This window comes from Musca autumnalis, unplaced genomic scaffold (genome assembly GCF_047663935.1).
Source record: "Musca autumnalis isolate F117 unplaced genomic scaffold, ASM4766393v1 scaffold_3, whole genome shotgun sequence".
Taxonomy (NCBI): Eukaryota; Metazoa; Arthropoda; class Insecta; order Diptera; family Muscidae; genus Musca; species Musca autumnalis.
Window position 1 is genome coordinate 158,111,933 of NW_027411866.1, and position 60,948 is coordinate 158,172,880.

General features: G+C 39.2%; 4 protein-coding genes and 2 long non-coding RNA genes across 9 annotated transcripts; 2 read left to right on the forward strand and 4 right to left on the reverse strand.

The window, feature by feature from the left end:
• Positions 1-17,979: 17,979 nt before the first annotated feature.
• On the reverse strand, positions 17,980-36,466 carry Cdc50 (cell cycle control protein 50A). 2 transcript variants are annotated; one of them, XM_073975114.1, is made up of 8 exons: positions 36,333-36,466; positions 36,184-36,276; positions 35,753-36,024; positions 34,915-35,122; positions 34,645-34,847; positions 34,383-34,518; positions 34,151-34,316; positions 17,980-18,672 (listed from the first exon to the last, which is right to left on the reverse strand). In XM_073975114.1, exons 2-8 carry the CDS (start codon positions 36,242-36,244, stop codon positions 18,627-18,629), a joined length of 1,092 nt encoding a protein of 363 aa, XP_073831215.1. In that variant the 5' UTR covers positions 36,245-36,276; positions 36,333-36,466; the 3' UTR covers positions 17,980-18,626. The 2 variants fall into 2 exon arrangements, with proteins under 2 accessions (XP_073831215.1, XP_073831216.1); XM_073975115.1 differs by having other exon boundaries at positions 36,184-36,265; positions 36,333-36,421.
• On the forward strand, positions 27,938-31,917 carry LOC141398011 (uncharacterized). Of its 2 annotated transcripts, none has more exons than XM_073975117.1 (2): positions 27,938-28,451; positions 31,775-31,917. In XM_073975117.1, exons 1-2 carry the CDS (start codon positions 27,938-27,940, stop codon positions 31,840-31,842), a joined length of 582 nt encoding a protein of 193 aa, XP_073831218.1. In that variant the 3' UTR covers positions 31,843-31,917. The 2 variants fall into 2 exon arrangements, with proteins under 2 accessions (XP_073831218.1, XP_073831217.1); XM_073975116.1 differs by lacking the exon at positions 31,775-31,917 and having other exon boundaries at positions 28,042-28,180; positions 28,240-29,230.
• A 3,108-nt stretch (positions 36,467-39,574) lies between the features above and the next one.
• LOC141398012 (uncharacterized) lies at positions 39,575-41,404 on the reverse strand. The gene has a single exon (XM_073975118.1). The coding sequence runs from the start codon at positions 40,177-40,179 to the stop codon at positions 39,700-39,702; it is 480 nt and encodes a 159-aa protein (XP_073831219.1). The 5' UTR covers positions 40,180-41,404; the 3' UTR covers positions 39,575-39,699.
• Positions 41,405-41,421: 17 nt separating this feature from the next.
• LOC141398013 (uncharacterized) lies at positions 41,422-47,010 on the reverse strand. Of its 2 annotated transcripts, none has more exons than XR_012411585.1 (8): positions 46,727-46,868; positions 46,601-46,666; positions 46,238-46,340; positions 46,028-46,174; positions 45,584-45,848; positions 44,927-45,016; positions 41,815-41,874; positions 41,422-41,738 (listed from the first exon to the last, which is right to left on the reverse strand). XR_012411585.1 is itself a non-coding variant. In XM_073975119.1 (8 exons), the coding sequence occupies exons 1-4, from the start codon at positions 46,850-46,852 to the stop codon at positions 46,087-46,089; spliced, it is 387 nt and encodes a 128-aa protein (XP_073831220.1). In that variant the 5' UTR covers positions 46,853-47,010; the 3' UTR covers positions 41,422-41,738; positions 41,815-41,874; positions 44,927-45,016; positions 45,584-45,848; positions 46,028-46,086. The 2 variants fall into 2 exon arrangements, 1 of the variants encoding a protein (XP_073831220.1); XM_073975119.1 differs by having other exon boundaries at positions 46,028-46,178; positions 46,727-47,010.
• Positions 47,011-49,902: 2,892 nt separating this feature from the next.
• On the forward strand, positions 49,903-51,318 carry LOC141398020 (uncharacterized). Its single transcript, XR_012411591.1, has 2 exons — positions 49,903-50,158; positions 50,224-51,318. It is a non-coding gene; the product is annotated as an uncharacterized lncRNA (long non-coding RNA).
• On the reverse strand, positions 50,110-60,167 carry LOC141398018 (uncharacterized). The gene is made up of 6 exons (XR_012411589.1): positions 60,012-60,167; positions 59,646-59,919; positions 59,351-59,565; positions 59,126-59,261; positions 58,939-59,036; positions 50,110-50,592 (listed from the first exon to the last, which is right to left on the reverse strand). It is a non-coding gene; the product is annotated as an uncharacterized lncRNA (long non-coding RNA).
• Positions 60,168-60,948: the final 781 nt, after the last annotated feature.

The window sequence follows — 60,948 nt, forward strand, 5'->3', positions numbered from 1 at the left end:
CTATGCCATGGTGGACCTCACTTCCCCCACTAAATCTATGACGTATGGAGAGCAAAAATTTAAACAAAAAAAACAACCAAAACTAATCCGATTGATGACAACAATGCAATGCCTAAGGACAATTCTTCAGATTCAAAATCTAATACCAAGTCTGGGGCAACCCAGCCAACGGTTGACGGGACGGTTGTGTCGGGAGGTGACGGACCTAAGGTACCCACTCTGGGAGCTGTCACTGACAGTTTGGCTGAACAAAGCCGGAAACTCCTGGAGATACTGGAGCAGACGTTGGCCCTGCGTCTTAGTCAGAATGGCTATTCTACTGGAGCGGAGGACGGCTCATCGGATGACGAAATGAACACCACAGTCATTCCAGCGACTGTAGTCAACGATGAGTCGGCCTCAACCTCAGTGGAAGCAGCCACCTCTGGACCAACTGATGCACCAGCTACCCAACCATCGGCCGTAGCCGATGTTGCTGGCTCAAAAGGACTGGCTGCTGTTGAGGAAGGAGCTCCGACCAAAATACCGGCCGGAAAAGCTCCCACCACCTCAGATAGCTATGCTAGCAAATGGGCCAAAAAGAGGAGGGCGTACCATAGAGCAATGCACTTCCTCAGGAAGTTCATTGACAGGGAACCCTCATCTATAACGCTGAGAGAATGCAAGCTGATCAGGATTAATCTCAAGGTAGTGAAAAAGATCGAAAGATCTCACCCTCACTTACCCAAGGGAAAACCTGATATCAGCAAGCTTTCTCTTATTACGGCAAACGAAGAGGTTAGGTCAATGCCTACATCGACTCCCACAGCCCCCAAGGGCCAAACTGGGAGCGATGTTGACATGATCCGTAAACCATCAAATGATTCGCCTCCTTCGACCTCAAAGCTCTCTTCAAAGGGACGTCCCGTCACACAGACAGGGCAAACCTCAAAGAAGAAGGCAGCCAAGCCGAAGGGGACGCATCATAAGAGTTCAAAATCTGGGAAGTCCGACCGAACACCGGTCTCCGCACCTGGGGGAGCACCTACCAAGCCCAATCCATCTCCACCAAAAAGCGCGGTGAAGAGAGACAGGTCAATGGAGGAGCCACTCCCCAGTGCTAAGAGGCCCACTTCAGGTCAACAACCCATTATTCATACCTCCCCAGCCGGTTGCCCTAAGACTGGGAACAGGAAAGATGCCGCAGCCAGTTCAGCCTCACAAGCTAACTTGGGCCACAAGGAATCTTCCAGTTCCCATCTCAAGACCAACAGCAGGGGTAAAAGAACAAGCAGACCGATGGTGCCGGATGAGTTGCGAGCAGCGGTCATCGATAAATCTGACCCTGATTGGATAATCAGAGAGGATCGATGGCTACTTATCGAAACTCGTCTGCGTGACATCGTGTTCGCAGGAGAAGGGGAACCTCCTAAACACACCCAATTTGGCAGTGCCGCTCCATACAGAGGCGTTAGGGTCATCTGTTGTGAAAATAGGGAATCTCTGGATTTCCTCACTTCCACGATAGAGGGTCTTGGCGAACTCTGGGAGGGATGTCAATTGGCAGTCGTTGGGGTCAATGAGGTCCCTTTCAGAAGAGTGTTGTCAGCTTGGGTGCCACCTCCACCTGTGGATCCCGCGCGCATACTGACCATACTCGGCAGACAAAACCCCAATCTCCGGACCAGCACATGGAATCTGGTCAGCCACAATCCGGAAAATGGAGGTGTTGCCATCAGGGTGTCAATAGACACTCAGGGGCAAGAGTACTTAAGGACTCGTGAGGACAAACTACACTTTGGTCTAGGATGGATCAGATTCCGCCTAGGACGAAAGTAGTGGAGGAACGGAGGCAGCAGCCGCTTCGCATATTGCAGATTAATCTGCATCACTGCAAAGCGGCTGCTTCTGAACTTCTTCTAGCCCTCAAGAAGTCTGAAGTTGACATCGTCTTAATCCAGGAGCCTTATTTATACAAGAATAAGGTTGCTGGTTTAAACGATAGCAACTACACCACCTTCGCCACATCCAACGGGGACAAGGTAAGAACCTGTGTAGTTGCTAAGAAGAGTCTTAAACTAATATTCCTCTCTAATTTCAGCGGAGGTGATATTACGGCTGTAAGGATGGAATGCAGCTCCCATGGAGCCACCATATTCTCATCCATTTACATGCCATTCGAGAGCCCTGACCCACCGGGTAATGACGTGGAGAAGCTTGTCAAAGAGATGGGTAGCACTTGCCTCATCATCCTAGGATGTGATGCCAATGCTCACCATTTCCACTGGGGCAGCAGAGACACAAATGCCAGAGGTGAGTCCGTATTCGATTTTATCTTAAAATATAATCTCAGAATATGCAACAGGGGAAATGAATACACTTTTCAAAATAGAATCAGGGGGGAGGTTATAGACATAACCCTCACTAATAAAGACGAATCGATTATCAGTGACTGGAGAGTATCGGAAGAATGCTCCTTTTCGGATCATCGGAAGATATTCTTCCAAGTCTCTGTTAATGGCATTCGACAGCCACCATTTAGAAATCCACGGAAAACCGACTGGAACAAATTCAATGAACTAGTAAGCTCCAAGCTGGGAGTATCACGATATCCCCAAACAGCCACAGAGGTTAATAGTGCAGTGAATCACGTGACAGAGGTTTTGGTGGACAGCTATGAGACCGCCTGCCCACTCACTTACCCAGGCAGAAGATGTCAACCGGTCTGGTGGTCGAAAGATCTGGCTAATCTCAGGAAGATTAGCAGAAGGCTCTACAATAAAGCCAACAAAACGAAGTTGTCCACAGATTGGGAGAACTACAAGGTATCTTTCAATAAGTACAACAGCGAAATAAAGAAGGCTAAACGCAGATCTTGGGTCTGCTTTAGCGAGTCTATAGAGGGAGTAAAGGATGTAGCCAGGTTTCGTAGAGTACTGTCGAAGGACCCTAAATCCATCGGCAATATCAAGCGGGATGATGGCACATGGACTAATTCCGGTCTAGAAACTCTGGATCTCCTGGCCAAAACCCACTTTCCCAACTGCATGGATGCACCAGATCGCTCAGCCGATCCACCAATGTGCAACCAAGCCACAGGGGAAGTGAGTGTCATCGAGGAGATCATAAGTCACACAAAGATAGCTTGGGCGATAAACACTTTTAAGCCTTTTAAATCACCTGGTCCAGATAGTATCTTCCCTGCTATGCTACAAAATGCATTGGAGGTGTTGATACCACACCTGGATCATATTTATAGGGCCTGTCTACGTCTATCGTTCACACCGGTTCTGTGGAGGGAGGTCACGGTGACATACATCCCCAAAGCGGGGAAGTCAAGTCACACGCTTCCCAAAGACTACAGACCAATCAGCCTATCTTCCTTTCTATTGAAAACGTTAGAAAGATTGCTTGACCTAGGAATAAGGTCCAAACTTGAAAACAGTGTTATTAGTCCTGCCCAACACGCCTACATCAAAGGCAGATCGGTGGAGACTGCACTTAATGAAGTCGTTGGTTTAATCGAGAGGAATATGATGGGCTCAAACTATACGTTAGCAGCGTTTCTAGATATAGAAGGCGCCTTTAATAACGTCAAACTCGAATCCATCCACAATTCACTCTTGAACTTAGGTGTTTCCACTACACTGATCAATTGGATCGATGGAATGCTTAGCGGCAGGATAATCAATTCAAATATCGGTGAGACCTCCATTCGGAAGTCTGTCACCAGGGGCACACCACAAGGAGGCGTATTATCACCACTGCTGTGGCTCCTGGTGATTAACGAAATACTTAAGGAATTTGACCAACTACGTATAAAGACTGTAGCTTATGCTGATGACGTGGTCATAATGATCACCGGGAAGTTCCCACAAACGCTATCGGAACTCATGCAAGGAGCTCTGGACAAATTATCAAGATGGGCACACAACAATGGACTTGGGGTGAACCCATCTAAGACAGAGCTGGTTCTATTTACGAACAAGAGAAAAGTCAAACCATTCACCCTACCAACGCTGGATGGAGTGGCCCTAAAGCTCTCCCTAGAGGCCAAGTACCTTGGCATTATCCTGGACCACCAACTAACGTGGAAAAGGAATGTCGAGGAACGTGCCAAGAGAGGACTTATAGCCCTTTATTCTTGCAAGAACTCTATTGGTAAGAGTTGGGGTGCACTTGCCCCACAGGTCATACACTGGATTTTTACGGCCATAGTTCGCCCCATTCTGACTTATGGTTCATTGGTATGGTGGAATGCTTTGAGTAAGACATCCCTTCTCCGTAAGATTAATGTCGTTCAAAGAGCGGCATCTCTCCTAATTACCGGTGCCATGAAAAGCACTCCACAGGCTGCTCTCAATGTATTACTGGATCTTCATCCGATGACTCTCGTGGTACAGGAGTTGGCAGCAAAGAGTGCTCTCCGACTCAAGGAGTTAAATTCATGGCATAACTTCGACTACGGCCATGCTGCTATCTTACGACAATCTGGACTATCGGTGGGTTTGGAGGTAATCAGTGACTATATATCACCACAATTACACTTCGACGACATTGAAGTTCGGATACCTGACAGAGAAGCCTGGACCCACAACTCCCTACCTCTACCCGGTATAGAGATTTATACCGACGGATCCAAGATGGAAAAGGGAACAGGAGCGGGCGTCTACAGCGATACCCTCAACTTACGGATCTCGTACAAGCTAAGCGAAAATTGTAGCGTCTTCCAAGCCGAAATCTTTGCGGTCACGAAAGCAGCAGAATTGATTAAAAACATGGAAGGGGATATAGCCGGACCGGTGACTATCTATGTGGATAGCCAAGCGGCCCTAAAATCACTTAGATCCCATTCAATCAAATCTGCTGCGGTCTTGCACTGCAGGAAAGCTTTGGAGGCCCTACGATCAATCGTTACCTTGTGCTGGGTCCCGGGGCATTGCGACATCGAGGGAAATGAAAAGGCGGATGAACTGGCACGTCGCGGATCTGAGTCAAACGACATCGAAATCGATAACTCAATCAGGCCACCCCTGTGTCACTTCATGCGGCTCCTAGAACAAACATACAGGGAGAAGGCTGGTCAGATTTGGAATAACGAACCTGGCTGCAAGGTATCAAAGGCAATCTGGCCCAACCTCTCCAAAAGGAAGACCACTTCCCTACTCTCTATGAGAAAACCCGATCTAAAACTAATGATTGGAGTTATCACGGGACACTGCAGGATAAGATCAATGACCTGCAAATGGGATAGAGATGACCCCACGGACTACTGCAGATTATGCGAAGACGAAGAAGAAACAGAGACGATTGAGCACTTATTATGCCGTTGTCCAATGCTCAGGACCAGGAGAATTCAAACAATGGGTGAACATACGTTATCATCTCTGACAACATTCTGCCAAGCCGAGCCGACAACACTGCTTCTTCTCGCCAAGGGTCTGAAGTGGCTTCAACACGAACAAACTACAGCATCTTAATGCGGCAAACCTACTTACTCGCTCTCTCCCTCTCTTTACAAATAATCTCTCAATCCGTAGCACTTACTTAATCATTCTCAACTATCCTCTAGCTTACTTAATTATTCCTTTTTCCTACTTGATATGCTATTATTTCTCTTCTTTTCTCCTACCCTTACTATAGGATGAACACAATGGACCATAAGGTCTCCGAGTGGAGTGGCTGTCCAACACGACAGCTGCGCGTCCTTTAACCTAACCTAACCTAACCATCATGGCAGCTATACTCGTAATACAGTGCGTCACCTTTAGGTGTTGTTGTGACGCCTTTCCCGTTCCATCGTATTTCCTGTATGGCAATAATGTCGGCCTTGTACTTTTCAAGTACATCTGCCAATGCGTAAACTGCACCTTCTCTATAAAGAGTGCGAACATTCCAGGTGCAGATTCGCAGATAATGCTCCTTAAAACGTTTGCGGAGTTCGTCAACTTTAGAGAGGTTTGTTTTTCTTTTATTTCGTTTTTTCATAGTAGGCTGTTTTTTCTAGGGGAGGGTTACTAACCCGACGCCCAAACCCAAGTTTTTAACGTTCTTATGGGTGAACGCGCGGCACATGTTAGCTCACTACCTTTAACGGGTGTTAAACGCAGTTCCCCAGGTGACACCACGGGGAGGTCAGTGTCCACTTGAGATGAAAGAGGGACCAATATAAATCCTGGGCTTTGCCATGTTAAAGCCGGTCAGGGCCGTTCCCTGGTATCTTCCATCCCCTACGCCAAAATATTACGAGAACCAAATCGGTGGAAAACACAAACTGACGGACATGGGAAAATCGACTCTAAATTGAAATCGACACTATCGAACAATATATTCATGGGAGCCTCATTTAAGTCTTCAAGGTGGTGAACAGCGTGGCAGTGGATTTAGCGGAGGTTAATTTCATATTCTTCAGATGGTAGAACCGCATTAAGTCAGCTATGTAGACATTTAACCTATCACATATGGTATCAGCGATAGGACTCGACGTAAATATAGTAAAAATCATCCGCATAGATTAAACCGTCTGCAGGGTATGGAATTTCAGAAATGTAGAGATTAAATAGTTCCGGAGATATCACCCCTGTTTCACTCTACGGGTCTTAGACTTCTTATTTCAGAATTTTACAAACAAATGGCGCCCAAACATATAGTTGATTATCCAACATTTCAAACACGGTTGACTGTGTCGAAAGCCATCGATGGTTAAGAGCTAACGTAACAGATCGGTCGAATGATAGGTGTTGATAAGGCGTATATTGCTGTTGTTGTTATAACAGTGTTTTAATTTTATGTTTGCAGTTTTATTTTCTGCTTAAACTGGGTCTATCTTCAGTTCTAGGAATGGGGCTGCTTCGATGGGATGTAACCACAGATCTAGTGGAGTTAGTTGAGTAGGTTTGTCATCAATCCATTCCCTATAGTAATTTAGACGTCTGTACTATTCTGAGCGTAGTTGAGCCAAATCAACTCTGGTTCGTTGTGGCAGCTGTCGCACCTCAGCTGCGATAGTTGGGGGATGTTTTCCTAGGATCGCATTCACACGATAGTTTTTTATGGCATCTGTGACTGCATCCGTGTGAATGCTATTTAAACCTGTTTGATAGGCTTGTTGTCTGTTGTAACGTTGGACCTCTCTTTCTAGATCATGAAGATCCCTCCTGACATGCCTGGGTGGTAGAGTCCTATTCACCATTAGGATGCTTCTGGCGGTAACAACCGAGCAAGTAAGTATGTCATTGTTTTGTTGTGAAAAATCGTTTGCACTTATTTTTGGAGACCATACTGGCGCCGCATAGCTTACCACTGACTGACCTATCGCGTTATATTGGGTCAACAAGGTTTTTTCATCTGCATCCCAAGTGTTGCCGGCTAGGGACTTGAGGACCTTGTTCCTATATCTCAGCTGTGACATGATCGGACGTTGTGAAGATATTGTCGAATGTGACCCCAAGAATTTTGTGGTTGTTAGGGGTCGGAATTCTGTTTCCATCGACCAGGACAATCAACTCTGTTCTCATCTCTGCCACCCATGTGGTGATCAGAGTGGCCGATATTTACAAAATCCTCGCGGGGAAAAAGGTGGGAAAATCAGTCAAATAGTAGTTCAGCCTTTCACAAATGACATTTGGGAAGCTACCTGACCCCAAAATCGTACAATCATCCGCATACGTTACGACCTCAATGCCGTCTGGAGGGGGAGGAATACAGGAGAGGTGGAGGTTAAACAGTTCGGTAGTTATCACCCCACCTTGGGGAACTGTTTCACTCTACGGCGCTTGGACTTCTTGTTCCTGAAATCCACGTACAACTGGCGTTCACTCATGTAATTGATTATCCAACGTTTCAAACTTGGCCGGAGGATATTCTGTGGAATGCCTGACAGTATCGAAGGCTTTTTTGGTTGAATTTTCGACTAAGATGTGTGGAGATGGCTTACAGCGCTGTTGTCATAGTGTGTTGCTTACGGAACCCATACTGTTGATCAGTAACTAGATAGCTAATTTTGACGCTGGCGAGGACTAACGCCTCAAAGACCTTTGATATGGGCGAGAAGAGCGAAATCGATCTGTACAATTCACTTTTGCTGCATCTTTTCTGGCTTCAGTAGCGAGACCACTCTGCCCATTTTCAAGACTTCGGAAACCATGTGGGTGGCCACTATATTAAGATACTCTGCTCCCGGCGCATCCAGCTGTTCCAGTATTCCCGCGGAGATTCCATTAGGTACCTACGCTTTGGATGATTTAGCGTTCCTGATAACGTTCGCAACATCATCCATTATAAATTGTGGTGGTTTATCCTCGGCAGGAAGAGATCTAATGTAACGTAGTACTCTTCTCTTCGTCCAGTCACTCCCGGCGAACTGGCGATTGAAATAACTTGCGCACCTCTTCGAATCAGTCAACGTAACTTCACCAAACGTGGCTGAAGTCCTATCTTCCTTCTTCCCAGGGTTAGAGAGACACTTAACCTTTGCCCACAATTCACTTATTCCGGCAACTCTTCACATGATTTAACTACTTGTTCCGCTTATGCTCACCGACCATCCTGTTATCTTCCAGTGTCAGCTCTCTGACTCTGGGATCACTGGGGTTACCAAACTCATCACGCTCATTTGCTCATCCCGTCGCCTTTGCTGGGATGTTGGGTTTCACTTCGGGTATTCGACCAGAAGGTAGATGGCGTGTGGCTGCAGCAGTGTTGATGTGTCGCAACGTCCTTTCTGCTACACGAACATTAGAAGGGTTGGGCAGATCTCTGAGGTGGTGATTAGTGAACTCTCTGAAACTAGGCCAATTAACTCTCTCATGATTGACGAAAGATAAACGACGGGTTGACATGGTGACATCATGTGTCAGACCAGGTAACATGATAGTTATGTCTGGCGATCTGTGAAACTCTCCGTTAATTCTGGTAGGGGCGTCCTCATTGGCCATGCAAAACGTAGAGCTATCTATTTACTCAGCCAGCTTTATGCCCTTCTGGTCTTTTCCGACGACCGAATGCCACAGCGAATGATGCGCATTAAAGTCCCCCAAGACCAGACGGTTATGGCCCTCAAAAAGCATGCTAATGTTTGGTCTTTAACCTGCAGTACAGTATACTTCTACCAAACTTAGATGAGGATCCAATATGGACTCAATCGGGTACATCCCACACAAAATTTCGGAAAAGTTCAGTTTAGGACCTTCTCTCGAATCGTTTTGATTACGGTGTTAAAAGTTTCATCAGGGCAAAGCCATACTTCCTGAGAAAATAGCCTGAAAGGTTCAAAAAACCCCTATGACACCGTGTGTGGTGGTTGAGGCGCAAGATAACCCTCGAACCCATATGCCGATTCGATTCAAAATTTGGCCAAACTTACTTTAAGTTTGAAGATAAGCCATATCGGTTCACTCCTTCAGGTACCTCCCCACAGAAGTTCAAAATTTTCGGAAAAATTGTGGCTCGATAACTCTTGAAGGGAAGGACCGATTTGGTCCATACTTTACGCATACTAATATATCTACCAGATATAGATCAGGTTTGAATATGGACTATTTATATCCATTCCTTCGGGTACCTCCCACACAAAATTTCGGATAAGCTCACTTTAAGACCTGCTCTTGACTAACTTTGATTTCTGTTGAAGCAACTTCCAATCGATGTCTCAATTACGACGGCAAAAGTTTTTTTCAGTGGCCTGACCATGCTTCTTCCGAAAACAGCCCGAAAGTTGAAAAAACCCCTTATGGTACCATATGTAGTAGCTGGAGAGCACAATAACTCTCGAACTGGTATACCGATTGGGTCCAAAATTTGGCCTTCGTCATATTTTGTCCAAAGCTTAGTTCAACTTCTAAAATGGTCCTCTCCTTAGGATAACTCCCCCACAAAAGTTCAACATTTGTGTCCAAGTGCAGTTTAGGGTCTGTTCGGAGATCCTTTGGAAATTTATACCGATGATGTTCTTTGTGGTCCTGTTTACAGTCATATTATTTTTTCGTGGACAAGTCCATGCTTCCTGGCATACTGGTCCAACAGGTGTACGATAACCCACTGAAATGACTAGTGGGCCCGATATCTATCGAAAAGATATGACTCTCAAAATAAGATCCACTTCCGTTGTGCACTATGTCGGTCCATTCCCTACTCCGCAAAACTTTTGAACTTTAATCCTAATCCACATTTTTGTCGGCAAGATAATCTGTCCGCAGATGAAAGTTCCAATTCACATAGGCTGAGACAAAGCCGACTGATACTTTTTTACTTGTTTGAAGCAATTTTTTGTTGGAAAATTATATTTATATAAACATTTGCTTCACACTGTAACGCTTGTTATTTAGGCGATTCCGTACAATACATACGGATTAAGGTTTCGGAAATATGTATGTTTTTAATAATTTCAATATTATTTATATATTTTTTCAAAATAATTATAAAGTTTTTATTTGTAAACAAATACATCCTCAAATTAGTGTAGCCTTAAGGAATATTAGTTTATGAAAATAAATAACAACATCACAAACACTATTTAAATACATATGTATATACATTAGTGCACGTTTGTTTGCCTTCATATATATATATAATACATATGTATGTATGTACTATTATGTATATATAATATTATATACTGGCAATTATTGTACTACTTAGGGACAATATTATGTACTACAAACTCACACTCACTTTGCACTTAAAATGTTGTTAATATTTCTTTAATAATTTCATAATTATTGTTTAAACAAAATTTTTTGTTAATTTTTCCACATTTTTTCACTTTTCTTTTATAATTACAATTTGTTTTTTGTGTTATTTCTTTTTGATTTCGTAAAATGAAAATAATGCCACAATTTCCTGTGTCGCGTTTAGTAGCTCTGATGCACACTTTTCTCTGAAAATCAAAACAAAGTATCCTCAAGCCCCGTTCCGCGGACGTCTCACCATAAGAAAACATGTCATAGTCCATGCTTTCTCCTATATGTCCCCCCTTTCGAAAACGAATACAAAAACGACAACACTGATGGCGATAACGATGATGAAGAAGAGTACGACGATGATGATGATGTTGAATATTATTATCGTTATGAAGCTATAACCATGATGATGTGATGAGCGTGTACACGAGAACTATATAGGCTTTTGTTGTTGTTATTATTATTATTGTTGTTGCATTGTATCCAAAAAGTATTTTACGATGTTGGACACACACGAGGTCGTTTGGCGTATTTACATCAGCGCATGCGTTTCCTTAAGTAGTCGTTGTCCTTTTTGCCTAGAAATTCCCTCATCGTATAAGCAGCATACTACGACATACATCCATCCATAGGTATTCGTATACGGTAGTAGTGTGTAAGTGTATTTATGTTCTTGGGGGTCAAGGGATACAGGAGGTTGGGATAGGTTGACGAATTCTTTAGTTGTGTTATGTTTCGTCTTGCTGTTGTTGTTATTTTCGTTTGCTGTGACTATAGTATATGAAATCGATAGAAAATGGTTAGTATCCTGCCCCCAGTAGAACAAACCCCCCGTTTTTTTTCGAAGCATTTTTGGCGCCGCATCATTTTGTGTTTGCCACCTTGATATGTTACCTATTAAGTCTATAAAAATGTTGTTTATTTATTGTTGAAGGTAGAACCGTTGAAACCGGTTAAGCAGATATAAGCAGGAGGTGAAAGATTTGGGCCCTCTTTTGAGAAGCCCAAAAGAGGTAATAGAGGTGGATTTCTATTAGAGATGGGCGCGTGACACGATTGTTACACTAAATAACCAAAAAGTGTGCTTGTTTAGTGTCATGATCGAGACACGCTCCCATCTCTAATTTAAATAAAGAGAATTGATTACTCGCTCTATTTTGATTTTTCAAAAACAGGGTCAAAAGAAAAGAGACCAAAAAAGGGAATAGACTCGGATTTCTTTTTCTAAGATAAGAAAAAGAAGGTTTAAACCAATTTTGTTCACGCTTGGCACGGCGGTGCCGAAGTTTTTCGGCAATTTACACACATACGTCACGAATGCCAAGAAAGAGCGTAACAAAGAGAACAAATGTTTTGATTTGTTGTTGTTCAACGGCTTGTTTAACCTAACAATTTACTAATACATTTGCAATAATTGCATTTTCTACAGTACAATACTCTCACCACCGATCATCTTCTTTGTTTTAGCAATGAATCAACGCACACGATGTTTATCTAGAGCAGGAGGAGGCATTGTGACTCACAAGAGAGCCCATTTGCTCTAAGTGAGCGTAAATTTGTTATCGCTCACAGCCTGTGTAGATGCTAACACGTTGTGAACAACAACAAATTTACGCTCATTGAGAGCACAAGAGAGACCCAAAAATGTTCTCTGCCTCACTCTGATCTAGAGAGGGATAGACAATCTCGTGTGTGTGCCCAACACAAACGGAGTGGTTGAATTTGTAGCTGTTGGTGAACACTGGTTTAAAGTTTAAACTCTGAATTAGTTTAATGAGATGAACACGGAGGTGGAGGTTAAACAGTTCGGGAGCTATCACCCCATCTTGGGGAACGGTTTTACTCTACGGTGCTTGGACTTTTTGTTCCTGAATTCCACTTACGACTGGCGTCCACTCATACAAATAATTATCCAACGTTTCAAACTTTGCCGGAGGATATTCTGTGGAATGCCTGGCAGTATCGAAGGCTTTTGATAAGTCAAACGCATCACTGTTCTATCACACGGCTTGCTCTGGTTGAGTCCTCGGCTAATATGTGTAGAGATGGCGTGCAACACTATTGTCGCACTGTGCTGCTTACGGAACCCATGCTGATGATCGGCAACTATATAGCTCTTTCTGAAGCTGGGGAGGATTAAAGCCTCGAGGGCGACAAGAGCAAAATCGGTCTGTACGATTCACCTTTGTTGGCATCCTTGTCTGGCTTCAGTAGCGGGAGCACCCTGTCAATTTTTCAAACTTCGGAAAAGATAATTTTAGTGAGATACATGACTCCAGGCATATCCATGGAGATTCCATCAGGGTCCAACGCTTTCGATGATTTAGCGTTTCTGATGACATTCACAACATCATCCATTGTACATTGTGATGGTCCTTCCTCCACAGGAAGAGATCTAAAGCGACGTAGTACTCTTCCCTTTGCTCTTACACCCCCGGGGCTCGACAAACTCGATTGAAATAACTTGTGTACATCTTCGAATCAGCCAGCGTAACGTCGCCAAACGTGAGGTCCTATTTTCCTTCTTTCCAGAGTTCGAGAGTCCCTTAATCGTCGCCCACAATTCACATATTCCGGCTCCAATATTGCACCTCCTTAGCTGATTTAACCACTTTTTCCGCTAATGCTCACCGACCAACCTATTAACTTTCAGTGTCATCTCCCTGACTCTGGGGTCACTGGGGTTGGCACGACGAAGCTCAACACTCTCATTTGCTAATCCCGTCGCATCTACCATGATGTTTGGTCTCACTTCGGGTATTCGACCAGCTGGTATATGGCGAGCGGCTGCAGCAGTGATGTTATCTCGGAACGTCCTTTCTGTTACACGAACATTAGAAGGGTTTGATAGATCTATGTTCATTGCCGAAGACCGATTGCCACAACTCATGATGAGCATTAAGTCCCCCAACCTTCCAAAGCGGGCTAATGTTGTGGCTATAACCTGGATTACAGCTGTTTATCGGCAGTGTATATACCTTCAGTAATTCTACCTCGGCAGTTCCACACCTTACTGTTACCCCCATACATTCCATGTACTGCTCATTAGGGCCAGGCTCAAGCGAAATAGGTCTATATTGAACAGACTGATGCAATAGGAAAGCTTTTGCTGCGATCCTTCCTCAGTACGTTGTAACCCTCACAACGCATAACAAATGGATCAACCGATTTGGTTCATATTTTGGGTATCGTAACTTAGTTTAAGTTCGAAGATAGGCCATATGGGTCGACTCTTTCCGCAACCCCCGCATAAAAGTTCACGATAACTCTCGAATGGAGTAACCGAATTGGTCTTAACTTTGAATACTATAATATTACTTCCAAGCGTAGATCAGGTTTGAATATGGACTAAATCGGTATACTCCTTCGTGTACCTCCCACACAAACAGCCCTATTCTGAACATTCCCATGGGAAGCAGCTCACATTCCCTCGTTATCTCCATTTCAAACGACGTGGGAGAAGCAAAAAATGGGAAAAGAAATTTTGAAATTCGAAATTAGTTACATCAAATTATAGGTCTGTACGATAACCTAAAAATTTGTACAAACTCGTACATATTTTTACTGAATAGGTGTATCTTTTTACGTGATAATTTGTACAGTATTTTTTGGTTACATTCAAAAATTGTAAGACTTCTTGTGCAGGAATGCCCAAAATGCAGGAAGCTTAAATTCGCTAACCTGCCCAACTAAGCAGATATCTTTAATATTGCTTATGTGCCTAAGATGTGCAGTTATAAGCAATGTTGAAATAAGCTCCGTTCCAGTACATTTTTAATGGTAAAATGTGCAAAAGAGAGAACAGTCAAAAATGAGTTCAACGCTCAAAATGTACGGGAACGTAAAAAACTGGAACAAATGTCAAAGTCGGCGTGTCAGCCATTCGGAAGCCGGCAAACATGTTGCACATTTTTGCTTGCTCAAATTTGTCGTGTAAAAAGTTTCTAAAGAGAGAGCCATTCAGCGCCATTTTTGTTCAAAGAGAAGTGAACATTTTGCAACATTTTTGGTGTATGGGAACGCATTTCGGGGAAAAATGTTCAAAATGTGTTAAATGCGTAAAAACTGTTTAGTTCTGGAACCAAGCTATAATAAAGTAAGAGTCAATTCATGGTCGGGAGAGAAAACGTTATATTTTTTACTTTGAATTCACTTTTCTTGTCCTGTCTTTGTTTTGCACACTTCTTGTCAATAAAAATCAGAGTGGTTGAATTTTGTGCTTGTTTTGAGTTTGCAAAAAAATTTCAATTTTTTCTTGTGCAGCTACATACAGTTAGTCAACTAAGTTATTGCAAACGATGAATTTGTACAAAGTTATGTTTTTAATAAGGAATTACTACAAGAAATTCTTTCAATTATGTTGGGTTTTTTGTACATATCTGTTGATTTACCTGTTAATGACAACATCAAGCCAATAAATGCAGAAATCGGTCGGAAATAACAAAAACAACGGGCAAAAAGGATAGGATTGTGGTGTCAACTAAATAATTGCAAAATGAATTAATTTGCAATAAAATAGTGGGATTTTCCCAGCGATTTTTTGCAATTCAGGATATTTATGACTTTTATGGTATGTGAATATGTATGCATGTCCATAATTTTTGATATTAGTTGTGTCTTTTTACTTTTTCAGTAATAATTATTCAGTAACTTCTTTTCAGAGAATAAGAGAGATTTTACTCTTTGATACGAAAATAGAGAAAAAAGTAAAAAGACAGCATTTAGTAAACTTTAGCAAGATAACAGTTGATAACCAAAACAAAAACATTGGTGCCAATGCATGAACGAAAAAATAACTCCAAAGCAATGAAAAAGTTTTTCAATTTTAAGCAAAATAAATAGAAAATAATTAATATATTAATAAAATAATCAATAAATAAACTTGAGTCGTAATATTTATAGTATTTTTCCACAATAAATAAGATAAACATTGAGCAGCTGACCATTTGCAGATGATTAAAAAACAGCTGATCGAACTTGCTAAAGGTTGCTGGGAAAAATTCTTTCAGCAACTTTTAGCAATTTCTCAGCAAACAACTGTCAATCTTGTTCTCTCACTTCGCTCTCTTTTACTGAACTTTTGTGTAAAAAGACAGCATTTAGTAACATTTCGTAATAATTATTACAAATTATCACGTAAAAAGACACACCTAATAAATTAATTGTTGTGTGTAACATAAGGCCTGTTCGATAACTTCGCAAGTAAAAAGTATTTGCAAAATCTTTGCAAGTACTTCTTATTGGTCTTTTACTGAAGAAGTTTGTTATCGAACAGCACTTTGTAAAAGTTTGTACAAACTTTTGAGTTATCGTACAGACCTATAGACGGTATATTCAGAAAAAGAGTAAGACAGGTAACCGGATTTCGGAAAATATGCTACATTTGGTCTATTCCAATTATAATAATGGTAAATCCGCCAGAGAAATCGCTAAAATCACCTCTCATGTGCTGAGAACCGTACCCCACATCATATACCGCACCGAGAGAGAAGGCAGGCTCAAAAAATATTGCAAAAAATCCCTTACAGCCATGGAAAACAAAAATTTAATGTGAGCATACGAAATATTAGAACCGACTTTTCGAAAAATACCGTGAAAGACTGAAAAGTTGTGAATTTTACATTTTTTAGTTGACAGTACAAATAATGAGTTGTTCTCCTTTTGTGTGTTATATATTTCTTTGGAATTTTGTATGTACCTACATATGTGTCTGTTGTTGTTTTGCCCTTCAATAAACAACCACCATTTATAATTGTGTGTATATGATAGAGATAGCCAGTCAGCTCTTACTGAGAGCAAATGAGCATACATTTCAATGAGTTTAACATTGAAATTTACGCTCCCTTGCTCTCAGTAAGCGCCCACTGGTACATGTGTTTGTTTTTTGTGGCTTTTTGGTTTGTATTTTTTTGCACCCAAACATATAATTTGTTTGCACCCAAACATATAAGTTGTTTGCAGCCAAATATATATTTGTTTGCAGTACCCAAACATATGTTATGTTTGGGACTGCTTGCAAACAAATATATATTTGCTGCAAAATATGTTTGGGACATATGTTAGAGAGGCCTTTTTTTGTGTGTACATTTATTAAGCAAACATGCAGTTTATAAATATATGCAATCATTTTGTCATGTAGAATACGAAAATGTGTGAATGGGAAAAAATTCCCAACTCCCACCCTTTCAGAATAGGGGAGAAAATTTGGAAAAAAGTACATTTTAACAGCTTGTCGCGGATCGTGTTCAAATTTTTTGCAACAAGTTATTGTTTTGGGCGCTGTTATCTTCTTCTTCTTTATTTGCAAATCCGTATTCGGATATTAGCGATCATACAATGTTGATTATTACAGAGTTGTTTGATTGTATATGTATAATAAAATAAAAAAAATATTTCATTCAATTATAGCTAGATCTCTATTTCTGGCGGCGCTTAAAAGGCTTGTTTCATCTTGGTGTCCTGTCCATTCCTGAATGTTTTTGATCCATGTTATTTCTCGTCTCCCTCTCGGACGGCGTCCTTCTATTTTGGATCTTATGATAGCTTGGAGGAGATTATATTTTCTGTTTCTCATAAGATGTCCCAAATAAGCAGTTTTTCTCGTTTTTATCATTCTGATCATTTGACTTTCGGTATTCATTCGCCGGGCGCTGTTATGACGGCACAATTTTCTGGTGCAATTCCATACTACTTGAGATAATGGTCCAAAAGCTCCAAAAAAAGCCTGCCGGCACCAATTAATCTAGGTAGTACGTAAGGTAACCCTCATAGGGAGAAACCGATTTGGTCCGAACGTTATACATCGTCTTATTTTTTACAGACTCGGATTATGTCCGAATATTGACTACTACCACACAAAGTTTAGGAATACGGTTTAAAGACTCGCCTGGAATAGTTTAAAAATTTTTGGCAACATGTTGTGTCTGGGGCCCTAGTCAACTAGACGGTACAATTTTCTTTGGGGGCAAGTTCATACTTCCTTATATTGGTCTATGAATCTAAAAACCCATATAGACGTCAGAAGTATTGTGTTTAATTACTTTTAAAGTTGGGTAATCTAGTTCCTAGTTTACTGTAGTAGTTCCTAAACGTATGAGTAACGCCATAAAATCTAACTTTCGATATTACGTATACGCAGTTTGTTCATACAAATGATGTGGGGGAACTGCGTAGTGCACTATATAGTTCCATTCATTTCAATTTTTTTCTTTTTCTTCCCACTTCGTTCTTACTTGTTTCTTTCTCTTCACATTGTTTTGACTTACAACAATGCTCATAGTATTCTCAAAGTATTCCATCCCGAGCCCAATGAATCAAATAGTTTGATGTATACATTTTATTTTATTTAAAAGATCACAAGTGATTAAATGTATTAATAAGTTATGTGCTTATATGATAATACAAAAACAACAATTATGTATAACGAAGAAAATGTCATAGAAAAAAAAGATATACATACAATTAATTTGTCCTTATCAAAAAAAAAAAAAAAAACAATTAGAGGTACACGGAATTTAAATATACAAATATTTAGGATATTACAAATCAGCAGATTTATATCAAAATAATAAGTATGTTTATTTTACTCTAAAGAAATATTAAATCAAAAAAGAGCATTAAAAAAGAAAAACAAATACTTATCAAATATAAACAATACTATAGTATGTAGTAAGACACTTGACAGTTTTTCCAATATAAACGTATTTAAAACATCTAGTTACATTTTGTGTAAGTATATTAATACGTTTCTCGTTATATCTAAGTTATAATATTAAATTTTGTTTTTGTTTTCTGATAGACTAACACACAAAAACGTACATAGGTTGAAAAGGGATAGTAGTGTTTAAAAACACACAAAACAAATGATAGCTTTAACATTGTCACAAACTAAAGATGCATTCACACAACACGTCCATAGTAGTGTTTTGCAATTTTTCTTTGGATATTGATTGTTTATTTGTTTATCGTTTATGAATATGGTGTACGAGGGTTAACATTGATCATTTCCGCATTGCTGTAAATAAAAGGAAATAAAATAAATATAATATTATTATTATTTTGCGATAAGATACTGTATAGAAATTAAAATAATTCACAAGTTAAAAACTAAAATCTATAACTTTCCGAGTCTTTCAGGGTTTCTTGAAATAAATTAACTCGTTCATATAGATGTTACTCATACGTTTTGGAACTACTACAAGGAACTAGGAACTGGATTACCCAACTCTAGAAATGAGGTTAATCTCAAAAAGTATAGACATCCTTAAGAAAAAATTACACCACTGTAATATTTACTCTAATGATTACCTCATATAAAAATTTAAACCGCCGAGTGGGAACAACTCTTTAAACCTAAACAAAACATTTTATTAGCCTTTGTAAGAGAGGAACAGATTCAGTTGGCCTATAAAGACAATCTTCGAACATGATCTGTAGTGCGATTCTCTAACTCATTTTTTGAGTTACCGACAAAAATCGGTAACATTAAAACGCAAACTTTATGACTTATTTTTATTCGTCGCTAACTTAGCGAAAAATATCGTTAATTACCGAATTTATAAGCATATTAATTATACCGATTTTTGTCGGTAACTCAAAACATCAGTTAGTGAATTGAGTTTTAAAGTGACTGGTACGCACATCATAATATATAATATAAATAATGATGTGCGTACCAGTCACTTTAAAAGCCGTAAGTTAGGAAGTGTGAACTTCCAGAAGAAGAAAAGTATCAGTTAGCTTTGCCGACTGAAATGTACCCCCAGCCTGCGACTCACAGTCGATCAAAATACCGATCTAGCGTGCAGAAAATCAAAAAATGGAATTGAGTGAGTGACGTAGGGGATGAATGATACCAAGCAACGGTCTTGACCGGCTTTAACATGGCAAAGCCCAGGATTTATCTTGGTCCCTCTTTCATCTCAAGTGGACACTGACCTCCCCGTGGTGTCACCTGGGGAACTGCCTTTAACACCCGTTAAAGGTAGTGAGCTAACATGTGCCGCGCGTTCACCCATAAGAACGTTAAAAACTTGGGTTTGGGCGTCGGGTTAGTAACCCTCCCCTAGAAAAAACATTCTACTATGAAAAAACTAAAGAAAAGAAAAACAAACCCCTCTAAAGTTGACGAGCCCCGCAAACGTTTTAAGGACCATGATCTGCGAATCTGCACCTGGAATGTTCGCACTCTTTATAGAGAAGGTGCAGTCTTCGCATTGGCAGACGTACTTGAAAAGTACAAGGCCGATATTACTGCCATACAGGAAATACGATGGATTGGGAAAGGCGTCACAACAACACCTAAAGGTGACGCACTGTATTATAGCTGCCATGACGTAAAGCATGAGTTTGGTTGCGGATTCGTAGTTAGTCGGAGACTAAAACATCTGGTATCCAGCTTCACCCCAGTGAATGAAAGACTTGCTGCAATTCGAATAAAAGCTAAATTCTTCAACATCAGCTTTATTTGCGCTCATGCTCCCGCTGAAGAAAAGGACGAACAGACCAAAGATATATTTTACGAGCGCTTAGAAGAAACATATGACCGTTGCCCTGCCCATGACATTAAAATCATTCTAGGCGATTTTAATGCCAAAATTGGAAAGGAGAATATCTTTGGCCCAACAGTCGGGAAATTCAGTCTCCACAGTGAAACATCTGACAATGGTATGAGGCTGATAGACTTTGCAGTTGCAAAAAACATGGTAGTTAGCAGTACCAGATTTAATCATCTCGATATTCATAAGGGCACCTGGCTGTCTCCAGATCAAAGAACAAGTAATCAAATTGATCATGTTGTAATAGATGGAAGACATTCATCCAGCGTGTTGGATGTACGATCGTTCCGAGGCGCAAACATTGATTCGGACCACTACCTTGTTGCAGCAAAGGTACGTACCCGTCTAAACGTTGCAAATAAAGCAAGAACAGACACAACGCGGAAGTTGGACATCGATAGGCTGCAAACACAACAGATAGCCACAGCATATTCCACTCAACTAGCCCAATTGCTTAACGCGAGCACTCCTTGTCCCGATAACATAACAACACAATGGCAACATATTGCCCACTCCATGCAAACAGCCGCAAAATCCATACTTGGATTCCAGAGACCTCCACAAAGGAATTCATGGTATGAAGTGTCGTGCTGCTACCGAAGAGAAAATGCGGCATATAGAGCTACTTTACAATCAGTAGCAACGCGTAGCGCACGAGAGAGATATTGGGAGAAAAGAAGAGAAGAGAAACGTGTTTTCCGCAAGAAAAAGAGAGAAATGGAAAAGCGGGAGTGTGAAAAAATCGAGATGTACAGGAGCCAGAATGAAGTCCGAAAATTCTACCAAAGAGTGAAACATCAAACAGATGGCTTTGGTACAGGCACATCCTCCTGTAGAGACCAGCAAGGTAATCTGGTAACAGATACGGATAGCGTGCTCAGGATATGGAAGGAACATTTCTCCAATCTGCTGGTATCCAATAGTAGCGAAGACGATGATACCACAGATCCAATCCCAGAAGATGGAATAGAATGTATACCGCCCGGCCAAGATGAGGTAAAAACAGTAATCAACCGGCTGAAGAATAACAAAGCAGCAGGAGCCGATTGCTTACCAGCCGGGCTGTTTAAAACCGGAGGCGACGCGCTGATAAGGTGTATGCATCAGCTAGTTAGCACCATCTGGCAGGAAGAACGCGTACCCGACGATTGGAACCTGAGCATCCTATGTCCCGTCCACAAGAAAGGAGATAAGACTGTATGCTCCAACTATAGGGGCATAAGTCTTCTCCCTATTGCCTATAAGATAGTGTCAGGGATATTGTGCGAACGACTAAAGCCAATGGTCAACGAAATAATTGTACCATACCAATGTGGCTTTAGACCTGGCAAGTCCACCATTGACCAGATATTTACCCTGCGGCAAATCCTAGAGAAGACCCAAGATATGCAGATCGACACATTTCACCTTTTTGTCGATTATAAAGCAGCATTCGACAGTCCCCTCCGATCTAAGGTATTCCACGCAATGTCTGAATTTGGTATCCCCGCAAAGCTCATCCGGCTTTGTAAGATGACTTTAACTGATACTAGGTCCTCAGTTAAAATTGGAAAGAACCTCTCCGAAGAATTTTGTACCAAAAGAGGTTTCAGACAAGAAGACAGCCTTTCGTGTGACCTATTCAACATTTTTCTGGAAAAGGTTATACGAGATGCAAATGTCAAAAGAAATGGCACAATTTACACCAATAGCCACATGTTACTTGCCTATGCTGATGACATAGACATCATGGGACGATCAGTAAAGGAAGTAACTGATACCTTTAGAAAGGTCGAAGCAGAATCTGCGAAAGTGGGTCTGGCGGTAAACGGCGAAAAGACCAAATTGATGGTGTCAACGCGCAAAGCGTCCATAGAGCTCGGACCAACTGTGGAAGTTGGTACCTACAATTTTGAGGTAGTTAAAGAATTCGTCTACCTAGGCACTGCCATAAACACAACAAACAACATCAGTTGTGAAATAAGAAGAAGAATTGTATTGGCCAACAGATGCTACTATGGTCTAAGTAAGCAATTTAAAAACAAAGCCACATCTCGTCAAACAAAAATAACACTATACAAAACGCTGATACTACCCGTGCTAATGTATGGCTCCGAAGCATGGGTACTTGCGCAAGCAGATAAGGCAGTGCTTGGTGTGTTTGAGAGGAAAATTGTTCGAAAGATCTACGGGCCGATTTGCGTTGACGGTGAATACCGACGTCGTATGAACCACGAGCTATATAAGCTATACAAAGACATGCATATAGTTAAACGTATCGAGATGCAACGATTGCGTTGGCTAGGCCATATCATGAGAATGAGCGATGATGAACCCTCTAAAAAGGCGTATGAATACATGCCACATGGCGGTGCACGCAGAATCGGCAGGCCTAAGCTTCGATGGAGCATACAAGTGGATGAAGAAAGGAAAAGGCGCGGTATTCCAAAAAGTCAAGCGAAAAACAGAGAGGAATGGAGATCTTTTCTTAGTTCGGTCTATGGAAATGTTCTGTAATGGGCCAACTAAGTAAGTAAGGAATTGAAAGAAATTATGAAACGTTAGTACAGTATTGAGTGTGTTTCTGCTGTCCTGTTAGTGGTGTTTCTCAGTTGATCTGGAGGAGGGTGTGGAGGGTGTGGGCTAACCTTCGGTTCTACGTTCTTGCCGGTAGAGACCACATTTGAGTCTGATAGACCGTCTTCTTTTACTGAGTTCAGTTTTGGACCCAGCCTCCGATGTGAGTATTTTCAGCGGTGAGAGTGTGTCAAGCCTCTGTCTTCGATCTCTTCCTCAATGAAGACATCGACAATGAGATTCCATCAATACTGCTGGAGTTCTTGGGTAACTGATGGTGGTTTCTTTTGAATTTCTAAACTATGTTTAGGTTCATCCTGTCTACAAACTACCTTAGGAAATTCAACGACCATCTATAGCCACATTTTCTTTTTGTTTCAACGATGCAGCGGTGATTTGCGGCCGTGTTAGAGCTTTTGGAATATTTTTAGCATGCCTTGACCGCTTCTTGCCTATGGAGTCTAAGTCTATCGGATTTGGACGACGAAGGGACCTTCTCGATAATCTCCGCAACTGGATCAATCAGATCAGAAGTCACGCATTTGCTTGCCGACGACTCATGCTCATTTTATGGCGTTTGAATTACAGTCACATCCATTTCGTATTCAGATGAGGATGTATAGATGATGTTGTTGACATGACTGAATCGCAGATTCAGAGTCTTTTCAGGAAGGGTGGATTTCGTTTAGGTCGGGTACCACTGTCCGTCCCGAAACGTTAGTCCTAATATCCCTAGGCTGACATGCGCCAGTCAAGGTGTGAATTGCCGAGTTAAAGTAATTTTTATACCCTCCACCATATGGAGGGTATAATTAAATTTGTCATTCCGTTTGTAACACATTGAAATATTCGTCAGAGACCCTATAAAGTATATATTATTGATCAGCATAAAATTCTATGTCGATTTTACCATGTCCGTCTGTCTGTTGAAATTAAGATACAGCTCGCAATTTTAAAGATAGAGAGTCAATATTTGGTACAGAAGTTTTTATTACTTGCAGGATGGTTGGTATTGAAAATGGGATATATCGGTCCACGTTTTGATATAGCCCCCATAGAACGGTACCTCCCGATTTTCGGTATTTTTAAGGTTTTAGCTTAATTATCTTACCAAAATGGCTGAAATTTGGTATTTAGTTATCGTTGAGTGTATAGAACTTTCCACCTGAAATTTGTTGGTATAAGTCCACGCATTCATATAGCCCCCATAGAACGGTACTTCCCGATATTCGGAATTTGGAGGTTTTAGCTTCATTATCCCACCAAAATGCCTGAAATTTGGTATTTAGTTATCGTTGGGTGTATAGAACTTTCCACCTGAAACTTGTTGGTATAAGTCCACGCCTTCATATAGCCCTCGTAGAACGGTACCTCCCGATATTCGGTATTTTGAAGGTTTTAGCTTCATTATCCCACTAAAATGGTTGAAATTTGTTAATTAGTCTTCGTTGAGTATGTCCCGGGCCACACTAGACTAATTTCACTGAAACTTTGACATGAAATTATTCGTCTCTAGATCGAGTTCCATAGTAGAGTAAAATCATGAAATTGCTGTAGTGGGGAATTCGACCTAAGAACACCTAATTTCATGAAATTTTTTAATGAAATTCACTCTAGTGTGGACCGGGACTATATAAAACGTTCCACTTTAATTTGTTGGTTTAGGTCCACGCCTTCATATAGCCCAAATAGAACGGTACCTCCTGATATTCGGTATTTTGAAGGTTTTGGCTTCATTATCCCACCAAAATGGTTGAAATTTGGTAATTAGGAGGAGCTAAGTACTTTCGTAGATGAAAAGAAACTAATCATTCCATTCTCTTTCAATTTAATTTTGGTGGAGGGTATAAAAAGTTCGGTCCGGCCGAACTGAACGTTTTGTTACTTGTTTGTTTTAAACTGTTGTTGTTGTTTGTATTATTATACATGCGCTATTGATATATTGGGAGTATATAAGTCAACCATGGCATAGCCCTCCTTTACCATGCCAAGAACTTGATGACTAAGTCTATACTCGTTGTGGCGCCCAAGTATTGGTACACTAGTGAACACCGTTGTGTAGGAGATCACTACATTCATAACTTTTTGTTTGGTCACAGTTTCTTTCCCTCAAGACTCCGGAGTCCTTAAGAATAGAGCTAAGGGTTATGGAATATCGATGTAGGAAATTGTGGCCAAAAGCCCCCACATCGCGTCAAGATAGTTGTCCTCAGCGCTACCCGCAGGTGTTATCCGATATGGACCTTCTTGTAACTTGATGTACGTTTAGAAGATATTTTACGATGTGCAAAGTTTCGGTCAAATCAGATACTCCATTCGTATGTATTCATCTTCAGTCATTTGATTGGTGTCGGCAGGGCTTTTTAGAGCGATTGTACTCTTTTAATAGGTGTGATATGACCTTAAACTGAACGTGTGGGAACTTTTTGTGTGTGGAAGGTTTCTGAAGGAGTGAGTGTACTGTACTCATAAAGTCAATATTCGATCCTGATCTGCCTTGAAAAAATATTGCGAAGAAAAAAAATTTGAACCAAATCGGTTTGATCCGTGAGGATTTATCGCGAATAATTTTAGCGAAAATATAAACTTTTGTGGGGGAGGTATCGGAAGGAGTAAATCGGTATGATCATTCTTCGAACTTGGTCTATCTATTGATCGTTTGGTCCGTACGAGAGTTATGGTGCGCTCCAGCAAGCCAGACAGACGAATGGACTTAAAATTGTCTGAAACAGATTTTGCCCAAACATACTTAGGGTAAAAAGCAATATTTCGATGAGGCACATTTTTATCGTATCAAAGTGTATATAACCAAGTTAGCCCAAATGCTGAGGGTTTAAAAAAATTGTTATAACCATTACATGCTATACCTACTGTTGAAGTTCCCACGGGAGTTGCCAATCTTCTACTGGGCGCGTCTTCCCGGGTGGCGGATGGGAAGGGGGTTTCTGAGATATGCGGGGTCGGCAGCGCCCGAGGGAAACTGAAGGTGTTTACTGTCTCCACATATCTCAGAAACCCTGGGGGTTTGTTTCTCTTTCAAACCCCCCGTGGACCAAAATTGGATCGGGGTAGTTCCCTTAAATAAATCAACTAAGATGGGTAAAAGACGTAAAAGGAGTAAAGTTACGGTGCAGGGAGTTAATAACCCAGTACCGGCGGTAAGCGTTGGTGAGATCACAAGCCACGTACCGTCGAGATCAAGCGATTGTGATCCGGCTGTCTCAGGTGTGGATGCCTTGGCACCTACAGCCGTAACTGCTACAAGTGTAGTATATACAACCCGAAATATTGTTGACGGACCGGTTTTTCAAAAGGATAATGCTTTAGCCAAAACTGGTGTTAATCAGTCCACGGCTGACAGGACCGAAGTTTTGGGCGGGGACGACCTACATCTCAAAGTTATTGGGGACAGTCTGGAGAGACAGAGTAGGGAACTCCTTGACCAACTGGAGAGACTTGTTCCGACCATACCACCAGAGGACATGCTCAACAATCTCACCCTCACTGACGACGAACTGGACATTACGGTGATCCCAGCTGAGTCAACAAGAAGGTCTGATGACGACATGTCCACTGACGGTGATGTGGTCGAAGAGGTTGTGAACCTTGGTTCGCAACCACAGACAAGTCGCAACCAGTCTGGTCCTGTATCGGCACCAGCCGATACTAAGCTTCGAAGGCAGATTGCCACGGAGTCAATGGATGTTGATGGAGAACCTAGAGATGATCCATCAACAGCCACTGACTCTAAGTCGATGACCATCGAGGGGGAATCAACGGAAGCTCCAACAATTGCCACTGACTCTGAGTCTCCGGCCTGCGTTGGGGAATCCAAGGAAACCTCATCGACGGACACCGACGCAGACGCAATTTCCGCCAAAGAGGCTTCAGATACGAGGCACTACAAGCGTGCAGCTTCGTATCTGCGCAAGTTCGTGGGAAGGGACGCGAGCTCGCATACTAGGAGAGAGATCATGTTCATCAAGAGCAAGCTGAACAAATGCGGAAATTCGAAAGAATTTATCCAAATGCACCCAGATGCGAGCTCTTGGTGGACAAAATCTTTCTCCCGAACCCTGCTTCAGCTTCAGCCAAAGACTCAGTAGAGACTGCGGCGACAAGCAAAAAGGTGGAGGTGAAGCCTGCTGCTTCTGACAGCAAGGTGGAACCTAAAGCTGTTCCGAAGCCGAACCCGAGCCAGAAGGGACTGGAAAAGGATAAGGGGCATAATCCGACTCCAAATGATTCTCGTAAGAGTAGTCAACTGGAGAAGGTGACTGTCCCAAATCCGGCTCCTACCCCAACTAATGAGGGTAAAGCGGACGAACAGAAGGTGTCTAAGACCTGCGCAAGCCACTCGGGAGTAACGACGGGTGGATCGACTGGGACACCATCGACTTCGGAGAAGACGAACAAGTCCTCGCAGTCAAAGACTGTGAAGCGAGTTCGCTCTTCAGAAGGCCCTCAGCCTTCGCCAAAGAAGACGATGATCTCTCAGACGGTCAACACGGCGAACTCCTATGCTGGTGTCCTTGCTCACAAAGCCAAGGGAAGCAGCACCAGTACTGAGAAGGCGTCCACCTCCTCAGGAAAAGCTGTTACCAAGGCACGTGAGCGAGGACGTAGGAAACCCTACGCCAAAACGGCCACGGTGGCAAACGATGACGAGCTCCTAGTAGCAATCATCGACCGAGCTGACCCCTTCGGGAAAATCAGCGAAAGTCACTGGTTGCTCTTCGAGACTCGGCTTCGTTTAGCCATTGTGTCCACTGAGGCGAACCAGGGTGACCGTCAGTTTGGTGGCGCCTTCCTTCACAAGGGAGTTAAAGTCATTAAATGTCTCAACAGGAGCTCGCAAGAGTACCTTAAGAAGACAGTTAATGGCTTTGATGAACTTTGGGAGGGGGCAGAAATTGCTGCGGTGTCTATAACGGAGATTCCGTCCAGGAAGGTATTCCCAGCATGGGTTCCCCCACCTACCGTGGATAAGGAACTTCTGCTGAGGATGCTGGAGCTCCAGAACCCCGGTCTCCTTACTAAGGACTGGACTGTAATGAGTCTCACCCCTTGTAAGGAGAACGGAGGGATGGACATTAAGATGGCGGTAGACTCCTCAGGAGAGGAGTACCTTAAGATTCGTGAGGGAAAACTGAACTTTGGTTCAGGATGGGTTCGGTTCCGACTGAGTCCACCTCGCGGAAGTCAGTAGGAGTAGGCAGGCGGCAGGTGCTACGCATTTTGCAGATTAATCTGCATCATTGTAAAGCAGCTGCCGCCGAACTACTCCTGTCCCTCACGAACTCAGAGGTAGACATTGTTCTAGTCCAGGAACCTTATATATATAAAAATAAGGTCTCTGGACTGAACAATGCCAACTTCGAGGTCTTTGCATCGTCCGAAGGGGACAAGGTGAGGACCTGTGTGGTAGGTAGGAAGAACCTCAATCTAATCTTTCTATCTAATTACAGTAATGGAGACATGTGCACGGTGCGACTGGAGAACGGCAGGGAGAAGGCCACTCTCCTGTCCTCAATCTACATGCCGTATGAGGACCCTGATCCACCAAATCAGGGGGTACACAGGCTGCTGAAGGAGAACCTGGGCGTTTGTAACGTTATCCTTGGATGTGACGCCAACGCCCACCATTTTCACTGGGGCAGCAAAGACACAAACACTAGAGGTGAGTCGATTTTCAATTTTATATTATCTTACAATCTAAGAATATGTAATATAGGAAACGATCCCACCTTTAAAATTAGAGGCAGGGAGGAGGTCATTGATCTAACCCTGTCTAATTTAGATGATTCTGTCGTCAGGAACTGGAGGGTATCCAACAAATGCTCCTTTTCGGATCATATGAGGATATACTTTGAAATCTCTTTCGACCGCCAAAATCCTTATAGGAACCCGAGAAGGACGGACTGGGGAAGGTTCACTGATCTGACGAACCATCAACTGACACTTCCCGGAAGGATAGAAACAGTTGCTGAGCTTAACAGTAAGGTGTCCAACCTAACAGAAATCCTTCTTCGCTGCCATAAGGATGCCTGTCCATTAACTTATCCTGGGAAGAAATCCCAACCGGTGTGGTGGAACAAGGATCTTGGCGAACTACGGAAAAACACCAAAAAATTGTACAACAAGGCGCACTCGACGAAACTTGACAGTGACTGGGAATCGTATAAAGCGAGTTTCACCAAATACAAGAGTGAAATCAAGCGCGCCAAAAAGAAGTCATGGGTTTGTTTCTGTGAGTCTGTAGAAGGGGTAAACGACGCTGCCAGATTCCGTAAGATACTCTCGAAGGACCCCAAATCCATCGGTAGTGTCAAAAAACCGGACGGCACGTGGACAGACTCAGGTCTTGAGACTCTAAACCTTCTAGCTGAGACCCACTTCCCTGACTGCACGGATGCCAGTAACCTTCACATTGAATGTGACAACTTCCAAGTCCAATAGTCAGTGGACGAGAGCCTCATTGATAAGGTTGTAAGCAGAAACAAAATAAAGTGGGCAGTAAGTACATTCAAACCCTATAAGTCACCTGGTCCAGATGGAGTAATTCCTGCGATGCTTCAATTTGCTGCACCGCAGATATACCAAATTCTGGAGGAGATCTTTAGGGCCTGTTTGTTTCTTTCCTGCGTACCAGATCTGTGGAAAGAGGTAAAGGTAACTTACATCCCCAAAGCGGGGAAAGCCAGTCACTCTGCACCGAAAGACTGCAGACCTATTAGTCTATCCTCCTTTCTCCTCAAGACACTCGAACGACTGATCGATCTGGAGATTAGGAGCTTTGTAGACACTGCCTCGCTGAGCGACTCGCAGCATGCCTACATGAAAGGTAAATCTGTCGAAACTGCTCTTCATGAGGTCGTGGGTTTCATTGAGAGAAATATGGAGAACTCAAACTTTACCTTGGCGGCTTTCCTAGATATAGAAGGAGCCTTTAACAACGTAAAACTTGAATCCATTCATCTCTCGCTTAGATCGGTCAACACCCCGGAAACCCTGATCTGCTGGATAAAGAGAATGCTGGAGAGCAGGATCATAAATTCCAGTATCGGGGAGTTGACAACAAGGAAGACAGTAACACGAGGTACTCCCCAGGGAGGTGTACTCTCACCGCTGCTGTGGCTACTTGTGATAAACAATATTTTGGCGGAATTCGACAATCAGGGCATCAAGGTTGTCGCATACGCGGATGATGTAGTTTTACTAATAACTGGCAAATTCTTGTCCACTATTTCGGAGCTTATGCAAAGAGCCTTATCAAAGCTGTCTCGTTGGGCCACCACAAATGGCCTTGGTGTAAATCCAACGAAAACAGAACTGGTATTGTTCACCAGAAAGCGTAAGCTTGGCGACTTCATACCACCAACATTGGATGGAGTGCAGTTGCATCTATCTCCTGAGGCCAAATACCTAGGTACAATCCTGGATTCTCAACTGAGATGGAAAAGGAACGTCGAGGAACGGACGAAGAGAGGTATGATCGCACTCTATTCATGTAAGAATTCTATTGGGAAAAGTTGGGGTCTAAATCCAGCTATTATACACTGGTTGTATAATACTGTGGTGAGACCCATCCTATCCTACGGATGTCTTGTCTGGTGGCATGCGCTTCGACACAAGTCGAACTCGGGCAGCATAGACAAGGTGCAAAGGGCAGCCTCGATCCTGATAACTGGAGCTTTTAGAAGTACACCACAAGCAGCTCTGAACGCGATGCTAAACCTCTTGCCCACGAGAATTAGCATCAAAGGTCAAGCAGCACGTAGTGCTCTAAGGCTACATGAATTGAATCGTTGGCGTGACAGCACCTATGGTCATGCATGCATTCTTCGAGAGCTAGGGCCAAACCTTGGCTTAAATCAACAGGGGAAGTTCAGCGACTACTTATCACCAATCCATAGATTTGATGATTTTGAGGTCGTTATCCCTAGTAGAGATGACTGGATCCGTGGTAACCCTCCTCTGGACGGTCTGGCTTTCTATACAGACGGTTCCAAGATGGAAGAAGGTACCGGAGCTGGCGTCTACTGCGAAAAGCTTTGCCTCGAGTACTCCTATAGGTTGAACAGCGACTGTAGCGTTTTCCAAGCAGAAATCTTCGCGATCAAAATGGCCGCAGAGTTGATAAAAAGTCTGGATGCTGAAATCTTTGAACCGGTGACTATCTTCGTTGATAGTCAGCCGGCTCTTAAAGCCATCAAATCCCCCAATATCAAGTCTGAGGCCGTTCTTGAGTGTAGAACTGCTTTGGCGAACCTAACTAACGCTGTCCGACTCTGCTGGGTACCGGGTCACTGTGACATTGTGGGAAACGAGAAGGCAGATGAATTGGCAAGACACGGATCTCAATCAACAAGTCAAGCTATCACTGTTTCTATTAAACCACCCATATGTCACGTTTTTCGGAAGGTGGAGACGTTCTTTGAAGAACAGGCCAAGGAACTATGGCATAATGAACCAAGGTGCAACGTGTCAAGGGCCATTTGGCCGAATCTTTCAACAAAAAGAACAACTTCGCTTTTAAGTCTGAGTAAATCAGAAATCAGGGTATTGACGGGAGTCATTACCGGCCATTGCAACATCCGAGCTTTTATCGGCAAATGGCAGGATGATGGCGTGGACTATTGCAGGCTCTGTGAAGATGAGGAGGAAACGGAGACGATCGAGCATATTATATGTCGTTGCCCGATGTTAACTCGAAAGCGGTATAGACTAACAGGAGTACGCTTTCCTCCAAGCTTAACCTTCTACTCAAACATGGAACCAACAATCATAAACAACATCATTAAAAATCTGAAGTGGCTGGGACGGCGCGACCCATAAGCGTAACTACTTCTCTGACAGTTTTTTCCACCATCGCCAAAAAAACCACCCTCTCTGTCTTTATTACATCTTCATTATTTCTTATAATTAATTCATTTATTATTATTCTCCAAACCACACCCCCCTTTTTTCTTTATTCTTCTCTCTTTTCTCTTCTCTTTTCAGGTAATTCTGAACCTCCTTTTTTCTTTATGGATGATCACAATGGACCGAAAGGTCTCCGAGTGGCGTAGTCAATATACATATATATTGACTACACATCCCCAAACCTAACCTAACCTAACCTACTGTTGAAGTTTCAAAACATTCCGAAAGTAGTTCTCAAACTATTCGAAGAAAATTAGATTTTGTTTGGGTACAAGGAGAAATTTACCGTTATAGCCTATTTTCGAATTTGATTTATGTTTGAAAAATACCCCCAAAGGTACAAGGGTGATTTCACTCATTTCAATGAGTGCACGTCGATTAATATTAGCTCAATGATATGGGACATACTTTTTATAGCCGAGTTTGAACGGTGAGCCTTGAGATACCTCTTGCAGAGTTTTTCATAGCTGAAATACTCCAGAAATGTCACCTACATTACACTAGGTATATCTTAGCAACAGTTTAAAATTTGATGTTGTCTGGCCTTGCAAATCGAAACCGAACATTCAGTCAGTGTACAAGGCGGGTGGGCTTTCCACTGTCCATCTTCGAACTTGATCTAGGTTTAAAGGATATATTACGACGTTGGTTGGAGTGCCGGAGTTATCCTATACAGCTTATCGTGAGACGTGATTTAAGTTTGAAAAAACTATTAAGCTGTGCAAAGTTTGAATCAAATCGCTTATTCCCTCTGAGAGCTACCGTGTGCTGAGGATATAACGAAATTGTTCGTGTGGATATTTCATAGTGTCTTCATTCATGACATTTAAATGTCTTCAATAATGTGCCCGACCCGTCCCTCTTTCTATCTAGGAAAAAAATAAATTTGTGATGGAATGTCCTTATCTGAAAATCATCTGGTTTGAGGTAAGACTCTTCTCTACACATTGTTTGAGAAATTCCATGGTTCAAGACTTATTCCTTTTATGCTAGTTCCATGATTCTGATATTAGTTGGATTGAACCCACAAAGGTCCGCACTTTCATTTGGCAATACCACCATCTCTGCAAGGAGATTTGAATTTACATCTATCAAATCAGATTATATAGTTGGAGAGAATGTCATAGCTTGGGATGTGATGAAGTGAAATATCCAAACATAGAGAACGACACGGATCGTGCTGTATCATGTTTCCCGTAAAATCTGTGGCTGGCATATAAAACGTACCAACACATTAACATTTTTAGATTTTCTCCAAATATTTCAGTTTCACATTAATGCATTGCAACTGCGAATGCATAAGAAAAAAAATGTTACATGTTTGTTTTTACTGTGTTAGAAATGCGCAAATGTGACATTTTGAAATGCATAGCTTTACAGCTGTTAAGTATTATGGCCTTATGAAATACAATATTAAAGACATTTGCAAAGCAACTATCATTTCGGAATTCAGTATGTGTTTCGTGTTAAGAGTGCAAGTACATTTTTTGAGGTGCCTGGGCGTATTGTATAATTGCAACAACATGTTCGTGCTCTAAAAAAAATCCATTTAAAAAATTAGCATGCAAAGGCCAGATATTCAGATTCTTAATATTCTGCGAATGGGATAAAATGCAATGCCTTATCTTTATCAAGGCTGAGTGAACCCTAGGAGCTTCACCAAGCTTAATACGAATATGGACTTGCATTGAGATAGTTTCAAAAGGTTAAAGAGTGAGATCAGAAAAGCTAACAGAAAACTCCGTTTTAAAACTATCCACTATTAAAGCATGCAAAATTTAAATATTTAGTTTTACAGTATATTCTGGACATGGAATGCAGAAATCCTAATTAAATCCAACTCTTCATCTTCAGTTATGCTGAGAAAACCCTCGAAGCTTCCTCAAGCTTACCATTTCTGGACTTTCGAACATGTGATATTATTCAATAAATAAATGAGTGGATGCAGGATAGAGCAATATCGTAAATCTTCTCTATATTAGTCTAAGGTGGCCTTTTAACATACGGCCTTTAAACGGCACTTAATTAAACGACAATTTTAAAGGTTTTAACAAAATATTGCAAAATGTATGTGGCAGAGAAAGAAAGAAATTTACATGGCATGCTCCTTAGAGATCCGATTACTATGTTGAAAGGATATAGAGCCTAGCCAGTCTGTGTCTAAAGTCAGCAACCTATTCCTATTATTTAGATATATAGTTATAATTGGAAAATATTGATTAGATCAAAAACCTGGAATATTCTGCAATAAGCCTATGCTTAAATAATCTTGGTCCAATTGGGTTGAACTATTATGTTGGGTAACTTGTGTGATTAACTTTTAAGCATTTTCAATTTAAACGTGCAACTCATTTTGTACACATTATAATATCCCGCTTACAGATTAAATTTTGTGCAATCTCCCTTGTGTAAATTAAACAAAGAAATACTTAATATTACGGTAAAATATCAAACCTTTTACTACACTTGATATGTATGATCAACAATGCAATGCCAAGTATAAGACAAATACAGCCAACAACAATGTATGCAATGCCCAAAAATGGATTTTTGCCACCCAACAGAGAGGTTGTTGATAATATCATTTTCTTGGAACCATCAAAAGCAGAAACAGGATATTCTAGAAATTAGAACAAAAATTAAATTGTGTTTTTAAAATACAGTGTTGGACAAAAAAAATACTTACGGTAATCAATATGCAATTTATACTGTCCGCTTTTAAGACCATTTTCAAAATTAGGTTTGCTATGATCTATGCGACGATACAGTTTGCGAAAACTGGGCAAGGCAGCTGTGCGCATCCAAACAATTAAATCTTCATTCTGAAAAAGCAGAAAGCGAATAAAATGTTAATTATCGATTTCTCCTCTAATAAATGAAACTTGTTGAAACAAAATATTTAAACACATTATTTTTAAACAAAGAAATATAAATCGCATTAAATGTACCTGGAAACCATTATTATCTGGATTTTCCGGATCCAATTCCCATAGCGGTTTGCTCCAGAATTTTGGCTTGGCAAATTTGCCATCTAAAGCTGCTTGTAAGCTTCCCTGAGGATTGCGGAATTTCACTTGTTTATCCGATGGCCATGCAATGCCAGTATTCAACAAAGGAACTGGATTGTTATTAAACTCCAATGTTAATGTATCTAAGGGAGACGTATAAGAAAATCTTTTTAGAAAGACAATTCAAAATTTGAAAGATTTTCACTTTACCATTGAACAGAGAATTTGCTATAGCACCACAGGGAGCAATTGGCATTTGCACACCAGTTTTTGGATCATCATCATAGGCAAATGGTACGCAATCTGTTGAAGGTGTTTGCGACAAACGTCCGAGAAGTTGATCATCATCTCGCGATTTTACATATCTTCGGTGATTTTGATAGTAATTACTAAGGCCATAGTACATATAAACATTGCCCTGTAAAGAAAAAAATAAAAAATGTATTAGGACATATTATATAAGAGGTCTCTACGGCTGATTTACATCTAGATTTTCGTTTAAAATAAATGTTGAGTGAACTTTTAATTTCTGATTTGATTACCTTGAAGAAAATCTAGACAAACAGATTTAGACGGGACAGTTGAATATATCAGGTGTGTTGTGCGAACTTGCACCGCACGCTGGCGTCCCTTAAGCTCTATTTTAGCTAAGGCACCCTAACATCCCCTGACAACATGTCCAAGCCAGAGAAACAATATTGATTTTATTATTTTTACTACTACTCAAGGTTATAATCCGTTTACAAAGTAGAAGCGATTTCAGTATGATGAGTAATTTGCGATATTAACCCAACACCTGATAAGACTGTGTGTAATCTTTGTAGAACATCATATGCAATATTTAGCATTGTATGACTTTTCTAGTGGCATATTTTGAAGCTACCAAAATACATATTTTTCATATCAACAACCATAATTCTTTATTGAACACCATGGTTTCTTCACGATTATCTCAAAGATAAGAGACATTTAATCGCAACAATTAATTGCCACTAAACCCTTAAATAACTTTAAAGATATCAGTTTCTATTTTATTACACATACTCACCACAAAATCTTTATCGAGGGTGAAAGTAATTTCACATTGACAAGTTGAACTTGGGTTCTGTTCAATATAATAGGAACAGGTCATATTATTTTGGCCAACTTTAAGACAATCCGTATAGTCAATGACATGTTCACTAACTTCATCCGAAAAATACAGCAAAGCTACGCCAACAGGAATAAAAAGTATACCGATGATGAAAAATGTGGGTAGAACAGTTCCAGCCGTTAAGACAGGTTGCCATGCTGGTAAACGTTGTTGTTTGAAGGCGGAATCTGAAAATGGAAAGGAAAATACATAACATTCAACAAAGGTTCTTTCATTTACATTGTTAGTCATATCGTTTGCTGAGTTCCCCAACTCCAACTACTAATCACTGCCATTCAACTGTTTTCGTTCTCACGTACATTAATAGGCAATGATTTTCTTCTTACCTGAAGGTCGTTTGGATTTTTGTTGCAACCCTTGGGTTGCCTCTACAGGCTGCGAAGCCATATTTTTGCTATAAATAAACACCTGCAAAATAACTAAATACTTAAAATTAAGCAAAGAAACTTAATAAAAATATTAAGAAAAACAATACCAATCAACTACGAAAAATTTTAACACCTCGTAGTCTGTCTACAAAATACAAAGAAAACCAAGTCGATTGAACTTTAAATTGAGGCGAACGAGTACTGCCAAGTATTTTATCGACGGCGTCAAAAAATTAAACTTAAGCATTAGGGACGTTCACAGTCATACAATTTATTTTGATTAATGATAGAAACACAAGCATGGTATAAGCAAAGAGGTAGATTTAAATGAAAAAAATCTATAGAACCCTTGTTTTTCTTGAATTCCTAAAACTTCAAAATAAAAGCAACAAGTGGGTTTGTTTACAATGAATTTTTTGAGCATTTTATAAAAAACGCGAAAAATGAATGAAGGGTTAAGTTTTCTCCATATAATCGAGTTGTGAATATGATAAATTGATTGTTTCAATGCAAATCTCACCAATTGCTTCCATACAAATGGTCTAAAAACAATTTTAAAAATCATTGAATTCGATTGTTTTTAAAACTGTTTGGCATATTATTCAAACACCACACACACATACACAGTTTGTTTATATTGTTTTGAAGTTTTAGGCATACTCGAATGAAAAAATTTAAATTGGCATAAAGCTTTGGCTAACCTTTCTTATTAAACCATGAACACAAGGACTTTTGTTGCTTGCTTCATGATTCACGCTCAACTTTATGTAAATGAATAAAGACCAAGTACAACCTAATTCAAATGCCATTCTGCATTCATTTATTCTTTTACACAAATTGAGGCTTCAATAAGCATGAATTTGTCATTGTGTTCTCACCTTAATAGTAAATAGTACAAAAATTAATTAAAAGGTAGAAAAGTTCGATCTGAAAGTGAGAACACAATGAGAAATGCATGCTTATCCAAGCCTGAATTTGTGTAAAGGAATAAAGAAATCCCAAATCGCATTTGAATTAGGTAGTACCTGGCCTTTATTCATTTACTTGAAATTGAGCGTGAAGCAAACAACAAAAGCCATTGTGTATCTACCTTCAGTTTCATTAGTCAGAAGCTCTCTATTTGATGAACCTGTAGATTATAGTAAAAAAATTAGTGCACGACTATTGACCAATCAAAAGACAGTTCAGATTTGCGAAATCCTTATAATTTAAAATGTCAATTCTATTGGGTATATTTGCTAGATATACAAAAAAATATATATACAAAATTATAACACCCAAATAGAATTAAGGAGGATGCTGACCATTGTGGATCAAATTACGTTTTATGTCGAATTCAAAACAAAGGTGGTTGTATGGGAGCATGGCACAATTACCAAGGTAGTGGTATCGTACAAATTTGTCAAAACTTTCTTTATGTTGTTGGGGAAATTACAACAAAAATATTTGTTATAAAGGGATTTGACACTTCATATTCGAACAGCTGGTGTAATACCACTACCATGGTAATTGTGCCATGTATGAGGGACAACATTCGTCCAAATTTTAGAATTCATCCTATAGGCGTCCAACGCTAGCAACGCGATCTATAACATTAGCCATGTTCCAGAACTAAAAAGTTTTTAGAACTTTTAGCATTTTTACACATTTTGCGTTCCCGTACAAAAAATTTATATGAAAATCGTTTACGACTTTTACCACTTTATAAAGTACGGGAACAGGCCAATTAAGTATGTTCGATAACTTTGCAAGTAAAAATATTTGCAAGTTCTTGCAACTACTTCTTATTTCTCTTTTACTGAACAAGTTTGTTATCGAACAGTATTTTGTAAAAGTTTGTACAAACTTTTAACTTATCGAACAGACCTATTCTTACCTATGGGCACAGCTCATAATTAATTTTTTCTTTTATTCGAGCTTAAAGCATAGTACACACGGTCCAACAAAACTGACAGTCAACGTACTTTTACGGCAATATTCTGGCAAATAAAAACTTTTTGTTAGCTAAAAATGATTGAAATACAACTTTTAAGGTATAATTTAGTGATTAGGAAAGTAATTATTCAGCTAGACTTTGATATTAACGAAATAGACCTCGATGACTGTCAGTTTTGTTGGACCGTGTGTACTATGCTTAAAAGTCGCCTTGCACCTTTCGGCTTTTTTGGTTATAATTCAATTTTTTAGGTTATTCGGTTCGGCTTACAATTTATTAATAAACATAGATTTTATGATACGATTCGGAAATGTTCGGACGGAAGTCGTTCCTTTTAAGTATATTTACAATTAATAAAAATAGGCCTGTTCGATAACTTTGCAAGTAAAAAGTATTTGTAAGTTCTTGCAAGTACTTGCAACACCTCCCAGTTCTCTTTCACTGAACAAGTTTGTTATCGAACAGCATTTTGTAAAAGTTTGTACAAACTTTTGAGTTATCGTACAGACCTAATGTTTCGCATTCGCAGGTGTAAAGTTGCTGCTGTTCGCATAAATACGCTTTAAATACCCGCCAGAACAACAAATCTTTAATACAATTTTCGCCCATATTATTTTCGACAATATATTCCGTGGAATTGCAGATATGATGAACGTATTATTCTTTATTGATTTATTGAATAAACCCAATATAGCCTCTTAACCTTCACATAAAGAAAATAGTGTGCGATGCGCAAAGATCGGAGTCATACTGGATCAAAGTAGGAACGTTTATGCTAATTTTTTGCTTTTTTGTCCGGTTTGTCGTTTTGATCGGGTTTATACCGCTACCGCTTGCTCTTAACCGGATAACCCAGTGCGTTTGGATTTCAAATATCAATTCCATAGCGTAAACGTCAAATAAATCCTCATAAAGGAGGTTATCCCGCCAAAAGGCTCTAGTGCAAACACGGTTTAAATTGTTTGCTATAGTGATTGAACATATTCTTTAGTATTAAACAATTATAAACGGTTGTTCCCATTTCTTTCATGCCTCATAATAGGTATACAAACAGCAGTTGTTCACATGTTAATCTGTAGTGCGATCGTGACATCCAAGTGCCGTGTTCCTTTCTTCCAAAAAAATTTGCTCTATAAAAGTGGACTCTATTAATTATTAATTAAATTATTTATAAATTATTGAAGTGCTTTAACATTGACAACATAAAAATTGTTGCCTTGGATAATCCTACGAAGACCAAGGGAATTACCTTTGGTAAGATTTAGCGATACCTCCGGAATTAAGCTACATAAGGAAAAAATCTGGTCCCATAGGATGGGATAAACAATTTTTAAGACATTAACTCTTAGCTTTTGTTTATGAAGTCTCGAGAAACAGTATAGGTATTACGTTATACCTATCTTATTACTTAAATTTATCTGTTAAATTTCATTTATTTTTATTTAAAAATCTATTTTTTTAATACAAGCAGTGAGAGTTTTTGAGAATATTACAGATAAGCAGATCAAATACACAATAATTAATACATACTATTTTTATTAATAACATTCATTTTGTATAGACCTCTCCAGGGTGAAATTATATTCATCCTCTTCGTTGACTGACATTTGTCTTGTTAGGAACGCCAAAATACCATCAACTTGGGTTTGTGTATCATCGAATGTTGTTTTTGTACATAGCTGTGGTGCAAGAACAAATGGTATATCCTGTACATAGGGAACTGGGTGATTTTGTGTTACACTATTTGATCCTGCATGGGCTGGCGGTGCTGGGCCATAGGGATATCTTGGATATGGTGATCCTCCATATCCTCCCATACCTGGTGGTATTTGTGGATACATGGGATGTTGTGCTGGTGGGGGTGGTGTAGGTTGTTCTGGTCTGTCACCTCCTTTCTTCTCTACAAATATGAAATCATCTGCGCCGTTATTTTGTGAGTCATTTGTTGATGGTTGCGGGCCCTGAATTATAACAGGAGAATCTGGATTCTGTGCTTTTTTCGTAAAAAATGAAAACATATCTTTTTCTGTTGCTCACAATTGCTATAACTTTAATTATTTCTGTCTATTAGATTATTAGATGGACAATAGTATGTATATTTCAGCTGCTTTTTATTTATTAATCAAACGTCATTTTCATCACAAAAACACCAGAACAAAAACATCGCTGTCGAAGATATGTTAGTTGGAAGCCGTCACTATTGTAGCTGCATGATGACGGCGATGCAAAGTGCGACTTACATTGAGCTGTGTGGCAAACTCAAAAACTCATCTGAAATCAATAGGATTTCATTAGACGTTTATGCAAGTCCCGGCCCACACTAGACTGATTTCATTGAATTATGCTTTCTTAGATCGAGTTCCATACTAAAGTAATTTTATGAAATTTCTGTAAAGTAATTTTATGAAATTTCTGTAGTGGGGAACTCGATCTAAGTCCCGGTCCACACTAGAGTGATTTCATTGAAAAAATTGGATGAAAATATGGGTCTCTATATCGATTCCCTTAATAGAGAAAAAAACATAAAATTGCTGTAGTGGGGAATGCGATTTAAGAACGCCTAATTTCATGAAATTTTTTAATGAAATTCACGCTAGTGTGGACCGGGACTAAGAACGGATAATTTCATGAAATTTTTTAATGCAATTCACTTTAGTGTGAACCGGGACCAATGGAATTGACAGTTGAAATCGAGTGGATTTAGTAAATTTAAACCAAGCATAACTAGGCGTTTACACCAGACAGTTTGTCTTCAAATACAACTCTCATTTACTAACACATACATAAATTTGTCGGCTGTTGTTGCGTGGTTCTTCTTATTAAATGTTTATTTTAATTGTTTTAAAAGATGGCAGCAATTCCGCATACATGGTACGCACAGAAAAATTAAGCGGAAATGCTAACGGATGGAATGGGTATCTAAAAGGTGATGCCAGGCACAGGGTTGTATGGTCCGAGTTAATCCTGAACAATGAACGTATGACAGAATACAACACTGTGGGTACCTACAGGGTTTCTTAAGCCGAGTAGATAGGAAAAAAGTAAATAAATGTCGGAAAATATGGAAAAAGCATGAAAAGCGGGAAAGGTCTGTGCTTTTCCTGGCGTATAAAAGGGCCATAACCAACCAATCTGACTCTTTTTGTCAAGTTGTGTTTCACGGGGAACCCTAAGAGAACCATCAGTTATAGAACCTGGTCCTTTAAATTATGACCAAGTTTTGTTTCCCAAAAATAAATAAAAAAAAAACCCCAAAACAGTTGTGGAATAAAATTATTTTTATTTGAAGACTGATTCGTCTTATTTAAAATCCCATGAAGTGGGCTTTAACAAACATAAGTAAGTGTAGTTTTGTACGAATATTGCGTGTTGGCTATGTTAACGTTGTGTGGTGTTTCGTTGTTTTCCTTTTATTTTAAAGATATCGCCAACAGTCAAAATAAGGCAATCGCTGGCCTCCTCGACAGTCCGCAAGGAGGAGGTCAGATATATTTATCCAAAAATCCGGAAAATTTGTTAATTCTGAGGAGCTGGCTCCATACATCCCAATTGATGGCAGGATAAATCTTGGGAAATCCTGAAACATAAAAAAAAACCAAACATTCTATTAATTATTCATGTAAAGTCCAGGTAACATTAGTCTAAACACGTACTTTCTTGCTTGTTAAATATTTCCTCGGGTTGCTGGACGGCCCGTGTTGATCATCTGTGACCTGAAAAGAAAAACGAGATGACAAAAAAAAAAGTAAATTAATAATTTGATAATGACAAAATCAAGAATTAAAAAAAGAAAAGAAAAAAAAAACTCATAGTATGAATAAAAAAAAGAAAAAAAAAGCAAAGAATCTTATAAGAGAAAATCTATTGTTTTATGTGTTTAACCTAGGTTAAGTTGTGTTGTTAAGTGCTGTCTATTAAGTGTTACAAATAAGTCAATTTTCTTTGTGAGGGACATTAACCCCTATTTAATTGAATTTCGAGTGTAGGGTTGCCCCAAATTACGTAGAATCTGGTATCCAGCGTTTGATTGGTTTTTGCATGGACGAATCAATGTGTCCAAAGACCCCCTAAAAGAGCTCTGTTAGGAAGGTATAGTTGAATTAGTAATAAAGGCCATATTTGGCATCATTTTTGTTGTTCTACGAAATATTAAGGGTAATCCGAGTCAATGACTCGTTTATAATTGTTTCCGGAGTTAGTGTTCCATAAATCGACGTGTTAAATGTATGGTTAAATGTTAGGTTTAAGTAAGAAAAATGATATATGTAATAAATGATTCCATTGTTTGAAGGTTTTAAAATCAATATGATGTGCTAATTGTTTTTTTGTTAATGAGAGGAAAGTGGGTGAATATAGCCTGAGGTGAGTGTCGGTGGAAAATGGGGCCCTTAAGAAGTTTTTGCTATTTGGATCTGAGGGTCAAGGATGGGCGGGCGAAGTGTGGGAGTCAATCCATCAAGCTCCCTTGTTCTAGGTGTACCGTGTGTTTGTGATCGTTTTATTTTTATGTTCGTGTAGTGTTTATTTATAATTGTTCGTCCCCTAGGGCTACGGTGGAATGGGTTGGGACCGCCCTGAAGATGGCCCCCTGAGCTAGTTGGTACCTCCCCGTAGCGCCACTGCAGGTGGCACGTAACAATATGGCGCCCAAACGAAAGCATTAAATATAGTAACTGTGCAATACCACCCAAAGCACAAATCAATAGACCATAGGGTTACCATAGAAGAAAACGGCAATCGCATTTTCTATTTAAAACTTTCTATGTTTGCAACCACAACTTTAGTCCTAAAGCTAGTGATAATTGTGCAATAATTAGATTAGATTTTAGAAAATAAGGATTCCCGTTCCACATACTAGGGTCAGTTGCAATAATCTTGTTAGTCTAGTGTAACAACGAATGTATTGTTTGTATGACCTGTCCTTTTTGTAATTTTTTTTTCGTATTTCTTTATGTTTGTTAGATGCAATAGACGTAGGGTTTGTATAGGGGAAAGGGTGCAATGACTTCGGCGAAGAAGATTTCGCAGATTGCTTTGCACAATGAGTACTCGTTCACGAGATCTTTTTTTTGAAATGTGATCGAAAAATTGCCGTGGTACTACCCTTAAGACGTTATATGTTGTTCACGTCAAGAGTAAAACCAATATTTAGAGTTTGCATAGGGGAATGGGCAATGGCCACTATGATATAATTTTCGTAGGCGTGCATTGTCCTATAGTACTCTGTCACGAGATCTTTTTTCTAACAATTGTCCGGAAAACTGCCGTGGTGCGACCTCGTAATATTGAATTTTGTTCTTGTAGTTTGTTAAGTACAGTCTACAGGTACACCAAGACAACCATGTTAGGACACTCAATCAAAAAGAAAATAAAAAGAAATAAAAAAATTCCCCACCATTTACCTCACAGGCTATTGAAAACACACGCACAACCTCTCATATGCAAAAAAATGTAATACAAAAAAACTAACCAAATAAAACCAATATGTTATGTTTTTACCTAATGATTCTATTACCCTTTAATAATTTTCTAATAATATACTAATATATATGTTTAGAGTGTAGTAATAGTTTATAGTATTTTAATGTTTTATGTTTTTTTTTTTTGTTAATCACCATACCCATATCTTTTTAAATGTTTCTATTCATTTACATATTCATTTTTCCTTTGGTTACATTTTTTCATATTAGTTTTTTTTATCCTATAAAAAAGGAGAACGATTTTTTATGTTTGCCTAACCAAATAGAGCTGCCAGATAAATTAAAATCAAAATGTTGCCTGCAAATATTTTATTTCATAATGTTTATTGACGGTTTTCTCCCAAGATTGTTTTTCTATACACACCAATAAAATAATAATTTCCAATGCCCGGCTTAAGAGACTAATCAGGGTGTGGGAGTTCCCCACGTTGGGCCAAAAGTTAGTATAATATACTTAAATGACAACAAGATACAAAAATAAAACGATCTCCTCCTGAGCATAAAATAATTATACTCAAAACGCATATTGCTACCCTAGGTTAGATAATCTGGACTAAAACCATATGTAAAACTTGCTAATGTGTTCATCATTCTGAAAGCGTTCTAGAAATTCCATCTGTAAAGTATTTGGGACTAAAAGCGCCCCACTGTATTTCAGTTGTGTTAACCAACACCAAATCATATAGCCCAAAACCACCTACACATAGCCCAATCTTTAATTGCAAAACCAGAACGTCTATTTATCATCTTCACAAAATAGTAATAAACACGATCACCCACCGAAAAACTAACAATCTGAAAATCAAAACAACATATGCTAGAAGAGACCATGTTAAATTCAATAAATTAAAGAAATAATATTTAAAAATGGTAGAATCAAATAAAATTCCAAAAAAAAAAATCATATAAAAGAAATATAAAAAAAAATAGTTAAACTATAAATACACAAATAACAGGTTGTGGGAACTGTATGTCGTTTTGGAATGGTGTGCAAATGTGACAGCAGGTAAACAAAAACTACTCCACGTAATTTGTAATGATAAGGCCAACTGGTGTACCGAGCATCCATACTTCTGGTTTCGTTTATTGTCCTTCAATAAATTTTCCTGCACGGAAAACACGGTAGATGTACGCCAACCTAGGCACACTTACAATTCACAAATTTCCCTCGTATACTGTGCTAAATTTTTATTGGCCACGTAAAACGTACATCCCTATCAACTTTATTCGCAGCCACACCGCACATAATCAGTTTTACTACGAAACAACTTAAGGACAGACTCACCTGAGTATATTAGTATTCCTTGGGTTTGGTGATAGAGACGAGGAGAATTATGTTGATTACCATTCAATAATAACGCCATAAGAACAAGATCTGGAACGAAACAAAATATTTTTAGTGAAAAGAAATACCATGATTGTTTCTCATATAAAAAAAAATTTAAAACATTTGTTAGTACAATCTTTAACACAAGCACTTCACAAATCTTGTACGATGTCAAGTCAAATTATGGTGGTTAAATTGTTAGAATGTTCTTGTTTTTTTTTTCACCAAATCACATTTTCTGTAGACCATAAAAATGAACATAGTTATTCACATACCAGAATAAAATTTGCAGTATTATATTGTCATTGAATTGACGGCATTATCCCACATCAATAAACCACAATACGACCTTTTTGTTATTTTCTTTCACTATGTCCGAATGACATTTTTTCCAATCTGTTTATATTTTTTCTGATAAGTATAAACACAGCAAGCAATCAGTATGTATTGCGCAGGTATTGGGATTGACTTTCTGTCTTACTGCTTTTTCATTTTTTTGCACAGTATTGAAAACACAAAATTTGGTTTAACCATGGCCATAAATACTTTTCACTCAACAAATGTTATCCACGCACACACACACATTTTGATTCATTCATAAACCGATTCACTTACATTACATATTTATTTATGTTGCACATCAACCTGTCCGCTCTAGTATCCAAACAAAGCCTTCATATATTTTTTATTGGCACCCGGCAAGTCAGCAAATACGAAGGCTCATCTGCCAAATATAGAGATGGAACAAGATGACCGGCTAAATTTATGGGCATATGAATCAATACGAGGTGTCTAACACACCACGTCTTCTTGGTTGCACACAAGGGTCGATTATGTTATACAAGGCAAAAGTTTCCACCCACAGCAACGAAAGCAAAACCTAAAAGAGGGAAACAAAAAGAGATTAGTTAGGTGTTACCTACATACATACGTTAATCAATCTACGTGGTCAATGTTTGTTTGAGAAGAACATGTCATAGAAAGACGCTTAGGAAGGGAGATATTTCTATGTGACCACGAACGTGTCATAACACACAATTATAACCCGAAACAACTCACCTCTTGATTAAACAGCAAGATAAACACCACCTACAATGCCAAAATATTGAATGTTGCCTTCAAATTAGAAGCAACATTGAGGTGTCCAGTATACCATCCGCTCTTTTATAAATCCCATAGACACCATTTGCATCCAAGTTAGGCCAACTACCTGAAAATAACGAGAAAATAAATATTGATTTACACAAAATGTAAAAACAAAAATATTACCTGTTTCCATTGATGGGTAAATGCTTCTTGCTGTGTGAGCAACAACGTTGAAAAATATGCCCACACAGGTAAAAGTAGACGCCGTCAGGTCGTATGCATTTGGCTTTGATAAGTGCAAAGGAAAGTAATGAACAAAAACAATGTTGACTTCAACTATGTAAACGCGTCAACATCAGTGGATGAATGGTCTGATGTGTATATGTGTGGTGAGACAACGAGTTCTGTGCGTGAGTAATAACTGGTTTTGTGAATGAGGGGACAAAGGCGTACACATGTAATTACATGTGTAAAAACGGCCGCCAAGAACATAGAGGTCATGAATCGGAGACTTTTCTGGCAATGTACACAAACACACGTACTTACACGTGTAAAATAGGACGCCAAGCACATTTTTTTGTATAAATCGAAGACTTTCCTGCCTGGGACTTTCTGGAAAATAACAGGATAGAATTATTACATGTTTATTTTCATTAAATACCAAAAGCTCACCTTCTTACGTACAGATAGCCCGATTCCGCCAAAAATACAAGCCATGCGGTGTTGTCCGACTACTATTTTCGTACCTTCAATGTCCATTTTTTTTATAACACACAATTTCAGAAAACACACGCACATCACCGTTTTCGTCGTGTTCCTCCGCAACGGCGAAGTTTTGTTGCGTGGTTCTTCTTATTAAATGTTTATTTTAATTGTTTTAAAAGATGGCAGCAATTCCGCATACATGGTACGCACAGAAAAATTAAGCGGAAATGCTAACGGATGGAATGGGTATCTAAAAGGTGATGCCAGGCACAGGGTTGTATGGTCCGAGTTAATCCTGAACAATGAACGTATGACAGAATACAACACTGTGGGTACCTACAGGGTTTCTTAAGCCGAGTAGATAGGAAAAAAGTAAATAAATGTCGGAAAATATGGAAAAAGCATGAAAAGCGGGAAAGGTCTGTGCTTTTCCTGGCGTATAAAAGGGCCATAACCAACCAATCTGACTCTTTTTGTCAAGTTGTGTTTCACGGGGAACCCTAAGAGAACCATCAGTTATAGAACCTGGTCCTTTAAATTATGACCAAGTTTTGTTTCCCAAAAATAAATAAAAAAAAAACCCCAAAACAGTTGTGGAATAAAATTATTTTTATTTGAAGACTGATTCGTCTTATTTAAAATCCCATGAAGTGGGCTTTAACAAACATAAGTAAGTGTAGTTTTGTACGAATATTGCGTGTTGGCTATGTTAACGTTGTGTGGTGTTTCGTTGTTTTCCTTTTATTTTAAAGATATCGCCAACAGTCAAAATAAGGCAATCGCTGGCCTCCTCGACAGTCCGCAAGGAGGAGGTCAGATATATTTATCCAAAAATCCGGAAAATTTGTTAATTCTGAGGAGCTGGCTCCATACATCCCAATTGATGGCAGGATAAATCTTGGGAAATCCTGAAACATAAAAAAAAACCAAACATTCTATTAATTATTCATGTAAAGTCCAGGTAACATTAGTCTAAACACGTACTTTCTTGCTTGTTAAATATTTCCTCGGGTTGCTGGACGGCCCGTGTTGATCATCTGTGACCTGAAAAGAAAAACGAGATGACAAAAAAAAAAAGTAAATTAATAATTTGATAATGACAAAATCAAGAATTAAAAAAAGAAAAGAAAAAAAAACTCATAGTATGAATAAAAAAAAGAAAAAAAAAGCAAAGAATCTTATAAGAGAAAATCTATTGTTTTATGTGTTTAACCTAGGTTAAGTTGTGTTGTTAAGTGCTGTCTATTAAGTGTTACAAATAAGTCAATTTTCTTTGTGAGGGACATTAACCCCTATTTAATTGAATTTCGAGTGTAGGGTTGCCCCAAATTACGTAGAATCTGGTATCCAGCGTTTGATTGGTTTTTGCATGGACGAATCAATGTGTCCAAAGACCCCCTAAAAGAGCTCTGTTAGGAAGGTATAGTTGAATTAGTAATAAAGGCCATATTTGGCATCATTTTTGTTGTTCTACGAAATATTAAGGGTAATCCGAGTCAATGACTCGTTTATAATTGTTTCCGGAGTTAGTGTTCCATAAATCGACGTGTTAAATGTATGGTTAAATGTTAGGTTTAAGTAAGAAAAATGATATATGTAATAAATGATTCCATTGTTTGAAGGTTTTAAAATCAATATGATGTGCTAATTGTTTTTTTGTTAATGAGAGGAAAGTGGGTGAATATAGCCTGAGGTGAGTGTCGGTGGAAAATGGGGCCCTTAAGAAGTTTTTGCTATTTGGATCTGAGGGTCAAGGATGGGCGGGCGAAGTGTGGGAGTCAATCCATCAAGCTCCCTTGTTCTAGGTGTACCGTGTGTTTGTGATCGTTTTATTTTTATGTTCGTGTAGTGTTTATTTATAATTGTTCGTCCCCTAGGGCTACGGTGGAATGGGTTGGGACCGCCCTGAAGATGGCCCCCTGAGCTAGTTGGTACCTCCCCGTAGCGCCACTGCAGGTGGCACGTAACACTGTCTTCCAGCTGTCCATCAATTTTTCACAGGCAGTCGCGTTAACAAATTTTTAACATTTTTGTGAAAAAGAAGTGAGACGATAATTGAAAAACATTGAAAACAAAAGAACGAAATATGTGAACGGAAAACAAAAAGAAATCGACGATTTTTATTCATAATTTTACAACTGTTTTTGCAGTTGTCTGGACGCCTACGTCACACGGGCATGTTTTGGGTTTTTAACAATCAGTACATGAACTCAACTGTCCTGTCATGTATAAACGCAGGGTAAGTTGCATGTTCTTCCGGCTATAATAGGCCGTTTACATATAACCGGGTTAACCCAGTTGGTCTGGGTTTCAAATGTCATTTCCATTGTGTATACTTCAAATAAATCCTCATAAAGAAGGTTAACCCTGCCAAAAACTATAATCTAAACGCCGTATAATAGTACGTTTATATATAACAAGATTTAACAAACCCACTGGGTTTCAAATGTCAATACCTTGGCGTATACGTCAAATAAATCCTCATTAAGAAGGTTAACCCTGCAAAAGGCTATAATATAAACATGGCCTAAGTCAAAATTCAAAGCATACGAAAATCGTGTTTCAGCACACATTAAGCCACGTAGAAATGCCCTAATAAACATTTTTGCAAGAATTCTACTATCTGTAAGAAAGTATGCAGTTAGTGAAATGATATGGAAACATTCAAATTGAAAATGTACCGAATTTTTATTCATGTTTTCGAAATATTCAATCAAATGCGAAAAATTATTTTAGATTCCAATAATTTATAGATATTTCCTTATTCTGTTTACATTTACGTTGACACTAACATTACAAAGAAAAACAAATTTCTATGTTGTGTTGCGTGGAACCTAGGGTTAAGTAGGCGGCGCTGATGACGAGGTACCAGGGCGGCGTTAGACTTATGATCCCATATAATTATTCGGCATTTTAAAAGAAAGCTTATCGATAAAGCATTCACGAACGACAATAGGAATTGGGTCAGGTTCTACGCGCGGTTTAAAACAAATATAATTTTTTTATCGGATGTGCCTGCGTACCATGTGAACCGCGAACTACCACAAAGTAAGAATGACTGAGAGGAGATGAGAAGCGTTACCATCTCGAAAGGTGTTGCCAGGTATAAACAATTATAAAAAATTCCTAAATAAAACAACCATGAAAGGTAGCCATTTGGTTGGCATGTTATCGCCATTCAACAGATTTTGGGAATTAATGGAAAAATTACAAAAATGGTGGAAAAATTCCATCCATATATAAGAGAAAAATCGGAAAATTAAGACCAGTTGTGTGAAAGTTACCGCTGGGAAATAGTACTCGCAAGAATCCTACGCAATTTAAATTCAGTCAAGAGAATAAACAAGTGTTGCAGCGTTTTTATGTTTCTTTATTTGTTTTCGGGCAATATAAATAAAAGTGAGTGAGGTTTTTTTTTTATATTCCATAAAAAGGTGTATGGTAATGTTTTCCTTTTTGTGAAGGTTTCCGAGGAAAACGTTTGTCTTTACTGGCCTCCGGTATCCAGAGTGTGGGGGCCAGTTCATTTTTTTATTTTGGGCTGAATAATTGCACCACAAACCACATAGCAGATCGGAGTAAGGCATCTCCTATAATTGTGGCCGTTGCTGGATTCTGTCAACCAGGAGCGACATTGCGAGTAGAAAGATTGGTCAAGTTACAAGTGTGTGCCTTGAGAGGGACAGCAATCGTGTCCCATTGGCTAGTCAGCCAGATGTTCCATGAGACAGATAAAAGTGAATGTGCACCACTCTCAGCCTCAAGAAACCCGGACTGTAAGGTAACCCTGAACAGGCATATGTAAGTGTGCAGCATAAAATACCAGCGGTTAACTAAAAGAAAACAACAAACGAAAACATTAAAAGATTAAGAATATTCATCAAAGTTTATGCTAGATTAAAAGATATAGAATGCCGCAGAAGGCGAAATTCAGATCTGTTGACCAATATTAAAATAACGATTCAGAAAGAAAATTAAAAATTTCAACTAAATCAAAATTTAGAAGTACGCCCCGAGATTATAACAAATTTAAAGAGATAAAAGACCGCCAAAGGCAAACATCCTGATTTCGTTTCAACCAGTGTTTAAATAACGATTCACCAACTAATTTTACCATTTAAACATAAATACAGTAGCTTAGTATATGTGTTGTCCTTTGTGTTAATTTTAAGAATACTTGATTTTGTGAGAATTTTAACACCGGGTCATATACCATTATTCAAATTGATTACCATACTTGGTTATCTATGGGATGCTAGAGAGTGAATAATAAGTCTTTTCTATCTTATTGGGTAGATTTTTATCTATTATAAGCGAGCTCCTTTATGATAGTTTAGGAATAATTTCTGTCTGAGCGTTTGAGACATAAAAAAAGGAAACTCCAGGATTCCATAAGAGGAAATTTAATCATTTTTTTATTTATATCAATAGCTTATCTGGTGTTATATATTCAACTGTCTTTATTTTGTTTATTTCTGACAATCAAATATATTATTTTGTCTAGCTTTAAGTTTCTATTAATAAATGTAATTATGTATTGATTTTGTCCAAATTCAAAACATGTTCTAATTGTCTTTAAACAGGGGTTCTTCTAGCAGATGAAGAGGTGAGTTGTGTGGTAGTGGGGATTTCTACAAAATAATTGAAGAAGGACCTAGAAATCCATGGAAGGGTGGGCGAGTGTGGGGGTAATTATATCAATACCCTCTTATCTAAGTCGGTTTTGTGTTGTCAGTGTATTTGTGTGTGATAGAGTTCAATATATGTTTGCCCTGATGGGCTAAATGGTGGACGGTTGAGAACCTGACCTTGAGACCGCGTAGCTAGCCAGAAGGTCCCATTTAGCGCCGCCTATAGGGATAATAACAGATGGCGCCCAAACGAAAATAAGAAAGTTAAGAGAAATCCAAATTTAAGTGCAACAACATCTAAGCACTCAGTAAAATAGCCAATAGGGAACAATAGAATAAAAAGTGATATCGCAATACCTAGCAACCTGGCTGATATTGGTCCATGTTTTCTTTTGAAAACATGTATAATTGCAATATTAGTTTAGGATAGGATTAGGTATTTAGGATAGACATTTCCATATGCATGAGGTCAATGCAATAGCTTGTTCGTCTAGTGTGTAACAAAGTATGTATTGTGAATGGCCAGTCTTTATGTGTTTTGTGTGTAATTAAAGTACCGACAATAGACATTTTTCGAGGATAGGAAACTTGCAATGTTCATCAGTGTTTGTATAGTCTGGTGTAAGTTGCAAATTCCATATTTGTGAGAGCTTTTTTTTATTTTTTTGAAAAAAAAAAATGCCACTGAGAAAGATTCGAAAAAGCAAAATTTTACGTACAATTTGTGTTAGTTTACTGTTCAACCGACTTAGATAACCGTAAGGACATTTTTTTTATACAGCGAAACAAAATTGATAAATACAACACACATCTCAATATACCCATCTCAAGGAAGACCCCTATATGTTAGTGTTTGTGAAGTTTGAAAATTGTTTTGTATTGTTGAGTGGTCATATATGTATATGTTTTTTTTAATATCTATTCTTTTTACTTATGATTTAATTCAAATTTGGTTTCTGAAAAGTTTTACGAAAAGTTATCTAGACGTGGTTGGAGAAAATTGCCCATGTCTGTAGAAAATTTTTCAGAACCTTTGCGCAGAAGTAAACGAAATCGCAACGTGTCTTTCGATGCAAGTAGGGTATACTTTCAAAGTCAACCTAAATATCAAAAGAAAAGTGAAAAAGGGAGAATGGTGAATACGCCAGCAGCGATGGACCCCTCCATCATTGACATGTCTCAAACCATAAACTCAAATGTCATTCCGCTCTCCAATCCTAATGGTGGAAACCATATACTGCCTCCTACCCAAAATCAACAAAATGGAAATCCGGAAGCGTTCATCGAACGATTCGGTAATGCGCAAGTTGATGTAAGGCCGTTAGTGAAAGAATGCATTAGTGAGGAAATGAAAAAAGTTTATGACGCCATAGCTCAATTGGGGAATCTTGTTAAAAATATGTCAACAACAAATTCTATCCCAAACAATGTGCCAACGAGTTTCCCAACACCACCACCTAATATAATGTCTGGGGGACTTGGTCCCAATGTGGAAAGGTCTAGCAAGGTGGACAAATTTAAATTGAAGTTTGATGGGAGTACTTCTGGTATGTCGGTGGAAGACTTTGTCTTCAGATTAGAATATCTTAAAAGCCAATATAAAGTGTCGTGGGAAGAAGTATATGCGGAATTCCAAACCTTACTCGCGGGCAGTGCCTACGAGTGGTTTTGGCTTCAAATAAAAACGGGAGTAGTTAGGGATTGGTCTTCATTAAAAGATGCCTTGTACAGTAGGTATAGTACCACCCGTTCGAACTACGATGTAATGAGCGACATAGTGGAACGAAAACTAAAACCAGGCGAGAGTATAGATAGCTACTTCCAGTGTATAAACGTTTTAAGGGCCAAATTGACACAACCTATAGCTGAGAGAGAGCTCGTGCAAATAGTTAAAAGGAATCTTAAAGGAGAAATGTTTCGCATGATTTACCCCATGAGCATTTCATCTATGGAACAATTAAGAGTAGAATGTATCCAAGCTGAAAAGACTTGTGCAAAGAGGGACGTCAGGCACATTCCTCAGCCTCAAAACCATAATATAAGGGTGCATGAGATAGACGAAGAAAGGTACGAGGAAATTTATCCAGAGGTAGAAAGAATGAATGATGTATCTGAGATCAACACAGTACTAGTTTGCTGGAACTGTCGTGAGCCGGGACATCGTTTCATCGATTGCCTATCAACACAACGTAGTCTCTTTTGTTACCGATGCGGTCACTCTAACACAACCGCACCCATGTGTCAAAAATGCCACTCGGGAAACGCCAAACGGAACATGATTTCAGCGGGGAGGTCGTGTTCGACGGACACACCCGCAATGTCAAAACAACAACAATAGAATTAGACAATGCCAACTATTCGTCTATACGTCATTACCTTCCTCTACATATCAGAGAAACTAATTATGATATAGTAAAGAAAAGAATATATGGTGATTGGGAGAACATCAAAGTTGACATAGATGAGGTGTACCATAGTCAGGAAATAGAAGCCCCAAAAATAAATAAAAACCCCAAGAAAGTGGAAAGGATAATGAAACTCCGGCAGAGAAGTAAGGAGAATAGAGAAATTAGAAAGATGTTGCTAGAATCTGTCAGGAAGTACAATGAAACTACAGATCCCAGACCCTATGCCATAATAAATATTGCAGGAAAAGAGTTGAAAGGTTTATTAGACTCGGGCGCAACGGTCTCGGTTTTGGGCAAAGGATGCCGAGAATTGATAGAAGAACTTGAATTAGGTCCGGAATCCTATTATACCAATGTAAGGACTGCTTCAGGTCAGTTACATCGTATTCTGGGAAAAATAAGAATGAAAGTGAAATACAGGCAAATGGAAAAAGAAATATGTTTCTATCTGTGTCCTGACCTGGAGCAGCCCTTATATCTGGGGGTGGACTTCTGGAAAGCCTTCCAACTGGCTCCCGATGTCATACAGATAAATGAAATTGATATGGAGAAGATTCAGGCAACATTTGCAGACGAAAAGGAGTATAAAAGAGAAATGCATCGTCTTAACGATAACCAAAGGGAGAGATTGAAAAAAGTAGTAGATTCGTTTCCATCATTCGAAAAAATGGGATTGGGCCACACGACTTTAGAAAAGCATACAATTCAATTGATTGAGGGAACAAATCCAATAAAGGACAAACATTATCCTATTTCGCCAGCAGTACAGGATATAGTCTACGAGGAAGTAGATAAAATGTTAGAGCTGAACGTAATTGAGGAAAGCAATAGCGCGTGGAACAATAGAACCACTATAGTAAGGAAACCGGGCAAGAATAGGTTTTGTTTAGACGCCCGTAAGCTTAATGCCGTCACCATAAAAGATGCTTACCCATTACAAAACATTGATGGCATCCTCAGTAGGATAGACCAAACAATGTTCATTAGCAGTGTGGACCTAAAACATGCCTTTTGGCAAATAGAGTTGGACGAGGCGTCAAGGCCTTACACGGCCTTTACTGTGCCTGGACGTCCACTCTACCAATTTCGAATGATGCCGTTCGGATTATGTAACGCGGCGCAGCGTCTCTGTCGTCTTATGGACAAAGTTATTCCAGCCCGACTGAAGACAAACGTTTTTATTTATCTGGACGATCTACTCGTCATTTCAGAAGATTTTGAAACACATGTAAAACTCCTCGAACAAGTTGCCGAATGTTTAAGACAGGCCAATCTGACAATAGGACTCAAGAAAAGCTTATTTTGTTTTAAGGAGTTAAAATACCTAGGTTTTATTATAGGCGGGGGAGTACTTAAGACGGATCCAGAAAAAGTTGAAGCGATAAAAAAACTTAGAACTCCAAAGAGTCCGAGAGAGGTGAGGAGCTTCCTGGGAACCGCGGGCTGGTACCGCAGGTTCATTAAAAACTTCGCCAGTATATCAGCTCCATTAACGGACACTTTAAGGAAGGGACGAAAATTTATAATGAACTCCAAAGCGATCGAAGCGTTCGAAGAACTCAAAATGGCTTTAACCACAGCACCTGTGCTGAAACATCCGGACTTTTCGAAGCAGTTCTATATCCAATGCGATGCTTCAGAGTACGGGATAGGTGCCGTCTTATTCCAAAAGGGAGGCAACGAAGAGGAGTACCCGATAGCCTTCTACTCCCAAAAGCTTAACAATTGTCAAAGAAATTATAGCGTTACGGAAAAGGAGTGCTTGGCGGCCGTTATGGCTGTAAAAAGATTCAGACCATACGTCGAAATGATGAAATTTACAGTCATAACGGACCATGCCAGTCTCAAGTGGCTAATGGGAGTGAAGGACTTGAGTGGAAGATTGGCCCGATGGTCTCTGCAGTTGCAAGGATATAACTTCGACATAGAACATCGGAAGGGTAAGGATAATGTGGTGGCAGACATGTTATCCCGCCTGGAAGTTGTGGAGGAAAATGAAATTGTAGATGATCTATTTGACTTTGAAACGGCAGAATTTGAAAGCCAAGAATATAAAGACCTAATCAGTCAAATTGAGGGAAATATATCAAAATTGCCCGATTTAAAAATAGAGAATGGATTGGTTTTCAAAAGGACAAGGACTGAAACGGACATAGGTTTGGATGAAATGGTATGGAAATTATGGGTACCTGAAAACTTAACACATCTCCTTATAGAAAAGGCTCACAATGAAGCAACTTCAGCCCATGGTGGGATTGCAAAAACACTGCATAGGCTTCAAAACTTCTATTATTGGCCAAAAATGGCATCGCAAGTGAAACAATATATCCGCAATTGCAAGACATGCAAAGAAACAAAGCCTGTTAATCATAATACACAACCTACCATAGGATGTGAAGTAGTAACAGAGAGACCATTTCAAAAATTATATATGGATTTCTTAGGAAAGTATCCCAGGTCCAAAAAAGGAAACACACATATCTTTATAGTGGTTGACCACTTTTCTAAATTTGTATTTTTGAAGGCAATGAGAGAGGCCACAACCTCTAATGTTTTACAATTTTTGGTTGAAGAAATATTTCGGAAATTTGGTGTACCTGAGACTATTCATACAGACAACGGTGCTCAGTTTATATCCAAAAGTTTTAAAGAAATGATTGAACTTTATAAAATCAATCACATCCAAACAGCACCCTATTCGCCCCAGTCAAATGCCTCGGAAAGGGTTAATCAATCCGTCTTAGCGGCAATCCGGGCATACTTAGGAGAAGACCACAGAGAATGGGATGTGTATTTGACAGAAATTGAATGCGCATTAAGGTCGTCAGTACATACAGCCACTGGGGTGACGCCATTCTTTGCTCTCTTTGGATATGAAATGTACACACACGGTAGCGATTATAAATTAGCCCGACAACTGAAGTCATTATACGACCACAAAGTAGAGGATTTAAATCGAAAAGAAAGATTAGAAATTATTCGTGATAAAATATCAAAAAATCTCCATGAAGCGTATGAGCGAAGCTCAAAACGATACAATCAAAGGGCGCGCGTTGTCAAATTTATACCCGGTCAAGAAGCATATAGGCGAAACCACATATTGAGTGATTTCGGAAGGAATATAAACGCCAAGCTCTGCAGAAAATACCTAAAATGCCGAATAGTGAAACCCATTGGCAATAATATGTACGAGGTGGAAGACATGCAAGGTAAGCCACTAGGCGCTTGCCATGTTAAAGATTTAAAAATGTGACATGTGTAGGTAATTGTGAATTTTAACAAAGCTACAGCAAAGGCCATGTAGCTGAACCGAACCACATAAATGGCTCCAACATATGTAGCGAGATGGAACCGGTGCCGCGCGTACTGAGGGAGACCAATATGGCCGGTACGAAAGTTAAAGTCCAATTACGTAACAGTTACAACTAATGTCAATAATGAAGATAAGATCCCACAAGTAATGATGTACGTCCTTTCTTAAATCTCAGAAACAGCGGTAACAATAAACTAGATTTGAAAAGAACTACAGTTCAGAGTACCCTCATAACTAATAATGGTCAGATTATAATGATCAATCAAACTTTGTTTATTGTTTTTTTTTTATAATGCAGTAGTATTTCGAGCAGATGTGATCAGACTCGTAGCCCCATACTTACCCATATCTATTTGTTTTATGAATGCACTTAGTGTATCAGAAAGTCAAGAAAATATTTGGATTGAAATTTGGTTAAAGCTGAAACCTTTTTTTTCACACTGGTGTACAAATAATTCTTTTGTCGGCTAGCCCTTATTTTAACTAATATCAAGGGAAATTGGCAACTAAAAGTACTTTCTTTGAGGTTCGAATCTTTTGGGGTTCGACCGTATGTAGTAAATTCACTTTCACCCAAACAAAACACCATAGCTTCTTTTTATTTTATCTGAAAGTGCACCTAATTTTTTTTTAATCTGATTCAAGGTATATTTAGAAAAGGCAGATGTGGTAATCAGTTGCCTATTTTCGATTATGCATAAATAACTTACTCAGAATTTATTTAGGCTTACCAATCGAAAATTGACTGATATTTACCCCCAGTTTATATGCTTCGAAACGAAAACGTGTGCGCATGAAACACACCCAAACCTTAGTTTTGGAAATATTATTTTCTTTGCTTTTGCCTCAAAACAAAAATCAAATTTGAAAAGCAGACTCAAATTTGGTAGTTTTTCTTGCGTATTCATTTTCTTATCGACATACATAAACAGGCCCTTAATGTTTCCATAAAACAGGCCTATGCAAAGGGGAGACCCTTTTGTAGTAGTTTCTGTGAAAATGTCTCACAATTAACATAAAAAAAAAGAGAACATTAATTCTCCAATTAGGATTTTCTGTATACATACTAATCATTTGTCAAAAGACAATCCAAAATTCCAATTATTACATGAGATATTACTATAACAAGTATTTTAATTTTTGAGAAACAAGTGTAAAACGATAGAAACGCTATGATTTTAAAAATCATAAATGTTTACTCTTATTCTAAGCTATTCTTGTATTTAATGAAGAAGCTTATATTTTCTTTTAATTTTTAATATATTTAAAATCATGGGTATGTTGGGTGACTATAAGTAATTTTGTTTTTCAAAACAAACACACTCACAGAAAATGGATATATTGGTATGTCGAGGTCTGCCATAAATGACCTCAGCCGGTCTCAAATTGATTGTTGCATTTTTTATTACATAGCTGTTGTAATTGAACAAAGTAGGCTTTCCTAAGAGAATTGTCAAAACCTCTCTAGTGTTCGACGTGTCGTTGACAAATGTATACTCGACGACAATTTTGTTGTTGTAACTCATGCACGAACCTAATTGGACATGGGTCTGGGTTTCACAATGGTTGTAAATTCCCTGTGAAATCACGAAATTTTGGTGCAACAACAGAATATGTGTGCACTGGAAAAAAAGTCCGTCCAAACTGATTTAAAAATATACAAGTTTCTGAATATGTTCATTGACACAATCTTCACTTACCGAAATACTCAATCATTCATAAGATTGGCAGCTTCCTTGCCATGCTAAACATACGAGCTAACAGTCTATCCGGTATATCCAAAGTTTTTTTATAATAGTCCCATAACACTTACAAATGTAAGCTTACCTGAATGAACTGTGACGGTATTTAAGGCTGGGTACGCTCAAAATATTTCTTCAAAATTCTAATTCCTCCGGAAGCGTAAGCGAAATGCAGTGTAACACCTGTAAGAAGAAAAATAAAGAGTGAGAGGGGTACAAAGATCATTATAGATACGACAAGAAGGGCGCTCCGAAAATGAAAAACGACATACCTGTAAGGGCTTGTCTTCTCAATAAGCACATAATGATACAAAAGTAAAAACCATCCCGCAGAGGGTTTAACAAAACACCGCACTATGATATGGCAAAAACACCAGAACCACGATGTCATCATAAAGTAGCACTGTCCTAAAATAAAATTAGTCAACGGCTTAGAAAAAGTATCCGGAAAATTCTAATAAAAAAACAAAAATATATATATATATAAATTAACTTACAAAAACACATTCTGAACAGATCTTTGAGGCACTGTTTATAAGTAAAACGATGCGCGAAAATAACCTCATACACAGCAATGATTTAGAGAAGGTAGAAGATAAATAGCAGGCAACACATGTGTTCCAATCCGATTAAAAACATAAATCTACACAACTCACTCCAAAGAGAATAATCGATTTCCAATTGATGCGATAGTTCCGTAATTGTGTAGGGCCTGGGAAATAAGGAAACGTATATGTAATCAACGAAACAAATAAATAAACCTATCACAAAATGCACCAACTTTATACTCACCATCCGCAAAATATATATGTGCATAGCAAGTTTCCACAAAGAAAATATAGCTCACGAACCATTGTTAGCCCCACTAAATGTCCACTTTATGATTGGCAAGCATAAACCATGTAAGCTAACAACGAAATAAATCCTTCTTCAGTAGTTTCTGCGCGAGGTGATACAAAGGTCATTCCGTCTTGCAATCCGACACACGTTGTTTGGGGAGGTGGTGTCCATTATCGTTGTTTCTGTTCATACCGTAAGAATTGCTCCAGATTCAATTTACCAATCACTTTTAGGCGGAAAAAGGTGGTAAGATTAACACGAATGGCCGGTGCAAAAAGTAATAGATCAATTTTCAAGTAAATTAAACACAATACTTACCAATCCTCAGAATGATAGCGGGGTAGTAGTTGCAAAGGGAAAATTATCTGAAATAGATTTGTTGGTAAATAAACGTCCAAACAAAAAGAAACAAAACAAAACAACAGTCTTCTTCTTCTGCTTGCGTTAAATTATCAATGAACAAAACGTCATTCAAACCATCATATTCCTCTCGATTAAACCAACGACTTCATTAAGTGCAGTCTCCACCGATCTGCCTTTGATGTAGGCGTGTTGGGCAGGACTAATAACACTGTTTCCAAGTTTGGACCTTATTCCTAGGTCAAGCAATCTTTCTAACGTTTTCAATAGAAAGGAAGATAGGCTGATTGGTCTGTAGTCTTTGGGAAGCGTGTGACTTGACTTCCCCGCTTTGGGGATGTATGTCACCGTGACCTCCCTCCACAGAACCGGTGTGAACGATAGACGTAGACAGGCCCTATAAATATGATCCAGGTGTGGTATCAACACCTCCAATGCATTTTGTAGCATAGCAGGGAAGATACTATCTGGACCAGGTGATTTAAAGGGCTTAAAAGTGTTTATCGCCCAAGCTATCTTAGTGTGACTTATGATCTCCTCGATGACACTCACTTCCCCTGTGGCTTGGTTACACATTGGTGGATCGGCTGAGCGATCTGGTGCATCCATGCAGTTGGGAAAGTGGGTTTTGGCCAGGAGATCCAGAGTTTCTAGACCGGAGTTAGTCCATGTGCCATCATCCCGCTTGATACTGCCGATGGATTTAGGGTCCTTCGACAGTACTCTACGAAACCTGGCTACATCCTTTACTCCCTCTATAGACTCGCTAAAGCAGACCCAAGATCTGCGTTTAGCCTTCTTTATTTCGCTGTTGTACTTATTGAAAGATACCTTGTAGTTCTCCCAATCTGTGGACAACTTCGTTTTGTTGGCTTTATTGTAGAGCCTTCTGCTA

What these genes read in the sequence shown, in the direction of transcription:
- LOC141398011 (XM_073975116.1), top strand. Translation starts at nt 28,140, where the DNA reads ATGCCAACTTCGAGGTCTTTGCATCGTCCGAAGGGGACAAG. An exon ending in CATCGTCCGAAGGGGACAAG is followed by an intron (nt 28,181 to 28,239) that starts GTGAGGACCTGT and finishes ATCTAATTACAG; the next exon opens with TAATGGAGACATGTGCACGG.
- Cdc50 (XM_073975114.1), bottom strand. Translation starts at nt 36,244, where the DNA reads ATGGCTTCGCAGCCTGTAGAGGCAACCCAAGGGTTGCAACAAAAATCC. An exon ending in CAGATAATAATGGTTTCCAG is followed by an intron (nt 34,519 to 34,644) that starts GTACATTTAATG and finishes CTGCTTTTTCAG; the next exon opens with AATGAAGATTTAATTGTTTG. An exon ending in TAAATTGCATATTGATTACC is followed by an intron (nt 34,317 to 34,382) that starts GTAAGTATTTTT and finishes TCTAATTTCTAG; the next exon opens with AATATCCTGTTTCTGCTTTT.
- LOC141398012 (XM_073975118.1), bottom strand. Translation starts at nt 40,179, where the DNA reads ATGTTTTCATTTTTTACGAAAAAAGCACAGAATCCAGATTCTCCTGTT.
- LOC141398013 (XM_073975119.1), bottom strand. Translation starts at nt 46,852, where the DNA reads ATGTGCGTGTGTTTTCTGAAATTGTGTGTTATAAAAAAAATGGACATT. An exon ending in TGGCGTCCTATTTTACACGT is followed by an intron (nt 46,341 to 46,600) that starts GTAAGTACGTGT and finishes CACTTATCAAAG; the next exon opens with CCAAATGCATACGACCTGAC. An exon ending in TTACCCATCAATGGAAACAG is followed by an intron (nt 46,179 to 46,237) that starts GTAATATTTTTG and finishes CGTTATTTTCAG; the next exon opens with GTAGTTGGCCTAACTTGGAT.